Genomic DNA, 72,089 nt, shown 5'->3' on the forward strand with positions numbered 1-72,089 from the left:
ACCCGCAACACCAGTTAATTGACCCTTCACCAAAGTAAATCAGTGGATTAGGAGATGTGTAGCTTCAACTAAAACAGGCAAACAAAACCCCAAACCCCCCATATAGCAAAAGGAGGGAAAAGACAGGGCCCACTCACTAGAACAGTTATCGAACACTGTCATGCAGTAATGCCAAAGACTCCTGTGCTCTTTTGCTAGAGCTGCAAAACAAAACACCACAAACTTAAATGACTGAAAGGCGTTTTGCCACAGTGCTGAAGGCAGGGAGTCTGAGAGCACACGGTTGGAAGTTTGGTTTCCCCCGAGGCCTCACTGCTCGACTTGCTGATGGCCTCCTTCTCGCTGAGGTCTCCTGGGGTTTCTCCTGTGTGTGCATCCTGGTGTTTCTTCCTTTTTTTTTTTTTTTTTTTTATAAGGACACCAGTAATTATGGATTAGAGCCTATCCTAATGGTTTAGGATAGACTTTAATTACTTATTTTTAAAGACCCTGTCTCCAAATATAGTCCCCTTCTGAGGTACTGGGGAACAAGGCTTCAACATAAATCTGGGGGATGCAATTCAGCCATAGGACCTCTTTCCTAGGCAGTGGAGTAGATTTCTTCTTTAGCTCACCCTGCATTCCAGATGAAAGTCTCCTCCAGGGCTCAGATCATAGAGTAGAGAACAAGGTGAATGATGTTCTTGCCCCCGTTACAAAATTTAAAGGACTCCCCCCCCCCCAGTAACCAAGATAAAAATATTTTAATGAAACATTTTAAACAAACAAAATGAATGCAAAGGATCTATGGTGAACAAAATACCAATTTTTAATAACGATAGGATCCATACAACTGATTTTTCCTTTTGCCTTAGGCTCCAACAGGGCTTCCTGTGGCATTGTTACTGATCCTGTCATTATTAAAATTTTGGATATTTTTTTCATTAGAGATTTTTTGGTACTAATTTTGCTTGATTAAATAATTGGAAGATTATCCTGATTACTGATTTTTTTTTTTTTTTTGGGGCACTGCTTTAAATGTTGTACCCGAGGCCAGTGCCTCAACTCACCTCACTCTTATCCCATCCCCTCGTCTCCAATTCCAAGTCTTTTCTTCTGGGAATCTTCTTGTCCATTTTTCTCTTCCACTGCATCTAAAATGGACATAGGGGAGAATGTTCTTCCTGCTGGCCAAACCCAATTCAAAGAGCTGTGGGTATTTTAAGTGTGCAGTAAACTCAGGCGTTGGCCACCCGGCTTTGCCCATTCATTTGTAACGTTGGTTTCCTTAAAAATATGATTCTATTTACTTGTAATAAATTCCACGGAACAGTAACAATAGCCAATGGTCCTATCCAATATACTTATTAAGCAGGACAATTTTAGTCATTTATTTTCTCTTCCGTGTGGATTGCCTACTTCTGCATTGGCCTTTTAGTTTGAAGCCATTAAAAAACAGATTTGGTTGAGAATGATATATTCTTTGTCCAATTTGTACCACTCTGCTCCCTCCCATTGTCTGTGAGGGACACTGACTGTGAAGTTCTTGAAAAAAAGCTTGAGCTGCAGGCTTTTCTCCTGCTGAGGCTCCTTCTTCAGAATCACCAGAGTGGAGGAGCTATTAACTTCTCAACCTTGAAAGGCCCCAAATATCCGGACCCTGCCGCAGGCCAAAGAAAAAGAAAAAAAAAAAGTGGCTACATAAACAGAGCTGGTATTTCCTTCATGTCTTCTTTCACACAGGCTGACTCTTGCTAGGGTTTAGCTCATTCTAGTAGGGCTTTGCTAAAAATGACAAGAAGCAGTCAACAATGTCATGCATGAATATTATGAAAAAAATTCAACACTTTCTTATAGTGGGGTTGATTAGGATGGCTTTTGCTTTTCAAGTTATCACAGGAGATAAAGTGGGAGGAAGAATTAGGGTCCCTCAAAGATAGTCACACCTTAATCCCTAGCACCTATGAATATATTACCTTACATAGCAAAGGGGAATTAAGGGAGCAGAAGCAATTAAGTTTAATAATCAGCTGATTCTTTTTTTAGGGGGAGGGGTACCAGGGATTGAACTCAGGGGCACTTGACCACTGAGCCACATCCCCAGCCCTATTTTGTATTTTATTTAGAGACAGGGTCTCACTGAGTTGCTTAGCTCCTCACTTTTGCTGAGGTTGGCTTTGAACTTGCAATCCTCCTGTCTCAGCCTCCTGAGCTGCTGGGATTATAGGTGTGTGCCACTGTGCCCAGCCAGCTGATTCTTAGGATAGGAAAATTATTCTGTATTATCCAGCCAGGTCCATTGCAATCATATGGGTTCTTAAATGTAGATGAAAGAGGCGAAAGAATAGATCAAACTGATTTGACATGAGACGGATATGACCTGCTATTACTGCTTCTGAAGTTGGAGGAAGAGGCTCTGGGCATAGAATGCAAGTGGCCTCCAGGAATGAGAAAAGGGGAGAAAATAGGTTTTTCCTAGAGCTCCGTAGTATGCAGCCAGGCTGACAACTTGATGTTAGCCCACTAAGATCCATTTTGGGTTTCCAACCTCCAGAACTATAATATAATAAATTTGTGTTGATTCTTGCTATTAAATTTGTGAGTTTGTTGGAACAGCCATGGGAAATGAATGCAGCATTTTACCAAATATTTTTCTATTAGATTTACAGCCTGAAAATTTTATATTCTTGCCACAGTAAGCCCATGTCATATATACTCAGTTTTACCATGTAATTTCCCTATTTATAGGTTCCAGATTCCATTCATTAGTTGTTGCTTTAGAACTCTGACAAAATCCAAAATAACAGATTTAATCAAGTTAGACCTTGATTTTTGTTTTATAGAAGTTTGAAGAGAAACAGAACAGGCTTAATATGGCCATTTCATGGGTTGGTAATTCAGATCATCCCCCCCACCCCCACCCCGGGCAATCCTTAAGTACTGAAGGAGACTCATCATCGTATTTTAGTTATTGTACTGAAGAAGTGGGAGTTGAGGGACACACACCTTCCATTTAGGGCAAAACTTAGAAATCACACACATCTCCAACACTCACACTCCATTGGCCTAAAATTCATCATTTGCCACACCTAGATACAAGGGAGGATGGCAAGTGCAATCATTAATTATTCTTGACCATGTGCTGGACTAAGAGTTAAGAATTCTATTACGACTTGGAAAGAACATGATGGTGGGAAGGTAGTGAGCCGCCCCGGGCCCCTTGCCCCGTGCCGCCAGACCCGCAGATCTCACCCAGTCGTAATACTCCATCTCTGAGAGTGTTAGAGGACCCCTATCCAGCTGCTCTCCACAGAAATCACCAGCATTTTGACCCCATGCAGGGCTCCAGGCCTCAACATTCGAGCAGGGTGTCAACATTCGAGCAGGACACCCGGCGTTGGAGCACGACCCAAAGCCCGAAGTCCAGTCCACGCAAGACTCAGCAAGTGCCTTAGCAGAATCACCTATCAACACATCTGCAGGATCAGGGAGCTGCCCACAGGAGTCCCAGGGTGAGAATTTCCTCAATTGGGAACTGACTGCTGGGGGAGAGGGAGAGACTAGGAACTGGGAAATCTCCAGGTAACAGAGGAAGGTAGTACTGGGTGCTCACGAAAGAGACCAGTAAGGTGCAGTCTTTCTGCAGGGACTGGTGGGTGCCACTCCCCGCATCCAGGTGCCCTGCACCAGGACCAGTCTTCTCGCCCTGGTTACCTCCACCATCCAGAGGGCAGAGACACCAGCTTACAACAGACGTCGCCACCTCCTGGATGAGAAGAGAAGCAGGAAAGATATGGATCTCTAAAGCTAGCCACAACCCTGGCTTCTTCCTTCGAATTGTTGGTTGGTTGGTTGGTTGGTTGGTTTTTTTCTCTTCTACTCCTCCATCCTCCGGTCCTCACATCCCCAACATATGTGAAACCAAGAACTTTCCATGAAATAGGACTTTGAAGACTGAGTCATCTGAATAATATAATATAGTGGTGTTGTATATGCCCTTTTTTTCTTTTCCTTTTTATTCTTTTTACTTTTCTTCCCCCTCCAAATTTTACTGTTTTAACATCTGTATTTTTCTAAATACATATGTGTGTTTGTTTTATGTACTCTACTCTCATCTCACCTATTTGCCTACCCCAAATTACTTCCCATCTATTTTCTTGCTACTAATGCTCTTCACTAGATTTCTCCTTCACACTTTCTAAGATATATTACCCCTATATCCTCAAATCCTACCTCCTCAGCCTATTGTCCTAAGTCCCACTCCCAGTTTATTGTCCACTGTCAGAAACTGTAAATCTTTTTTTTTAAAAAAAACCTTTTAGATAATAATTGAATCCAACATTTCTGTACATCAAAACTAATCTGTAAACATCTTAATAACAACAAATTGTTCATAGGTGGTATATTGTTGATATTGGGATCTGTTAATATTGTCCTTCCCCACAAAGGAGAGGTCTTGGAACCCTACAAGAGCACTACAAACCTATAGGGTAAAAACAATAACAATCTAGATCCACAGGGCTGGAAAGGAAGACACACAAGCAACATGAAAAGACAAGGGAAGAAAGTGCCCCAAACAAATAAAGACAACACATCATTATTATTATTGGCAGCCACAGCAGAAGGAATGTTTAATATATGTATGGTTAAAATGTTCTGTGAAATAAAGGAAGATATAAGAGAGCAAATACAGGCAGTGAAAGATCACTTTGACAAGGAGCTACATAAACGGTCCAAGAAGCAAAAGATCACCTCAACAGGGAGATAGAGGTGATAGAGGGAGATAGAGGTGCTAAAAAAAATCAAACAGAAATACTTGAAATGAAAAGAATAATAAACCAAATTAAAAGCTCAAATAAAAGCATTAAACAGAGTAGACCACTTGGAAGATAGGTAATCAGACAATGAAGACAAAATATATAATCTTGAAAAGAACATAGAACACCCAGTGATAATGGTAAGAAACCAGGAGCAGAACATTCGAGAAATATGAGATAACATAAAAAGACCAAATTTAAGAGTTACTGGGATAGAGGAAGACATAGGAGTCCAAACCAAAGAAATGAACAATCTATTCAATGAAATAATATCAGAAAAATTTCCAAACATGAAGAATGAATTGGAAATCCAAATTCAAGAAGCCTATAGGACACCGAGTATACAAAATCACAACAGATCCAGACCAAGGCATATTATAATGAAAATGCTCAATGTACAGAATAAGGAGAGAATTTTAAAAGCCACAAGAGAATCAGATTACATATAGGGGGAAAACCAGTTTGGATAACGGCAGATTTTTCAACACAGACCCTGAAAGCTAAACAACATATATCAAGCTCTGAAAGAAAATGGGTGCCAACCAAGAATCTTGTAACCAGCAAAATTAAGCTTTAGATTTGAAGATGAAATAAAATGATAAAAAAAGTTAAAAGAATTTATAGCTAGAAAACTGACACTACAAAACATCCTTAGAAAAATATTCCATGAAGAGGAATTAAAAAAAAAAAAAAACGATGAAACTTGGCAGAGGGTGGCAGTACCCTAAAGGAAAAACAAACAAATATGGCTGGGAATACAAACCATGTCTCAATATTAACCCTGAATGTTAATGGCTTAAACTCGCCAATCAAAAGACATAGACTAGCAGATTGGATTAAAGAAAGAGCCAACAATATGCTGCCTCCAGGAGACTCATCTGATAGGAAAAGACACAGACTGAAGGTGAAAGGTTGGGACAAATCATACCACTCACACAGACTGTGGAAGCAAGCAGGGGTGTCCATCCTTGTATCAAATAAAGAAGACTTCAAGCCAAAGTTAATCAAAAGGGATAAAGATGGACATTACATACTGGTCAAGGGAACCATACACCAACAAGACATAAAAATCATAAATATATGAGACTCAAACAATGGTTCAGCTACGTTCATCAAACAAATTCTTCTTAAGTTCAAGAGTCAACTTGATCACAACAATAAGCCTGGGTGACTTTAACACACCTCTCACCACTGGATAGATCTTTGAAACAAAAATTGAATAAAGAATCTATAGAATTCAATAAAACAATCAATAATTTAGACTTAATTGACATATATAGAATATTTCAACCTGCACCAAGTGGATACACTTTCTTCTCAGCAGCACATGGATCCTTCTCTAAAATAAAATAGTCAAAGGAGAAAATCAAATGTCACAAAGCAACTCTTAGCAAATACAAAAAAGTAGAGATACCACCATGCATTTTATCAGATCATAATGAAATTGGAAATCAACATCAAAATAAAAAATAAAAATTTCTCCATCACCTGGAGACTAAACAATATGATACTGAATGAACAATGGGTTGCAAAAGACATCAAGGAGGATATTAAAAAATTCTTAGAGGTAAATGAGAACACAGACACAACATATCGAAATCTCTGGGACATTATGAAAGCAGTTCTAAGAGAAAAGTTCATTGCATGGAGTTCATTCCTTAAAAGAAGAAAAACTCAACAAATAAATGACCTGCTTTACGTCTCAAAGCCCTAGAAAAAGAAGAACAATCAGCAGCAAAAACAGTAGAAGACAATAAATAAATAAAATTAGAGCTGAAATCAGTGAAATCAAAACAAAAGAAACAATTGAAAAAATTGACAAAAAAGTTGGTTCTTTGAAAAAATAAATAAAATTGACAGACCCTTAGCCATGCTAATGAAGAGAAGGAAAGAACTCAAATTACCAGCATACATGATGAAAAAGGGAATATCACAACAGACACTACAGAAATACAGAGGATAATTAGAAATTATTTTGAAAACTTATACTCTAATAAAATTGAAGATAGTGAAGGCATCAACAAATTTCTTAAGTCATACAACTTGCCCAGACTGAATCAGGAAGATAAACACAATTTAAACAGATCAATATCAAGTGATGAAATAGAAGTCACCATCAGAAGCCTACCAACCAAGAAATGCCCAGGACAGGATGGTTACACAGCCAAGTTCTACAAGACCTTTAAAGAAGAACTAATACCAATACTCTTCAATTTATTTCAGGAAATAGAAAAGAGGCAGTAATTCCAAACTCATTCTGTGAGGCCAATATTACCCTGATCCCAAAACCAGGCAAAGACACATCAAAGAAAGAAAACTTTAGACCAATATCTCGAATGAACATAGATGCAAAAATTCTCAATAAAATTCTGGCAAGTTGAATACAAAAACATATCAAAAAGATCATTCACCATGATCAAGTGGGATTCATCCCAGGTTTGCAAGGTTGGTTCAACATAAGGAAATCAGTAAATTTAATTCATCACATCAATAGACTCAAAGAGAAGAATCATATGATCATCTCAATAGACACAGAAAAAGCATTTGACAAAATACAGCAACCCTTCATGTTCAAAATACTAGAAAAAGTAGGGATAACAGGAATATATTTCAACATTGTAAAGGCTATCTATGCTAAGCCCCAGGCCAACATCATTCTAAAAGAAGAAAAATTGAAGGCATTCCCTCTAAAAACTGGAACAAGACAAGGATGCCCTCTTTCACCACTTCTATTCAACATAGTTCTTGAAACACTGGCCAGAGCAATTAAATGACAGAAATTAAAGGGATACATATAGGAAAAGAAGAACTTAAATTAGCATTATTTGCTGACAATATGATTCTATACCTAGAAGACCCAAAAAACTCCACCAGAAAACTTCTAGAACTAGTAAACAAATTCAGCCAAGTACCAGGTTATAAAATCAACACCCATAAATCAAAGGCATTTCTGTATATCAGTGACAAATTCTCAGAAAGGGAAAGAAGGAAAACTACCCCATTTACAATAGCCTCAAAAAAAAAAAATACTTGGGAATCAACTTAACGAAAGAGGTAAAAGATCTATACAATGAAAACTACAGAACCCTTAAGAAAGAAATCAAAGAAGACCTTAGAAGAAGAAAAGATCTACCTTGCTCTTGGATAGGCAGAATTAATATTATCAAAATATCAAATATCAAATATTCCAAAAGCACTATACAGATTTAATGAAATTCTGATCAAAATCCCAATGGCATTCCTCATAGAAATAGAAAAAGCAATCATGAAATTCATCTGGAAAAATAAGAGACCCAGAATAACTAAAGCAATCCTTAGCAGGAAGGGAGAAGCAGGTGGCATCACTATACCAGACCTTAAACTATACTATAGAGCAATAGTAACAAAAACAGCATGATATTGGCACCAAAATATACTGGTAGATCAATGGTACAGAATAGAGGACACAGAGACTAATCCACAAAATTACAAGTATCTTATATTAGACAAAGGCACCAAAACCATACATTGGAGAAAAGATAGCCTCTTCAAAAAAATGGTGATAGGAAAATTGGGAATCCATATGCAACAAAATGAAATTAAACCCTTTGATCTCTCACCATGCACAAAACTCAAAATGGATCAAGGACTTAGGAATATAACTAGAGACCCTGCATCTATAGAAGAAAAAGTAGGCCCTACTCTCCATCATGTGGAATAGGCCCCAACTTCCTTAATAAGACTCCTATAGCACAAGAATTAAAACCAAGAATCAATAAATGGGATGGACTCAAACTAAAAAAATCTCTTCTCAGCAAAAGAAACAATCAGTGAGGTTAATAGAGAGCCTACATCTTGGGAGAAAATTTTTACCCCTCACACATCAGATAGCACTAATCTCTAGGGTACATAAAGAACTCAAAAAGCCAAGCACCAAAACAAAAACAAATAATCCAATCAATCAATAAATGGGCCAAGGGCACATCTCAGAAGAGAATATTCAATCAATCAACAAATATATGAAAAAATGTTCATCATCTCTAGCAATTAGAGAAATGCAAGTCAAAACTACTCTCAGATACCATCTCACTCCAGTCAGCTATTATGAAGATAAACAATAATAAGTGTTGGTGGGATGTGGGGGAAAAGGCACACTCATACGTTGCTGGTGGGACTGCAAATTGGTGCAGCCAATATGGAAAGCAGTATGGAGATTCCTTCGATAACTGGAATAGAACCACCAATTGACCCAGCTATTCTTTTCCTCAGACTATATCCAAAGGACCCAAAAACAGCATACTACAGGGACACAGCCACATCAATGTTTATAGCAGCACAATTCACAATAGCTAAACTGTGGAGCCAACCTAGATGCCCTTCACTTGATGAATGGACAAAAAAAAAATGTGTCATATATATACAATGGAATATTACTCAGCAATAAAAGAGAATAAAATCATGGCATTTGTAAATGCCATGGTATTGGAGAAGAGAATGGTAAGTGAAGTTAGCCAATCCCAAAATACAAATGCCAAATGTTTTCTCTGATATAAGGAGGCTGACTCATAGTGGGGTAGGGAGTGGAGGAATAGATGAATTCTAGATAGGGCAGAGGTGTGAGAGGAAAAGGAAGGGGGCAGGGGATTAGCAAGGATGGTGAAATGTGATGGATACCATTATCCAAAGTACGTGTATGAAGACATGAATTGGGTGTGAACATACCTTATATATAAACAGAGGTATGAAAAATTGTCCTATATATCTAATAAGAATTGCGATGCATTCTGCTGTCATGTATTTAAAAAATAAAACCAATTAAAAAAAAAGAAATCTTGAAAACCTAAAAAAATTCTATTATGAGAATGGAAATCTCAATTTCTGCTATGTACAGAAAATACAGTGTACAAAAGAGGGGTTGATTTCAATGTGCATTCAATGTATGGGGGAAACTCGTCTCCACAAACTGATTTTAAAGCCTTTCCCAGGGGCACTGGAGTGGTATGGGCTAATCACAGACTCAGGCTTCCTGCAAGGACAGCATAGGTGTAGTAGGTGTGTTCAATGCAAAGGCTGAGAGCCACAGCAGTGTGTTGGCATGTAAGGGCTGACATCAAGCAAAATTTTTTTTATGGTGCTGAGGATTGAACCTAGGGCCTTGTGCAAGCAAGTCAAGCACTCTGCCAACAGAGCTCCATCCCAAGCCCTCAAGCAAAACTCTTGGGGGGGACTGAGACTGAGTGACGAGCTTCTGAACCCAGAGGTGGACTTCCCAGAGCACACCATGTGACGGGAGAGCAAAGTGGAACATAAGAAGGAAGATCCAGAGAAGACCAGCCCAGAGACTCTCCCAGCCACTGTAGTAAAGAGTTATCATCAAATTCCCTGTAGAAGAGAAACCAGAGATGATTACCAGAATCCACAGCAAATCATTTATAGATATACATATTTAAGTATGGAGATTAAATCTCAGATGGTTCTCCTTCCAGCATATAGATTTGGTCATTCTCAAAAAATCCTTTTGTCATCTTCATGAAAATCTTGGGTTAAACACCCTTTATGGGTGTGTTCCCACAAGTAGTTACTCTGAGCGGTTGAACCAAATGTGTTAGTGACCAGCTTGAGGAGTCCTGATGGTGAACTCAGGTAGGCAGCTCCACTACAGAGCTCTGAGAAATGTGTTACTGAAGGATCTTAACCTTTTCAAATCACTAAGCAGGAGGAAGCTGCCATGGTGGTTTAGTTCACTGCTTTTTCACCCCACAAATTCTGACATTTGTGCTAAATACCATTGGTTACTTGCTCACTGTCCTATGGAACAAAATTTCAAAATCATCTCACCATCTTACAACTTGGAACTTTCATGTTCCTCTTGGCCAAAGTCCCTATGCATGAGCTGAGGAAACAAACTTGAATGCAGAGAGAATGAGTGAGCTGTTCCTGCTAAGTGGTTAGTTGTTGATAGTGTCACCCTGGGAAACTTTAGTCCTGTGATTCCCACTCTGCTATTGTTTGTGTTGTGTTTGCTTTTCTAATTGATTGTCCCATTTTCGTCTATTTTGATTCACCTAAGAAATATTTATGTTTATTGTCTTTTAAAATACTATATTATAAACTTCATGAACTACTAATTTTATTTCTTTATCCCATACTCAGAAATAATCACTCTTATCAGATAAGCATTCATGCTCTTTATATATGTATATCTATATGGGCATATGATTTTGATAGAGCACAGGGTATAGTTTTAGTTTTTATTAATTCATAAGTAGAATCACACTAAAATATTGTTCAGAAATTTGCTTTTATTCACTCAACAGTATGTTTTTATCATCTATTCGTATTGATACATTGATCCAGTGCTTTTCTTTTAATTAAATTGTGGTCTTCCATATATCAAACAGATCATGTTTTGTTTATCTATCTTACTTAGCCATTTCTCTCTCTCCCCCTCCCTCCCTTCCTCTCTATTCTTTAAAAAGATTTTTAATGAGTTATAATTATACATAATAGCAGGATTCATTCTGATACACTCATATATGCATAGAATATAATTTGCTTCATTTTGGTCTCTGATACTTCTTCTTTCCTTCCCCTTTTCCCTCCCCCTGTTCTTCTTCCTCTATTCTACAAGTCTTCCTTCCACTAATTTATTGCATTTTTTAAAAAAATTGGTGCTTAATAGGTATACATAAAAGTGGAATCATTGTGGTATATTAATTTAGATACTTAACATAATTGGGTCAATTGCTTTCTCTAGTTCCTACCTTTCTCTGTCTCTTGTCTCTCCTCATTCCCCCTCAATCACTTTCCTCTACTCCATTGATCTTCCTCCTACTTTCATGCAATCCTCCCCTTTTCTCTTATTATTTTTCTCTAGTTTCTGCATATGTGAGAAAACATTCAACTGTTGACTTTCTGACTCTGGTTTATTTCACTTAGCATCATGTTTCTCCAGTTCATCCATTTGCTGGAAAATGCCATAACTCATTCTTCTTTATGGCTCAGTAAATCTCCACTGTGAATATATCACACTTTCTATATCCATCCTTCTGTAGCCATTTTTTCTTTTAGTACTCATGTCATTTGTTTCCAGTATTAACTATTAAAGCTAATTAAATTCATGCATTCAATACTCAATATTTTTAAAAAATTACTAAGAAAAGAAGTCTTTGTTATAGTTTGGATGTTAGATATTTCCCCAAAGACTCATATGGGAGATATTGCAAGAAAATTCAAAGGTGAAATGATTGGATTATGAGAACTTTAACCTAGTCAATACATTAATCTACTGATAGGGATTAACTGAGTGGTAACTGTAGCAGGTAGGGTGTGACTGGAGGAGGTGAGTCCCAGAGGGGCGTGTCTTTGGGGTATATATTTTGTCCTTGGTAAGGAGAACATTCCCTCTGCTTCCTGATTGTCATGTCCAGAACTGCACATTCTTTTTTTAAATTTTTTTATTCTAATTTGTTATACATGACATCAGAATGCATTATAAATCATATTACACATATAGAGCACAAGTTTTCATATCTCTGGTTGTAGACAAAGTATATTCACGTTATTTGTGTCTTCATACATGTATTTAGGATAATGATATCCATCTTATTTTATCCCCATACCCCCTCCTCTCCTCTCCCACCCCTTTGCCCTATCTAGAGTTCATCTAATCTGCCCATGTTCCCCCTCCCAACCCCACTATGAATCAGCCTCCTTATATTAGAGAAAACATTTGGCATTTGGTTTTTGGGATTGTCTAACTTCACTTAGCATTAACTTCTCCAATGCCATCCATTTACCTGCAAATGCCATGATTTTATTCTCTTTTAATGCTAAATTGTATTCCATTGTGTATATATGCCACATTTTCTTCATTATCCATTCATCTACTGCAGGACATCTAGGTTGGTTCCACAGTTTAGCTCTTGTGGATTGTGCTGCTATAAACATTGATGTGGCTGTGTCCCTGTGTCCCTGTAGTATGCTGTTTCTAAGTCCTTTGAGTATAGACCGAGGAGAGGGATAGCTGGGTCAAATGGTGGTTCCATTCCCAGTTATCCAAGGAATCTCCCTACTGCTTTCCATATTGGCTGCACCAATTTGCAGTCCCACCAGCAGTGTATGAGTGTGCCTTTTCCCCTACATCCTCACCAACACTTATTGTTTTTTGTGTTCTTAATAGCTGCCATTCTGACTGGAGTAAAATAAAATCTTAGAGTAATTTTGATTTGCATTTCTCTAGTTTCTAGAGATGTTGAGCATTTTTTTAATATATTTGTTGATTGATTGTATATCATCTTCTGAGAGATGTCTGTTCAGGTCCTTGGCCCTTTTATTGATTAGGCTACTTGTTTTTTTGTTTAGCTTTTTGAGTTCTTAATAAACTCCAGAGATTAGTGCTCTATCTGATGTGAGTGGTAAAAATTTGCTCCCAAGTTGTAGGCTCTCCATTCACCTCACTGATTGTTTCTTTTGCTGAGAAGAAGCTTTTTAGTGTGAATCCATCCAATTTATTGATTCTTGATTTTAATTCTTGAACCATAGTAGTCTCATTAAGAAAGCTGGGGCCTAATTTCACATGATATCTCAATTATAATCCTGAATGTTAATGCCATAAACTCACCAATCAAAAGACATAGGCTAGCTGATTGAATTAAAAAAAAGACCCATCAATATGCTGCCTCCAAGAGACTCTTCTCATAGGAAAACACACAGAGAGAGACTGAATGTGAAAGGATGGGAAAAAATCATAACATTCAACTGGACTATGGAAGCAAGGAGGGGTTTCCATCCTCATATCAAATAAAGTAGACTTTAAGCTAAAATTAATCAAAAGAGATAAAGAAGGACATTTCATACTGCTTAAGGGAAACATACACCAACAAGATATAATGATTATAAATATATATGCCCTAAACAATGGAGCATCTATGTTCATCAAACAAACCCTTCTCAAGTTCAAAAGTCAAATTGACCACAACACAATAATTCTGGGTGACTTTAATATACCTCTTTCACCACAGGATAGATCTTCCAAACAAAAGTTAAACAAAGAAATGATAGATCTCAATAATACTATCAATAAATTAGACTTAACTGACACATATAGAATATTCCATCCTTCTATGAGCGAATACACTTTCTTCTCAGCAGCACATGAATCCTTCTCTAAAATAGACCATATACTATGCCACAAAGCAACTCTTAACAAATTCAAAAAAGTAGAGATAACTGTATCACACTCACCATCTCTGTTATTGCTTCCTAATATGGGACCTTTCTCTTCAGGGCTCTTGTGTGTGGTGTTTTGAGGGTGCTATGCACCTGCCCCACTGTTTGAAGTTGGGAAGTCACTGTGCCAGGTAAGTGGCTGCTGGGGAAAGGGCGGATTTAGAAACTGGGTACCTGGCCAAACCCAGTTCCGCACTGGAAGTTGCCCCCAATAAAGATGATGATGAAGTTTTCTTAAGATGGAGGCGTTTGCTTTCAGCTATGGGGTGTCAGGTTGGGCGATGGTGTTGGATGATGAGTTCAGAGCCTGGGTCTATGGTGTGCAGCGTGTGGCTGTGGCTGTCTTCAGAGCCTGTGTGAAGTTCCCCAGTACAGGAAGGCTATGGCACATAGAGGACTGTCTCCATTGCTGCAGAGTCCCAAGATGGAAGCGACCGGGGGAGCCCCACATTGGTTGTTGGGGGTCCACACAGGAGTGGTGGCTGGAGATCCTGTGTGTGGGTAGATATCAGGTGTCTTGCATGGGAGCTGCCTCTGGGATTTCTGCTCAGGTGGGTGACCGAAAGTTTTGCATAGGTACTGATGCTGATGGTCCTGCTCGGACACCCAGTAGTCCTGTGTGGGTGAGGAGTTGGGAGACCTACTCTGGCACTGAGGCCTGGAACCTTAGTGGGGCACAGTGATTCCTGTGCAAAAGTAGGAATATAGCTTGCAGAGAAGCAGTATTCTCACTTCTTAAGTCCCAGGTCATGAGGTGACACAGAATGCTGCCTCCCTCTGGTTCGCCATATTGGATTCCCTCTCTAACACATTCTTCTGCCACCATGTTCTGCCTCACCTCAGGCCCAGAGTAATGGAGTTGGCTGACTGTGGACTGAGACCTCTGAAACTGAGTTTCAAATAAACTTATCCTTCTCTAAATCTTTCTTGTCACATTTTTTGTTCACAGGAATAAAAAAAAATAAGCTAAAACAACTCTGAACGATCTTTTGAAGTGTGTCCTATTGAAGAAGTTGTAATTACTTAATTTTATCTTAAGTATGTTAGAAACCCTAGAGTCATCCACTTGTAGAATTAGAAAAAAGCATCAGAGATTCTCAAGTTTGCTCTCCTCCCTTTGTAGAAGGAATGATAGATACGAAAATCTTAATCATCCCCTCACTCAACCTACAGAATGAAAGCTGATGGTTTGTGCTTTCTATTCATCTCTGCTTCAGGGGCCACCTGCTTGAACATCTTCTAGGTTAGAATTCCTTGAGCTATTCCTAGCTTTCTTCCTTTAGACATGTCACTCTGGAGAAGTCTTCAGTGATACAAGCAGGTTCTAAACTTCTGTTTGCCATCTTTGTCCACACAGAACTACTGCTCTGATATGGACCACTGCTCTATAATACAAGCAGCAACCAATTCTCCTTTCTCTTGCCCATGACTGATAAGCCTACTCTGTTACAGCACTCTTCTCCTCAAACATATCCTCAGAATTATCAATATGCTCTCAAGAGCTTTCTAAACACTGTCCTGCAGGACAGAGTGAGAAATAACCTATTTTTCATGCTGGGTATGAACCTTTGAGTGGCTTTAGGTCTCATGCTTGAGGGTCCCTGCAGATGGTGGTTCATGCATAACCCTGGACTTTCCAAAGTGGTTTTGTTTTTATTATTCTTATCTGGCATGGAGCACCCCATGCACTCTAGTTATTCAAATGTATTCATCCTTAGGATCCATCCCAACCATTACTGTCCAGATTCCTCTTTTCCCTTTATTCCTGTGGTATTTACATTACATTACTGTGTAAATAGCTTATGGCTCTTACTCTTCTCTTGGGTGCTCTGAAGATAAAAGCTGTGTGTGTGACCTGTCTTCTATATAACATTTACCCTGGTGCTATGAACCTCTAGAGGATCCAGTGACTTCCTGTGTGAGGGAATGACTACTGAGGGAGAAGTCAGTGAGTAAGTGTAAAGGGTCCATGTGGAGTATTTGTAAAAGACTGAAATGATAATTTCTCAAAAATCAGTACCATATTCTGGCAAATAACTGGCATTTTGAAAAATTCCCCTTTTAAATAATTTCCTTCCCTAATAAAAATAATATATGTTCCCTGTAGATTTTTTTAGAAGTAGAAAGAAACAATAAAAATGATTTCACCTCCAGCACCCAGAGATAACTTTCAAGTGTATTTAGTTACTCTGTTTTTCAGGTTATGCATCTATATATTTATTTGCTTATTTATAGGACAATTTAGAATGATCAGCAAATATTGTTTTGTGTCTTGTTTTGGCAATTAACATTATATCATCATTTTCTCCCTTTAATAGTTCATAAAAAGGGATTTTATGGCTACATAATATTCTACTACATAAGCTTTTCATATTCTCTCCAATCACTTACGGAACATTAGGTAATTCTGGTTTTACTTTTTTCACTGCTATAAATTAATGAGCAATGAATTATTGAGAACTTAATTATGTACCAAGCATTTCTCTGTCTTTTCTATTCAGTGACATTTTAAATATTCACAATAAACCTTTGTGGAAGATACTTTTATTATACCCATTATTTAGATGAGCAAACTCACGATTGTAGGGGTAGAATTTCTTGTTCAAGATCGTGGCTCTGGTAAGTGATGAAGCCACAACTCTAACAGGAGGTTTGGCTTGAAAACCTGTGCTAACCAGTGCATCTGTAATCATAATAAATTCTCATAATATAGAATTTTTGTCCAGATTTCAAATACTTTCTAATTAAAAATAATGGCAGTGAATTACTGAGTCATAGGGTTTGAAGAAACTTCTATAGTTGAATTCTTTTTTCAAAAAAATTATACTGATTAATTCCCTCTCTATGCAATGTTGGAGCCTATTCTCTTTCCCTGAGAAAGACCTGGGATCCATATTGGTGTATGTTCAATTTTAAACCCTTTATCCTAACTACTCTATTATAACTAATAACACATTACATTTATTTATTTTTATTTCACTCTGTCTTGTTATTCTGTGAAATCTTTAAAAGCAAGACTGAGTGTCATTTGTCTTTTAATTCACAACCCCTACCACTGTTCCAGATACACAGTAAATTCTCAATATGGTTTCTACTAAAAAACAAAAGCACCATAACCTTCAGTCTCAGGTGCTGGCTAGCTGAACACAAATGTATGCCACTTCATCTCCCTCTCCAGTTCCCAAAGCTTTAGCTCTAGATATTCTAGATCCATATCCATGATCATGTGATCTCCCCACCTCTTTCCCTATCACAACCCAATTCCCAACCTTCCAAATGTGCCTCAGATACTATGTCCTTGTGAAGCTTTTACTCATTCTCCTTTCTCTGCTGAGCTTTATCCTTCCAAAGACTCATAAAAGGCTTTATATGACCCATAATGCGACAGTATGTTTTAAAATCTAATTTAGCATTTCATCATGTAATGACTGAATCTTTAATATTCTGGATATCATTATTTCTTTACTTATTTCTTATTCCCCACTCACTATAAACATTTTTTAAAGATTCTGGGCACTCATACCCATTCTCCAAGCATGTTTCACTAGAATCATTCAAAATTCCCCTGGACATTCGGAAATGTGCAAAGGGGCTGTCCTGTTCTCAGGCTTCTCTCTATGTGGGTTTGTGTGGCTTTAGCCATTTTGTGATGTTTTGGAAGAATGTTCAGGAGTCACTGATTTTTCTATGAAAAAAAAAACACAACAACTGTTCTTTCCATCACATTGCTGACTAGAGGCTCCCAGAATCCCTTGGACAAATCCAGAGCCATTTGCTATAGGAGTCATGGAGGGTGCTTATGGTTAACTTGTTTCCCTGAAAGTTCTATCTTTGATCAACAAAAAGTTGCTAAATTTCTCATGGCTGAAAAAATACTGTCAGATAATGAAAGATAAATGCCTCAGTCCTCAAATGAGGCCAAAGTATTTGATTACCCCATCAGCTCCCATTGCCATTCATTATAATGTTATTTTCAGCATAGTTTACATTTCAGATGACAATACGTGTTTTTTTTTTCCTTTTGGTATCCATATAATTTTTAAGTAAAAATTCTTTGGCATATTAACATGCCCTAATAAATCAAGTACATGTGTCTTTAAACCACAAACACATATATTCCACTTGCCATTAGATTGGTTCACACAGTTGCTTTTACAATATTTTTTTATTGCTAGTACTTTCCAACTTGTCTTTTGAGATCTGCACTTATGGAAAATTAATATTTAATGTAGAAATTGTGGAGTCCAGAGTTTGGTAGGGATGAAGAAAGGAAGAAGTAACCTCAAGGATTTTAAATAAGAAAAGTGGATTTCTGGTTTGTGGGGATTTTAACACTGTGGGAATGAAAGAGATAAAGGTAGTCCAGGTGGTGAAAGGCTGAGGACAAGAAAAGGCAAGAAAGAAAGAAAAAACACAAAAAAACAAAAAAACATTAGGAGCGATGGAAAAGTTCCCAGAAGAGCTGATGGCAGAAATGGATGATGGGAAAACAGCTGGCAAAGATGAAAGGCAACTATAGAATGGAAATCCATGAACAGAAGAAGGATGAAAATAAAGAAATCAGAGAACAGACTGCATACAGCTCCAGCTTCTTCTCCACCCCTACTTTCAGTAGCACTTGGGAATGTAGCAGCAGCTTTCACAGCCAGAAAACTTTATTAGGCGATGGGAAAGTGAATCAGGAATGAAATCATTTACTGACCAGATAAATGCAACCATTTCAGTAGCTAGTAAGGCTCCCTTAATGAAAAGATTGATTCCAGATTTTGGCAGAAAATAGTCTGGCAAAACCAATAACGGTTCCTCAGGCTTGGCATGAAACTCTCCCTGCTGTATCTTGCCAGGTCAGTTCCACACTTGAAAACAGGCAAGCGACTTCTGCTTCCCCAGGAGGGGCATTCATATGGGAACAGAGGGGGAAGGATGTGAGTCAAGTTTGGGGAACTCATTTTTACTTGTTACTAAACTCATTCCTGCCATGAATACTCACTGAACACCTGATAACTGCCAAGAATTATTTTTTAATTAATTTTTTAAAATTTATATATGACAGTGGAATGCATTACAATTCATATAACACAGATAGAGCACATTTTTTCAAATCTCTGATTGTATACAAAGTATATTCACACCAGTTTATCTTCATACACATACTTTGGATAATGATGACCATTACATTCTACCATCATTTCTAACCCCATGCCTATTCCCTTCCCCTCCCACCACTCTGCCCTGTTTAGAGTTTGTCTAATCTTCCCATGCTCCCCCTCCCCACCCCACTATGAATCAGCCTCCCTATATCAGAGAAAACATTCGACATTTGGTTTTTCGGGATTGGCTAACTTCACTTAGCATTATCTCCTCTAACTTCATCCATTTACTTGCAAATGCCATGATTTTATTCTCTTTTATTGCTGAGTAATATTCCATTGTATATAAATGTCACATTTTTTAATCCATTCAGCTACTGAAGGGCATCTGGGTTGGTTCCACAATTTAGCTATTGTGAATTGTGCTGCTATAAACATTGATGTGGCTGTGTCCCTGTAGTATGCTGTTTGTAAGTCCTGTGGGTTTAGACCATGGAGTAAGGAAGCTGGGTCAAATGGTGATTCCATTCCCAATTTTCCAAGAATTTCCATACTGCTTGGCTGCACAAGTTTGCAGTCCCACCAACAGTGTAATGCCAAGAATTATTGTAGGCTCATTTTTTAAACATTATTATAGATTCTGGGAATAAAGAGCATATTGATATTTAATGGCTTGTAAAAGATTATACTGGAAGTTGACAGACAATGTCTGTGGACCAAATCTACTCACTGCCTATTTTTGTAGTTTATTGACCCATTTATTTATATATTTGTCTATGTCTCTTTTTGTGTTTCAATGGCAGAGCTGAATTGTTTGGACAAGTAGAGTATAGCTTTGGAAAGGTTAAAAAAAGCTTATATATATATATATATATATATATATATATATAATTTACTATATTATTATACTTTGTTGATACTGGTTAAATATAATTCTTATAATGGAGTTATATTGGAGTTCAATAAATTATAGGAGAAGGATCCAGGGATGTTAATAGAAACTTCAAAAAATAATCAATGTGTAACACTTGATTTCAGTTTTTAAAGACATAAAGTTGTTTCTGGGCATAAAGAATTGAAGGTGTTACTTTGGGGACTTCAGTGGCGAAGAGCGATAGGAAATAACAAGTGAACCTTAGGAGTTTGACCATGATTTGTTCTGGTTGGTGGTTAAATTGGGGTGTGTGACTAAGACTTGAGGTTGACGCTACACCAGCCAGTAGAATATGGATCCTGTATGGCATCCAGATTCACAACTTAATGCTCAGCATGGCAAGATACCCCAAATTAATAGTACACAATCCCTGCCTTCCTAGAGTTCAACCTCTAATAGGAGGAATAAACATTAAATAAAACACAGGGCAGAATGAGGTATGTAGAAGTCTGAACAAAATATAATGTGGATTTTTTTAGTAAAGAGAAATTATGTCTGATTGGAAGATCAGAAAATTTATGTTAATAGTGTACCTTAAAGGATGGCAGTAATTTTGTTGCAAGTGATGGTAGTGCAATTGGAAAGAGACAGGCAAAAGGAGTGCTAAGAAATTCTGGAAGTATGGTAGTCCAGTTTCCCCTAGAAATCAGAAACTGAGGAGAAAGCTTTGTGGGAATACTTCATTGGGTACAAGAATCTCAAGAAAGCAGGAAGAAGGGATAAAAAGGAGTGAGGCCAAAATGGAGGGAATGTGAAAATGAATGGGGCACTTCCCAGGCTGGTCCCAGCTACATAACAAGGACAGCTGGTTACTGTAACATGGGAGGTGGTACTTCCTTGAGGATGGATGGATTTCTTTGCCTCAGAACAGTCCGTGTGACCTGGAAGGGGAAGAGCAGGATGGAATGTACCCCCTGCTTTTCTCTTCGTTGGCCCGTTCACTCCTTTCAACACTAACTCCTTTATCTGAGTGGTGACACCTAGCCCTCCCAGACAGCTGCTGGGACACTAAGGGCCATCCTTTCCTTTTGGTCAGAGTGCATGTGCATCTATTTCTGTCCATCAGGATCATAGGCAGAGTTCCTTTGTCTATACTGAAAGCAGTAGTAGCCCTCACAGTGACCTGGATTAGTGATGTTGGGGATAGTGCAGATCTTTGCTGGGACCATTGCAGCCAGAAAGCAGGTGGGTAGACTTATGGTAGCATATAAACCAAGCCCTATATAGGGAGAATTAAATGGTTGTCTGGAACACAGTGTAGAGACCTCATGGGAGAGAAGACAAGGGAAGTTGCAATGTCTGATTGCAGTCATTGTTGTTGAGTGGGAATCAGGATGTTAATTCATAATCAAATGGTGGTTCCATTCCCAATTTTCCAAGGAATCTCCATACTGCTTGGCTGTACCAATTTGCAGTCCCACCAGCAGTGTAATGCCAACAATTATTATAGGCTCATTTTGTAAATAGGAAATATCTGAAGGTTTTCCAGAAGAAGATAACATAACCAAAGGTGTGTTGTTTTGGGGGGATGGATGAGGAGGGAAGGGAAACTCATACAGAAGGAGATGAGCTCATAAAGTAGATTTAGATTGGAAGCAGGACTGTGAGTTAAAGAGAGTCATGGTAAAAAGAACCAAACTGCTCATTGCTATACATTCAAGATGGTTCTGTGGACTTCTTAAAGAGACTGCTCCCAGCCTTCCATATGGATCACCTTCTTTCTTGAAGGAGGTTGAATAGACATATATGTCTTGTTCTGGGAGATAAAAATGACCTCATCACTGTCTGTTTCTAAGCATCATGTGGATTTTACAAACTTATACATTGATGGGTTTCCATTTTTTAGACCACAGTAATTAGCATTCATTACTTAGACTTTACCTAAATATACCTGTAAATAAGCCCCATTTTGTGATCTAGAACCTAGGGAGGCAAAGCCTCAAACATCCACAGAAGGGCTACTGACCTACATGGGTGGGTGGGACAGAAGGAGGTGGGACAGCCATTGAGCACAAATGGCCTTTACCCATTCTAGCTCCTGCCATGGCCTCTGTCTGAAGGCCTCAAAGAAACCACCAACAAATAAATAGGGCATACCAAAAGGCAACTCTGTCCTAGGCACTGGGAGAGAGGAAGGCATAGTTGGTATTAAGCAATTTGATCTCAGGAGGAGATAGGGTGTAGAGATTTTTCAAGGTCACAGCCATTGCTTTTGGCCATTCCTGAAGACATTCCAGAAGACATTCCTGAACACCATTGATTTTTGCGGTCAAGTTCATTCTATGTTGAGACCAAGAATATATGATCCTTTATAAAAGAAGACAGTAAAGAATAGTAGTTAAAACCATGCCTCTGAAGCTAAAATACCTGGATTCAAACCCTGGTTCTACCCTTACTAGTCAGCTTATCTCCAGGTTTTATTTTTATTATTTATTTTTAAATGAGAACTATAATACTTGTCTCCTAATAGGATTACTGAGGGGATTGAATGAAATAATATATGTAAATGCTTAGCATAATTATTGTCAGAGCTTATCAATATTATTACAGGAAAATAATCTCTTATTTGTAATTCTGAAATCCCCAAATCACTGAAAACCCAAAGTTGTTTTGTAACACATTTGATGGCAAAACATCATATGAGGCTATTTTGAGTCCTATAGTATGAATGCTGTTTTCATCTTTTCTCCAAGTCATATGCATTTCATGTTTCTCTATAGAAACCTGATATGCTTCATTATAGGGTGATATTCTGGGCCCTGATGAGTCTATGTACCGCATTTCTAGTCTAAAAGACCCAAATTTCCAAATTCTGAAACACAATTGCTCAAGAATTTCAGATAAGAGAGATGCGCTTGTGTTAGTGAGAGGTAAGAAATGACGGTGCATGGACTAACACTAATTCCTTCTATCCACCCTACCATAAAAATGAAAAACATTTAAATTGCTTTCAAAATACAACTCATTAAGTAGATAAACTTGTGAAAACTATGTTTTTATACATTTTTACCTAAAAGGAAAATTTCAGTAATCTCTCCACCCTTTCATGTCAGTCTTAGCCCACTGATACAGCAACCAGTAGGAAATTTTTGCATGAAATATTTTAAAGAAGGTACCACCAGGATTAACTGCTTTTGGAAACTGGTTTGGACTCAAACACAAATACTAGTACTTTAATGATAAACTCTTTTTTAAAAAAATGTCTTGAATTTAAGAAAAACCTCCTTAAGAGTTTTCTCATAAAAGTTTTTTGATTTCTGTCCTCATGGGGTATATTTTGTGGATTTTTATTGACATTTCTTCAGGCTACATATACAGAGCCAGAGGCTTCTTTTGAAATAGACCCTTAAAACATATGCCATTTTAGTGACTTTGGATTCCTCTCAAGAAAGAGACAAAGGAGCCATTCAGAATGCTACTGAGCAAAATCAGTCACTGAAAACTTGGTGGTCTGCCTCTGGGTTCCTGAACACTCCGCCTCATCCACATGAGAGCTCAATGAAAGCCTCCTGCTTTTGCTTTTTGTCCAGATAAGCTGTAGTTATCACTTGGTGCCAAATGCGTACTTTCCCCAGCCCTGTCAAATTCAGCATTCGGGTGGATTTTCACTCCAGAATGCTTTCCTATATTCCAGCCTCCTCATTACCTCTGCCCCAAGGCTTCTAGTTTCAGGAATACCTAATTGCTACTTAGGGGTTTTACCACTCATTTTTATAAAACTTCAGGCTTTAAAAAATCAGAATTAATCTTGTTTTGAAAAGACATGGAACAATCTGATTATTTTCTAAAAATTTACCTTTGGCCAAATTCTCCCATGATCTTTCTCATTGATCATACATGAGTGGTGTCTCAAAGATGTCTAACATTAATGCTTCCAGAACAAGAGATGTCTTCTGGCTAGGAAAACATAAAGGGAGACATAATAGCAGGACTACATAATTAGAAATGTAATTATCGTCTATGATGACAGTCTTGATGGTGCTATTGAGGGGTTCACAAAAAGAAAGAATTTGGTAAATCTTTAAAATGTGGAAATTATTGATGGTAAATGTAAAGTTTTAGGTGACCTAATCGAGTATTTTAACCAATTTCATGTCTGAGTTTTGAATGTTAAGAGAAACAAAGAACCTGGAAGATCGACATTTCAATACTGGGTTCATTACTGAAGAATTATTGGAAATGTAAGTCAGGCATGAAGCAAAAAAGGGCTTCGTAATACTTAACTCCATTAGCATATAGACTTATTCACTCAATGTCAGGTAGCTCTGGTCAGCCTCAGTCCTTCTGCACAAAAAGAGTAACTACTGGGCCACTCATGACCAAGAATACAGGAGGATGCATTTTCCTGAAATCATCCAAAGAAGAGAAGGTAAAGAGAAGGTAACCAATTATGCATGCCCAGTTTTTTCTCCTAAGTTTACTCATCAGGTAATTTAATTTTCCTCCTATGAGGAAAAGTTAGTGAAGGTATAGAGGATGCCAAGAATGTGAAGGGTGAAGAAGGTCCTGTCCAGTTGTCTTAATAAAATAGTCTTAATAAAAATCATCTTAATAAAATCTAACAAAGGCTATAGTCAACATTTGCATCAGCATTCCACACCCAACCAAGGACTCAGGTAGCATGAACAAACTTAAACAACCAGGTATTTATCTTCTAGGACAAAAATTTGAGGGCTCTTCTCTGAACATATTGCACTGATTGTCAGAGGATACTAAGTGTAGGTGGCAGAGGGTAAACCTCTTCTAGAGAATTAGTGATGCAGATCACTGGGACCTACTTTAGTATATTTAGTCCTCATAATTCAGTCGTGGAATTCTAGTTTACAGTCATATGCCACATACTTTATCAGGGTCCAATGACAGAATCAGAGAAGCTCACCAAAATTGGTTTCAAGGGCTCAGAGAGGAAGCTTTCAACAGAGTCCAGTACAAAACACAGGCACACACTTCAAGGTGTAGAACACACAGCTGTCTAAAGGACCAGCACAAAGCTCATTCCCTCACTGATACCACAGCTAAAATTGAAGATGGTAGTGTGGTCGCTGCTCTTTCTCAGGAAACATTTTTTTTTTTCTGCTTTGGCATTCAAACCGCATCAAAAGAAAGCCCAAAGCAGAGCATCAAGCCCAGTGGATTACGATGATATTACCCTGTTTCCTGGGTAATATCAGCATTTTCATCTGGCTCAACCATCTCTGGCAAAATCTACATCATGCATATGAGGCTGTCTCGATGGACAATGAGTCACCCTGTAGGAACATGGAGAGCTATTCTCTAAGGACTTTCTGTGTGCCACTCATTTCTGATGCAAGTCTTTTGTGGTACAACAGAAAGTAAAAGAGGGAGGAAACCCTGTAAAAAGAGCATGAACAAACTTAAAGTATTAAAATTTAACGTCTTCAAAGTTTTAGTAAATTTTACCTGAAAATCACAAGCAGCATGTCTGAGAGCAAAAGGCGGTCCTAGAGAAACAGAAGATCAGGAAAAAATTAGTGCTCTCTGAGACTGTTTTGTTACTTGTTCAAATGGAGAGGACACATAAAATAGTACACAATTACACAGGGTCTGCCATCAGAAGGGTGTTGTTTTACATCTTGATTTCATTGTTTCCATTTTGTTTGATCTGGAAAACATATTCCCTATACAGCAACTCCTTCTTTGGTTGCATATACAAAATCCCTTTTCTCTTAATGAGGTGGGAGTTTTATGATGTCATTGTACCTTAAGGTTAGCATAGATGCTTAGTAGGCAACTTTTCTTGACTTCTAGAAATGCCATTATCTTCTTCAACTTCTCATAAACATTTCCAGAAAAAAAGGAAAGAAAATGGATATAAAGTATTTAGTCCTTTGTCTAAGATATTGTATGTCCTCAATAAACAGGAATCATGGGCCCCCCCCCCTTTTTTTTTTTTAACCAGAACTCATTCCAGGTGCTGAGAGGATTCCAATGAGGCCAAGAAGGATGTTGGCAGCCCTGACCTATCTGCCTCCATACAGAGGTCCTTGGAACTAAGTCTCATGTCTCAGACTAAAAATCCAGTGTCTGAGCTGAATTTGATGGGGATGTTACATGCTTTCTGAGCTCCCTTAATACCAACTTTACTCAGGACCCTGTGTACCAGGAATAAGCTCCGAGTATCTGAAATGAAGAAATTAAAATATTTTTCCCTCTTTCATTTATATATGGGCCCTAGAAAGGAGAAAGAGCTTCTATATTTTGTTTCCTCCTCCATAGTTTCTGCTTAGTTTCTCTGGTTAGTCCGTTGATCTGGCTTAGGACATTGCTCTGAATTCTAGCCAGCCTCCCACCTGGCTTTTGCAAGACTTCTGTCTTCTGAATTATTTCCTTCTCTTTCTATCTAAATGTGAGAAGTGCACATGGATAAATCTAGAGTCAATTGCTATTAGCCTTTCCCAGATACCATTCACCACTGGGATCTTTATCCCTAAGTGGATTGGCCAGATAGGCACTGACAATTGCCTGGCTCATCTTGGATCTTGGTGACCTTTAGAATTTCTGTTTCTGAGATGTCCCCATTCACATCATCCTACATCCTGGTGACACTCATGCTATTGTGGTCTCAATACTTCAGCTCTGACACTGATGTTTATAGGGATGTGACAAACCTGTATGTGGTTTCTCCCATCCCTATAAATAATGTGCTAGTGGCCAACTTGTACCTCAGCTCACCCTGTCACAATGCTGAATTTTCTAGACTGAGCTGCAAACTGACCAATTCCCAAGAACAAGTAATGGGTCTAGACTAGAAGGAAGGTCAAAAGGCTCATCACTCAAAGATGTTTAGGCGTTGAATCCTGGCCTTTTGAACATCACAGAAAGTTGAGGATCTGATTTTTCTTTTGCCTTTGGCTCTCCAGAATCTCAATCTCCTCAATATTTCATTCATTAGATTTATTTTCCTTATTTTTTTTCTGAGCTCAAAACTTTTGTGTGAGATGAAATAAGAAAACTGCAAACCCCTTTGGGCTACAAGTCAGGAATTGTTTCAATTACTTCTTTTCTTGATGAGGCCTGGGATATAGTTTCTGATGAAGCCACATCAGCACTTTTTCTGTTTTCCTTACAGAACAAATTGCCAGCAGGATTCCTGTTTATGAGGGTAGGAATTGCTTGTACAAATTTCCCATAAGGATTCTGATGGGATGCTTCTCTCCGCTAAGGCAAAGGACTTGTCATATTGCTGATTTTGGGCATGAAGCCAGAATAAGACTGAGCTCCCCTTAAGCCCACCAACGTACCCTTCCCCATATTTGTACACATTATTTGTTTGAAAAATGTGGTTCATTTCTGTAGTTATCTCAGAGGGGAGAAGTCTAAGTCTGTGTAATTGTGGTGCTCATGCATATTGAGGATTTCTTTCAAGTTTGGATGTTAGTAGGGGGCCCCAGGCAAAGGCTGAATGGTGAGCTGAAGTATTGAGACCACAAGCAGGGTGGGGTGAATGAGGCCACATAATGCCCTGTCAGAGCCCAGTTCCATACTGATTAGCACAGCTGTGAGAAGCTGGAAAGAGCAGCAACAGCAATGGCAGCAGCACCCATCCTTACCAGGCTATTCACCTTGAGTGAAGTAGGGATGAGGAGGATTCCAAGGTGGCCACCCCAGTTAAAATGGTAACACTCAGACTAAAGGAGTCTTCACAAATGGCACACAGTGTGCCTGAGCTATCATAACAATAATGACAAGAACCTTTTCATTAAGCATCTACTATGTTAAATGTTCTATATACATTGCATCAGCAGTAATTTTTAAGTGTCTTCTATGCCACACACTCTTCTAGGCACTAGGGTTTCAGTAGTGAACAGATACAACAGGTAAAGCCATTGCCTTTTGGATCACATAATAGTCATTAAATACCCCAACATTCTCCAACCTCTGGGTTCTTTCTGAAAAGTCATGGCACCTCCTCTTGGCAAGAAATGTGTGTGTGTGTGTGTGTGTGTGTGTGTGTGTGTGTTGGTGACTTAGATGAGCCTTTGATAGATCTTCCCTATTTGTTTGCTGGCTGCTTCTAAGTGATGTGCCATATGAAATACCATGTCCTGTGATCCACTGCTGTTCACTTGATGCTATAAAATGAATCCCTTTAATGGACAATATTGAATCCCACGCCCAGATATGAGGCATTTCTTAGCCCTTGGATGTCATAGAGGGGGAAACACAGTAATGTCAAAAGCTATGTCAGTCTCAATCACAGGAAGCCAGACTTTGGATCCATGCATAGCCTTCATCTCTGCCATGGTGTTAGTCAGCCGTCCATCATTGTGACAAAATACCTAAAAAAAAAGAAAAAAAGAAGTTGAAAAGATTTATTTTGGTTCATGTTTTCAGAAATCTCAGCCCATGGTTGGCTGGCTTCATTGCTTTGTGTTTGAGAGGAGGCAGAATATCATGATGGAAGGATATTGCAGAGCAAGCTGCTCACCTTGTGGTGGTTGAGAAGCAGAGAGAACATGGAAGGGACCAGGACAAGATCTACTTTAGAAGGGTACAACCTTAGTGACCTACTTCCTTCAAGTAGGCTCCATCACCTACAGTTTCCACCTCCCAATAATGCCATCAAATATGAATCCCTTGAGGGATTAATCCATTGGCGAGGCCACAGTCCTCATGATCCAATCACTTCCTCAAATCCCTACCTCTGAAAATTGTTATATTGGGAAAGAAATTTTCAACACAGAAACCTTTGGGCAACATTTTAGATCCTATTAATGACAGCCATTGCAACTGCTCTGCTCTTGGGGCTTTTGCCCAATCACAAGGTGGCCAGGGGTAGAGACTGGCTGACAACTGGTGGATGCCTCATGTTGTCTTAAACTCTTCCTCTGCAATGGAAGGTCTTTAGTGGACCTGTTAACATGAAATTAAAATATCAAACTGGTTTTTGAACAACACTTTCTTTTGTACTTCTACATGCTTCTTACCTGGGTCCCCCTTTGTCTCTGATCTAATTTTGCTCCTTCCAAATTCCTGACCAACTGACAAAACTTTCAGCAATGTTCAATCTGCGTGTATCATGATCTCAGGGCACTTCATTGCTACAAAAGCAATGATCAAATCTACTGCTCATTCCTCTCCCTGTTTGGACCATTTACCCTCACTGTCACACTGATGGTGAATGTGGAGTGTCCACTTGATTGGATTGAGAGACACCTAGGGATTGTCTAAGATTAAGAGACTTCCGGGTGTGTCTGTGAGGGTGTTCCTACGGATGATGGGTGTGAGGAACAACAAACTGAGGGGGGGACCCAACCTGAATTTGAGAGGAGCACTGTCCAACCAACTGGGAGTGCAGATGGAATAAAAGCAGAAGAAGGAGAAAGCCAAAACAGATGCAAGCTCAATTCATGAGTGGGAACTACTGCCATCACCAGTGGCCATCAGACTCCAGCTTCCTCAGTCTTCCAGTGTGACTCTTGCCAGTGATCCTCCAGGGAGATTCCAGGCCCTCAGACTCTTATTGAGGAGGCATCCTTGTTCTCTCTTATTTTGAGACTCCGACTTCTTGGACTGAGCAGTTACTGGTCCCTGTAACTTGCTAGCATGCAGATGGCCATTGTGGGACTATCCAGCTTCTGACTGTGTAAGACAAACTAATAAATACTGTTTTGCAATTATACACGTATGTATTCTGTTGTTTCTGATCCTCTAGAGAATGCTGATGAGTGGTCTTTAGCGCCATACCTAAATGGGACTGTATTTAAGTAGCAGTTCGTTTTTAGCATAAACCCACTTTGTGGAGAAAAGAAAAACACATCATGAAACAGTTCTCATTTTTTTTTAATGCCTCCATCATTTAGTCCTAGGAAGCCATGAGTCACTGGAAGAGCGTCACTGGTATGTTGAGGTGTGTTTTTATGTAATTTGTTCTCACCTCTAGATTTGGTTGGATCTGATTCGGAATATATATTTCTATGGTTTGGTCTCTGTTCAGTTGCTACTGTGCTCACTTGATATTGTGAATAGGAGAATCTGATAGTGTCCAGCTCATGCTTGACAGCCTCTCTTACCTAATAACCTGTGTTTAGGTGCTCAGCTTTTACCGGGACCAGCAGCGCTGTAGGTGGTGCCTCTTATTTGGTAAGTCATTTTCTGCTGTGGAAGGCATCTGTGTTGTGTCACTTATATTGGTTTGCCAGAGACTCCAGGCGGCACCTCTATCTGTCACAGAGCACCATCGGCTCTTCCAGGTCATGTAGGTCAAGTTGCGGAGCCGCGAGGACCATGACCTCAATCTGTTGCAAAGCCTTCTCTTGTTCAATTTTTCAAGACAGATCCATTGGAGAACTACTCCCAAATATAGTCAGTATGCTGCCTCCAAAGTCCACAGAACTCTAAGGGCTATGGCTCATTCATAGTACTAAAATGTATAAGGTGCAAAAACTGTTCATCCGGAGATATCCTAACGTACCTTAGACCATTGATCCCCTTAAAAACATCACTGATATGGTAGGGAGCTAATTCCTCACGTAGTTTATCTCTAACCCTCTTACATTTACCCTGCCAGAAATCTGGACTATTTATTTCCTGTTCACCAGATCTTATAAACACGATATCATCAATGTTGCCGACTAACATCTTGTCCTGGGGAATGTTAATGTAATCTAGGATTCTGTTGACTGTGTTGTGGGTTGGGGATTATATTAATTCTTGTTGAATAATATTTCTCATGGGCTGTCCATCTATCTTGTTGCCTGAAATATTCTAGTCTATGAGTCATTAGCATAGATTCTTTCAAGTGGAGGTAACTTGATCGATCCCTGGACTTCCCCATTTTGATAATCACATCTGCTTTGCTTCTGAAGGTTGAGTGCTATCACTAGGCTTTTGTTATTCTAGGATCAATTCATAAACCACTGATACCAAACATCCCACTACCAATAGATTTTACTGCCACAAGCACAGACAGAAGCTTCCACTGAGTTGTTCACATGTGTTCTCCATCATTAGTAGAGCCTTTGTGATGGCCTTGATGAAGGATTATCTATGGTTATTTCTAGTGGACAGTTAGTGGAGTTTTCTGGTCTCACATAATAAATCTATTCTAACATTCTTACTTCCCTTACCCTTTTAGCTCCTTCATTTTTCTGTCTAGGCAATCCTGGCAGCTCCACCTCATTTACTGTGCACCATTATTGTCTACAACCTTCAAGTAACAATCTCAGCAGTGCATTGGGACAGGTTCCAAATCTTTCTGCCAGGACAATAAATTCTGAATCCCTGTTCAGACTATGCTGAGACAAGACCCAAATTACTTGTCTTGGGAAAAGGGGTGAGTGGATCTTGAAGACAGAAAGCATCACCCTACAAGAGACCCTCCTCAGGTGAGGTCCTTTTAAGGCATTCAGGCAATGGGAAGTGGCTCTTTTCTATTGGAAGGGGATGTGTTCCTCTGCCATCCTGATGTATTCAGAAGAATCTGGGAGCGTGAGATTCCTAGGTTTCTCCACTCATTGTTTGAGTGATTTACCAGGGACATTAATTTTCATTCACTTCCATGTTGCACACCAGTGCAGAGCATGCTTCTTTTCCCATGCCTGTGTTAGATAAGTCCTAGGACAGCAAAGGAAAAGTGGGTGGGGTGCTCTTAAGGTAAGATTCTGCTAATGAGTCCAAGGCATGAAGATGTTTGCTGTAGCCATAGTTGGAATTAGAGTGAAACCCATTCACTTCTGTGACAAAGATCACATGGATCCAATACATAATAATTATAAAAAGAAGTAAAAGAACTGTCATGTATAACTAATAAGATCAAATAAAAAAAAAAGAAGAAGTGAAGGAAGAAGACTGAGCAAGTTTAAGTAAATTGTCCAGATTATGCATCCACTACTTCTTAGTAGAGACTTGGAATTGAAAACTAGCTTCTTTAATTCCAAGACTATCTAGGAGTCATTGAGACTTTTTTTCCCCTAGGAAAATCAGAGTACACAGGAATGGGCTGTGGACACTCAAATAAGAAGGCAGAGATACAGCCCTCTATGAATGCTTCACTGTTAGCTTCCATAAGAGTATAGTACCTAGAAAGTTACTGACTTAAAGTCTCATGCCTTCTAGAAATTCTAAGCTTGATAAGCACCCATTTGATGAGTGAAATTCCCTCGGGAATGTCATGCTTTTTTGTGGTTTTCCCCCATCAAGACCAAGGGTTTATCCTTGGTACACTAGGCTTGCTACCACTTGAGAGCTTTTGTTGTTGCTCTCACCTCTTCTGGGACACGTCTTTCCCTTTCCTTTTGCATGACTGCCTCCTAATCATCCTTCAAGGATCAGCGCAAGTTCCATCTCCCCAGAGGGGTTGACTCTAACTGCTTCACCCAAAGAAGCACACACCAGTGACCTCTCCCAGTCACTCTCTCCACCACAATCCTGATCACCTGCAAGCATGCTATGACTTCATGATTTTGTCCTCAGTAAGCAGGGCCAGTATCACCAATGCACTATGTGAGCTCAGACCAGACTTGGTTTTCTTCTACATGCTCGTCTATCTAATATGACAAAATGTCGAGCAATTAGATCAATATTATTATCAAAGATACAGACAAAAATTTAGAAGTTTAATAAAGAATAGCAGCTTTCCGGAAATAGGGTTCCAATTCTTTATTCTCCCCTCTGAACAAGAGTTGAGGTTCTATTGTCCATTATCAGGTGACATCTTTGTCTTGACCATTGATGAAATGCAAAACTAAATTGAATGCTAAGAGGTCCGGGGTATTCTTCCATACCTTGCTTTGTGTGTGTGCATGTGTATTGCTCAGAGTTGAACTTATGGCCTGGGGAATACTAGGCAAGTGCTCCACTACTGAGCAACAATCCCAGCTCATACCTTACTTTAAAAAACCCTCACAACTCCTTTGACACTTCTTGTTTAAATTTATTGGTCTTTTAGCTTTTATATTGGCTTTCTCTTCAGTTCTTGCCTTGACTTGATTTAGAAACTGACTCTAAATTGTGTTTCATGACTCTCATTTCAAAAGTAATCATGAAGCACAAACTTTGGAGTCTTCAATTAGGACCTCCAAAAACCCATATGTGAGACAATGCAGGAATGTTCTTAGGTAAAATAGTTGGTTTTTGAGAGTTGTAACCTAATCAGTGGATTAACCCACTGAAATAGATTAGCTAACTGGTAACTGAAGGCAGATAGGGTGTGGCTGGAGGAAGTAGGTCACTCTGGGGTTTATATTTTGCTCCTGGTGAGCAGAGCTCTCTCTCTCTCTCTCTGCTTCTTAGCCACCATGTCCCAAGCTGTCTTGTGCCATGATGTTCTTTCTCACCTTGGGGTTAAATCTATGAGGTCAGCTGACCACAGACTGAACCTCTGAAACCACGAACCAAAATAAATGTTTCCTCCTTCTACATTGTTCTTGTTAGTCTTTTTAGTCATAGCTACTCAAAGCTGGCTAAAACATGCACCAAGATACCAGTCTAGCTGCTGGCACTTGGTTTTATTGACCAGAAATACAGTTTTTCCAGAAGAGACTGATCAATAAATATATGCACATTTTAAATTTGTAATATCCATGCAGTGATTGAACTCTCAAGGGTTACATTCAGAGACAATCTCGACACTGGCCCCATTAGTAATAAACTTTGGAAACTGAATTATCATTTTATTGCTGAGTAAACTTCAAATCAGAAAAGGGAATATGATAGTTTTGGGGGGAAATTTCACTTGCAGTCAAAGATCAATGCTGCAATTCAAACTGCCAATCAGTAGCTGAAGGAGCTTCTATAGCACTTAACCTCTTGAATTTCTATTGTTTATCTATTAAAAATTGTATAAATTTAGTATCTGTCTCATGGGATTGTTAGGATTAACCTAACAAAGGCACACATAGCCCTTAGCACAGCAGGTGGCCCTGTGAAGGCCCAAGATAAAGGCTTAGCTGTTGATGACAATAAAGAATCTGCTTGGAATGCCTCTCCCTACTTCACAAGGAAAACTTCTTTCATCCCTCATGACTGTTTAAAATGGTTTTGCTTCACTCCTCCCACAGGTGGCCTTAGTCACCTCCCTTGTTGTGATACCTGTGTTCATTTTTGCTCTACCAGTGGTGATATTTTTAATCCTGTCTGTGTTACAGGGACTAATCTATGATAGTTATTCAGGAATTCCTGAATGAATGAACGCACACCCTCTCCATATTACCCTTGACCTCAGATGGATCCAACAGCAGCTGGTTACAAAGCAAGATTTCCGGAGCTCTAAATTGTTAGATATGACTGAGTTACAGGTGTCAGAGCACATAGAAAGGCCTTCACACTCAATGTTTGGCCCAACTCTGCTTGTTCTCTAGGGCAGAAGAGATCTTCTGTTCAACCTACAAACAAAGTCTAACACTGATACCATATTTTTGAAAAGTACCAGCCCTGGAAATAAAATCAGGATCTTGGATGCAATTTTTTTCACATGATTTTGCTTGAAATTTGAAAAAAGAGTTGCAGGAAAAGTGCAGGTAGGTCTGGTATGTAAGATAAGCATTTTCCAAACTGTCTCTTTCTTAAGTCAGCCTGTAGCAAGCTCTTCACAATGCTCTTTTTTTAATTATTTTTTTTCATTTATATATGACAGCAGAATGCATTACAATTCTTATTAAACATATAAAACACAATTTTTTCATATCTCTGGTTGTATACAAAAAATATTCACACCAATTCGTATCTTCATACATGTACTTTGGATAATAATATCCATCACATTTCACCATCATTTCTAATCCCATGTCTCCTCCCTTCCCCTCCTACCCCTCTGCCCTATCTAGAGTTTATCTATTCCTCCCATGCTCCTCCTCCCTACCCCCCTATGAATCAGCCTTTTCATATCAGAGAAAACATTTGACAATTTTTTTAGGATTAGCTAACTTCACTTAGCATTATCTTTTCCAACTCCATCCATTTACCTGCAAATGCCATGATTTTATTATCTTTTATTGCAGAGTAATATTCCATTGTGTATAAATGCCACATTTTTTTTCATCCATTCATCTATAGAAGGGCATCTAGGTTGGTTCCAGAGTTTAGCTATTATGAATTGTGCTGTTATAAACACTCATGTGGCTGTGTCCCTGTAGTATGCTCTTTTTAAGTCCTTAGCATATAGATGGAGGAGAGGGCTAGCTGGGTCAAATTATGGTTCCATTCCCAATTTTCCATACCGCTTTCCATATTGGCTGTACCAATTTGCAGTCCCACCAACAGTGTATGAGTGTACCTCTTCCCCCACATCCTCATCAACACCTATTGTTGTTTGTATTCATAATAGATGCCATTCTGACTGGAGTGAGATGATATCTTGGAGTAGTTTTGATTTGCATTTTTCTAATTGCTAGTGATGATTAACATTTTTCATATATTTGTTGATTGATTGTATGTCATCTTCTGAGAAGTGTCTGTTCAGGTCCTTGGCCCATTTATTAATTGGGTTATTTGTTTGGTTTTTTTTTTTTTTTTTTGTGTGTGTGTGTGTGTGCTTAGCTTTTTGAGTTCTTTATATACTCTAGAGATTAGTTCTCTATTTGAAGTGTGAGGGGTAAAGATTTGCTCCCAAGATGTAGGCTCTCTATTCATTTCACAGATTGTTTCTTTTGCTGAGAAGAAACTTTTTAGTTTGAGTTCATCCCATTTATTGATTCTTGATTTTAATTCTTGCGCTGAGGAGTCTTATCAAGGAAGTTAGGGCACTAGAAAAATTAGGGATAATAGTAACATATCTCAACATCATAAAGGCTATCAATGCTAAGCCCCAGGCCAACATCATTCTACAAGCAGAAAAATCGAAGCCATTCCCTCTAAAAACTGGAACAAGACAGGATGCCCTCTTTCAACACTTCTATTTAACATAGTTCTTGAAACACTGGCCAGAACAATTAGACAAAAGAAGTTAAAGGGATATACGTAGGAAAAGAACTCAAATTGGCACTATTTGCTGATGGTATGATTCTATACCTAGAAGACCCAAAAAACTCCACCAGAAAACTTCTAGAACTAGTAAATAAATTCAGCAAAGTAGCAGGATATAAAATCAACACCCATAAATCAAAAGCATTTCTATATATCAATGACAAATCCTCAGAAAGGGAAACTAGGAAAACTACCCCAGTTACAATAGGCTCAAATAAGAAAAAAATACCTGGGAATAAACTTAACGAATGAGGTGAAAGATCTATTTAATGAAAACTATGGAACCCTAAAGAAAGAAATCAAAGAAGACCTTAGAATATGGAAAGATCTACCTTGCTCTTGGATAGGCAGAATTAATATTATCAAAATGACCATACTACCAAAAGCACTATACAGATTTAAAGCAATTTTAATCAAAATCCCAATGGTATTCCTCATAGAAATAGAAAAAAATCTCTGGAAAAATAAGGGACCCAGAATAGCTAAAGCAATCCTTAGCAAAAAGAGAGAAGGAGGTGGCATCACACCACACTTTAAACTATACTACAGAACAATAGTAACAAAAACAGCATGATATTAGCACCAAAATAGACTGGTAAACCAATGGTGCAGAATAGAGGACACAGAGATTAACCCACAAAATTACAATTATCTTATATTAGACAAAGGTGCCAAAAACATACATTGGAGAAAAGATAGCCTCATCCACAGATGGTGCTGAGAAAACTGGAAATCCATATGCAACAAAATGAAATTAAATCCTTGTCTCTCACCATGCACAAAACTCAATTCAAAATGGATCAAGGACCTAGGAATAAAACCAGAGACCCTGTATCTAATAGAAGAAAAAGTAGGACCTAATCTCCATCATCACAATGCTCTTAATATTTAATCCAGTCAGTTGGTCACCTGGCTAGTGAACATTGACCTCATCCTATATCCTTTCTCCTGGGCTGTGGGAAGAGTCCCTGAAGTTCAGATATGCATGAGTCCTCATCCCCACATTACTCAATGTAGAATGAGGGCCACGTTATGTGGCTTTGCAGACATTCCCAGTTCTATATTTCCAGGATTCCCTTGGCCAGGTGAAATTTTGTTAGTTTTCATGGTTCCTTTCAGACTAGAGAGACTAGCTTAACTACCCATGATTAAATTCCATTCTGTTAAAAATCACACTGAGTGACTCAAATAGCAATGGCAAGGCCTCTTCACATTGTACAACTATGGAAATTTTGACAAGAGAAGGATTCTGGAAGGCCCCCAAACTTCAAGGAGTCTCGAACCAAATAGCTTCTCTCGCACCAACTCTACACAAAGTCTCTTTTGGTATGCTCATCCAATCAGTTTTGCAAACTTCACATTTTGACATCACTTTACCTCTCTTCAGAGGACATACATATTACCTAGAAATTGCACCAACTGCATGACCAACAGCAAATAAATATAATGAATTTCTTTCAGTTCTCTCTTCCCTCTGTGGGTCTCCCTTTCCTTTCTCTGTCTTTTCCTGAGAATCTTATTTCTGACATTCTCCCTAGGAGTCATCTCATGAATTCTTCTCCTCCTCTGAGAATATTAGTTCTCTGAGGCTTCCAAGCCTCCAGGGAAAGTTTCTCCTGGCTGAGGCGCGGGCTGTGCCGTCTGTGCAAACCCTGACAATGATCTAGCTCAGCAGAGGGAGCATGACGCACAGTTCAACACCACCTCGGTCTCTGCCATTCTGTTTGTCCATTGGGAGTTTTTATTTGTTCATTTATTCTTTCTTTTCCTTATTCTTTTATTTATCTTTTCCATACTCATTTTTTTTGTCTGCCAGTCGTAATTCAACATTGATGTACACCAAGAAATTTCATCTGTTATTCAAATGTCACTTATTTTATCACTTTTCTTAAAATTAGGCCTGCAAGTCAAATGATACACTTCTCCCTCTAACGTCATTTTTTTTTTCTATTTTGGGGTACCAGAGGTTGAACCCAAGGTGCTTAAACACTAAGCCACATCCTCAGGCCTTTTTATATTTTATTTTGAGACAGGGTCTTCCTAAGTTGCTTAGGGCCTTGCCAAGTTGCTGAGGCTGGCTTTGAATTCCAGATCCTCCTGCCTCAGCCTCCTGAGCTGCTGGGATTATAGTGTGCACCACCACGCCTGGCCTCTAACATCTTTATGATATGTCACTTTAGTAATATGTCATATTAACACACACACACACACACACACACACACACAACTTTTTAATTAAAACATTGTTGGGATCCTAATGATGGCACATCTGCTAAGCACCAGGCATTCTGCTCAGCTTTTATACATTATCTCTTTGAGTTTTGAATAAAAAACCTGATGCAAAATAAACCAATGAGAATCATAACCTGATAAAAAATTATTGTTATTACAAATTCTAGCAAGGAATAAGAGAATGCCTTGTTCCTTATTCTATCTGTATGGGCCTTAAAAATACTAGGCATTTATTCATTTGTATATGAATTCAGCAAAATTTGATCAAATATCGAGCCTCGGCATTATGTTGGGTCTGAGGAAGAAGCTAGGGGCATGGGGGACATCATCCCTGCCTTTCTAGAGCTCATAGTCTAGCTGAAGAGATAATAAATGTTTGATGAATGAGTACATGAACACAAAGGCCAAGATTAAGAGAAGCTAAGCAACTTCTAATCAGTAACAAAGTTAAGATTCCCATTCAGTTTTGAGTGACTCCAAGTCTATGTTTATATAAAATAATTTTAGGCAGAATACTTGACCAAAAGAAACTGTCTAGAGACAGGAAAGGAAAGAAAGGTGAGTTAGCAAATCATCACAATGTCCATTTTTTAATTTTGTGAGACTGCAATAAACCAAGTACTGTTTAAAAGGCTTTAAGAAGACTTACTCCTCCTTTAAGTCTTAGACAATCATTAGGGCAGATAATATTTTATCTCCATTCAACAGTTCATAAAAAGAGACCCAGAGAAGTTAGGAAGTTTCCCAAGTCCATCCAGCTAGGAAGTGGTAGAATTTGCATCCAGTCTGATGCAGTAGCGTATAGTCTCCTCACCAGGTTAGAATCCCTTGTGATTCAGTGTGATGATGTTCTAGGAACCATGATAGCCTCTTTAGATTCAAAAACAGAGACATATGTCCCCCATTCTTCATGAGATCAAAGTCCAATCAGGAAGACAATTGATTTTGACCTTGACTTGCTTTGATGGCCTGTGGGTGGAAGTGACCCTGTGACTCTTCCCATGCTGGGCCTTGAGCATCACAGCAGGTTGCTACTTGTGATCATGGGCCTGGGGCTTCTCCGTGGGAAGAATATGTCTTGGCTAAGCCCCTGGCCCAAAGAGGAGGAGAGGCACATGCCAAAGAACTACCTGGATGACCAGCAGCCTTACCGTTTGAAGCAGAGCCATCTGGGTGAGCCTAGTTCAGCCCAGCCTGGATCAGTCCACCCCTGGCCTATACACAGATGCTGAAGCAAGTCCAACTGGCCTCTGGGGAACTTCCCAGGCCACTTGAAAAAAGATAAGAAATAAAGACTTATGAGAAGCTAAGGCTGCCATAACAAAATACCACAGACTGGGTTGTTTATAAAGCACAAGTTTATTTTCCCTCCGTTCTGACTGCTAGGGAGTCCAAGATCAAGGCAACCACAAGTTTGGCTCCTTCTGAGGCCTCCCACCATGGTTTGCTCGTGGCTGTCTTCTCCCTATGTCCTCACATGACATTCCCTTTGTGCACACACATCTGTGTCCTAATCTCCTCTAATAAGCCAACCACTCGGGTTCTGTCAGGCCCTATTTTATTGCCTCCGTTTGCCACAATTTCGTTTTAAGCATGATTCTCCTCAAAGTGTCACATCCTGCGGTGCTGGAAGTTACAGCTTCATGGATATGAATCTGGGTGGACACAATCCAGCCAATACATATATGCCTCCGAGAGTGTGTGTTCTCTCTTACACAGCAATGGATAAACAATACAGGGGTGAGGAGGCTCAGATTTGTCTAAGGAAATGTGATGACCTCAAAGCATATAAAATACAGAGTCCTTGATCCCTCTTCCCTGATATTAAAAGTTACTACGATATATTTTTTGTGGGCCTTGTAGCCCAAACCAGATCCCATAACAAGGAAGGGCAATGAGGTGTCTGAAATATTATCATTACAGTAGGAAGAAATAAGAGAAGGGAGATAAAAGGCATATATGATTCTGGAGCCATGAATTTTTAACCTACCTATACAGGTGAGAGGTTCCTAGGGCCTAGGAAGCAGCTGCTTGAGTGAATGTGGAAGCCAGGATGCTGGAGGCCAGTGTTGAGGGGAGGACATTCTGAAATTTAGTCTAGCAACAAGAACACCCAGGAATTGTGCCCAGGACACAAACAAGCACTTCAGGGATTCTTGGGAATATAATGGAAAGGAAGTACTTGTGAAAGAGGAGAATAGGACCAGTCTGGACATTTGGAGGTCCCAGCAATTATTCTAAGGCTTGCTCCTCAACGTCAACCCCAGTTTCACCTATGAATTTGTTAGAATTGTGTCAGCTTGACATGCTAAGTCAGAATCTACATTTTCATAAGATTCCCAGATAATTATCATGCATGTTCAAGTTTGAGAAGCATTGCTGTAGAGGACACTGTTGGGGGAATTGTGGTGAAAGATTGGATGACATGTCAAGACCTCTTCATTACATTACAATTACATGACAGTTCCACCATGATCCCTATTTCATCTAGAAATCTAATTAGGTTATCTATTGGTGTGACAGTTTTATGTGTCACCTTAATTTGGATATAGTCCCAATTTTTCAATTAGATTCCAATCTAGGTGTTGCTGTTAAGATAACTTTTAATGTGCTTAAAACACACAATTAGTTAATGATATTATGACTGCATTTTCTCTTTCTCAAGTTAATGTGTGAAAACTCTGACCCATAAAGTATCTGCATAGGAGACCCGTGAGGAAGTAATTAAGGTTAGATGAGGTCATAAGGGTGTTTCCTTGATCCACTAGGATTAGTGTCCTCAAAGAGTGCTTGATCCGCTGTCTCTGACCACCTCTATCTGTGTCTGCCCTGATCTCTCTGTCTTTTCATCTCTGTCTCTGCTTCTCTTTCTCCCTGCCATGTGAGGGCACAGAGAGAAGATGGCTATCTGCAAGCCAGGAGAGTCCTTCCTTGCCAGAAACTGAACTCTGATAGAACTTGGTCTTGGATTTTCCAGCCTTCAGAAGGCTTCCACTCCAATTTTACCAGCTAAGGAAACAAATAGAGCTGACTTTGATTAAAAGAGATCTTGTAAGAAATCTGGGTGGGCTTGATTTAGTCAGTTGGGAAATCTTAAGAGCTGAGGCTTCCCTGAGGAAGAAATTTTTCTTCCTATTCTGCCTATAGAATTCTGCAACTCAGGCCTGACAGTTCCAGCCTGTCCTTCTTAATGGCCCAACCTCTTAGTTTTGGAATTTCCTACTCAGATATCACACCTTGAAATAATCTCCTAACATATATCTCTTATTGGTCAGCTTGACTGATAGATTTGGTTTGTCTATTTTAAGAAAATTCCAGTGGTTCTGCATTTTGTTTACTGGTTAATTTTACTGATTGCTATTTCTATGTGCTATGGTGGTAGAGGTCCTTTCTCTTGGTGACCTGTCCTCCCCTTTGGTCAATGTGTTTTAGGTTTATAATCCAATCAGGGTCAGGAGACTGACTTGGAATCAGGCCTTTCTTGATATTTGGGAGTGGGCTAGGAGTTATCCTCTGCTCTCTGCCTTATGATTATATACCCTTGAGTTCTTTTGATTGTGCACATTGAGCAGTTACCTTCTTGGCTACTCATCTATCTCCCCTTTAGGAATAACTTCTCATAATTCTTCCACGTCACTCCTCCTTGGCTTCCATTCCAATCTTACCACCTGTTAAAATAGTCTAATCCTCTTGGCTTCTAGTGAAGCCTATAAATTGCTATCTAAGTGTTGTTTCGGGATCTTATCATTCCTGGGAGACCTAGTTCCATAATGGCATCTACTGTCAGACCTAGAGCTTCTCAATGACATTGGGCCCTTCTCAATATCACATACTTAAGTTCTTTTAAAAATAGTGACCCTCCCACCTCCACTCACAGAGCATTCCTGTCTGGTGCATTCTAAAACTTCATGTAGTACATCCACTCTAACGCATCCGCTTCAACTCTTGTTTCTCTGACGACCTGCCATGAAAATTCTAGAATTTCTCCTTCACGTCATGTGAGTCATTGCCTTTTCCGTGTTTCTAGTTGCAATCCTAGCAGTGTGTTTGAGTCATCTTCCCCAGGTAATTTTAACCCTATATCCCTACCTTCTGAGTGAGTGCTCCTAAACAGATAAAATCCCTCTAATCCAAGTTCTTTCCCCCTTGCCCTTGGCAAAGCACCTGCAGAATCTAATCCTGGGGCTCTTAATACTCCTTTTGGTACATACTGGATCAGTCATACAACTGGGTTGGTTCACTCTCCTCCTTTTCCAGGATTAACACACTCCTGTGGGTTGGGTTATTACTCAACTCTAGTTGTTGGCTTAGTAGCCAAGAAGTGAGGTGAGGCAAAAGCATGAGGTGGGTGCATCCTGTGCAGGTGCAAGGCTGCCTTCTCCTATTGGTATGATGGAGGAGTTCTGCTGTGTTGCATGGGAGAAGTCATGTGCAACCTTTGTGTGATTTTTTTTCTAAAACGAAGGTGGAGGGGATATTCTTACCCCCCAACAGGAGATGCGAGCTATGTCTGGGTATTCAGAGTATTCAAAGGAATTAGGGCATTCAAGATTTTCTGGCATGTCAACTCATTTTTCCATCCCATGTGTCATGGTTGACAGTTTAATCTTTGGAACTCAGCTAGTCTTATGACTAAATTCTAAGCCTGATCCTCAGCTTTTGCTCCTTTCCTGATGTAGGTGATGAGAAAGTTCTTATTATGCTACTAAGAAGACTCTGTAGTATATGTTTTTAGATTTTTTTAATGATTAATGATAATTTGATGGTTTTCTTATCTTTTCCCATAGCATCAGCCATGTTCAGCAATAGTCTAGCAATATCCACACAATTCCACCATCCTTACAGTCTCTTTTACTTTATTCAAATGCTTTGATACCTTGCAGCAGAGAGTACATTCCTGTCCGTTATTATAGCACCCCAACTCATCTCCAGTGAAACTTTTGCACTGCTGTATCATGCTCCAGCAACCACCAGTAGTGGGGTCCTCATTGTTAGACAGCTGGCTAATAGGGATCTAGCTACAAAGTTCCATTTCAGTATCTGCAAGTCCACTTCTTGTCAACCACCACAGGCTGTATTCTCCAGCAAGCAGACTCTGAGGTGAAGATTATATACTCTTTTCTATTTTCATCTTTCATTATATCTTCTACTACTTAGGAGACATTTTATCTGTGCTCTTGTAGTTACCTAAATAATGTTAGATTGTTCTTCATTCTATTTTCTCTTGTTCGGCTCCCAACTATTTGTTTCTGAGTTCTAACCAATATGCTCTGGGTCTTACCTCTCCTTTTTAAAAATCTTTCCCAGTTATTTGTTGGCTGGATGAATTTGTTTTGTTATAGTTTTTGATAAAGAATACATGTACAGTATGTCTCAATTCTCGCCTATCAAGAATGTGTTTGTATCCTGTTGATACTTGAAGAACAGCTTGGCTAGACATGAAATAACCAGCTCACTCTTTCTTTCCTTCCTTTTCTTTCTTTCTCAAGCTTTCACACTATAGTTTCACACTATAGTTTGTCTTTGGATGTTATCTTATGCAGCTCTTATACCAATTTGAGTATCTTTCTTTTGTAAATGATGTAGGTTTTGTTGTTATTTCATTTTGAAGGTTTCATGGGAACTTTTCATTTAAAGTCTGATCGTTTTTTAAGAAATGTCTTAGAGGTAACTAATCCAGATCAGATCCATTTCTACTACATAGGGTACACAATGGAAATTTTCAATATATGGAAATAGATATTCCCTTTATTTCTGGAAAAAAATATTATTTCTGTATTGGATTATGGTCCAAAAATTATTGTGTTGCACTGTTTTCTTTTTCTTCTTCAGAGACTCCAATTACTTGTATATTGGATCTTCTTTGCTTATTATACCAAATTCCTTCTCTCTATGCTTCTTACTTCATTCTTTATTTTCATTCTCTGCCTTGTTTTCATTCTTCTAACTGTCAAATGGTTCATATTAAGTTTCAATTCAGTATTTTCTCACTAGGAAATTTGTTGTTGTTTTCACTTCTAAGACTTTTCCTTTTTTTTTTTTTTACTATTTCTTTCCTGAGTTCAATCATTTTGCATCTTCCTAATATTTGTTCATATTTGATGAGTTTTTAGTTTCTTATTGGAAGTATTTTCTCACATCTGCAAATTCTTTTTTTTCTTTCAAGTATTTAATTCAGATGAAAACATCATGCTACAGTTTTCTTCAAATAGTCTAATTGTTGACATTTGGGGAACATTTTTAATAGCTGATATGTTTTGATTCTTCTTAATCTACCTGTATGGGTGCTATCTACTTTTTGTTTATTTTTAATGTCTCATTTCTTATATCAGCAATAGCAGCTATATGAACACAATAATGAAAGTTCTAGATTCCTTTACTCAAGACTAACCTTTTCATTTGGTGCTAAATGTAGTTTCTCTAGTCAATTTTGCTACTTTCTGATGATTTATGTGTATTCTGTATTGTAATGTTCTCTCTCTCTCTCTCTCTCTCTGTCTGCCTCTCAAACACACAGACACCCAGAGAGCATGCACACGCGCACATGCGTGTGTGTGTGTGTGTGTGTGTGTGTGTGTGAGAGAGAGAGAGAGAGAAAGAGAGAGAGAGATTTTTTACTCTATTTCCTTTTCCCAGTCCCGTGGGGGCATGTCCCTTTCTCTAGTTGTCCCATGCCCATGCAGAAGTGTTGCTTCCCAAGTTTGTGCCCTGAGTTCCACTTACATTTAAATTCCTTCCTTTTGATTTTCTTATAAACAGTACTTGAATGTACCAGATCTTAAATTTATCCTCTTTCCAACTCATGGTTGGAATTTAATTTGGGGGAGTAATTTTCTTTATATTTTGTCTCTATATTTGCTGTGGTCCCTGCTTCTCTCTCCTTTGATTTCTTTAATATCTCTGCCTTACTTTTCTTCTAGATTTTTTTTAAAGTTTCTCTACTTGCCAATGTTTTAAGCTCAGAGTATTGTGTTTTCTGTGCTTTGATATGCAGAAAGCATAGATTTATGGGAGTTTTTATTTCATGCTCTTATTTATCCAGATACATTCTTTTTTGAGGAATGTATAGAGAGAATTAGATTTAGGAGGACACCATTATTCTATGTCAGCCAATAGACATCTGATGATTTCATTTTAAACAAAAGTGTGTCAGAAGTAGGAGTTAAAAAATAAAGCTTATGACAGACCTCAGAAATGAGTTTGACTACTCACTTTCACACTTGAAATACAGAAAAAGAGATGGGTGCAAGCAATCCTCCAAGGCACCCACTCTTCCTCACTACTTCCTTCTTAACCTCACCTTGGCTCACCAAGGGTGAGGCAGAGAATGAATCACAGGGAGAGGTTTCATGATTAATGCTCCTTCTGTTGTCCCCATGACTGACAATGCAGTTTCCTACCTATATATTCCTTTTTTCTTCCTGGGATAATATTGCCCCAATTTTCTCAGGCTTTATCTATCCTTAAGATTTTGTTTTCTCATGACTTAGTGCAAGCTAGGTTCTGGGTGTTTTCTTTGTGCAATGATAGCAGACCATACATATTCCCATCATTGCACTTGACATGTTATTCTACTTTTAAAAACATGCCCACCGAAAAAATGTGATGCTTCATGAGTCCTTCTTCATTTTCGCATTTCATTGAATGAATGCATGCATTAGTAAAGGAGTTTGTTTTGTTAGGTTGGCAGTCACTGGTCTCTACAGAATAGTTTGCTAAGCTTGTGTCCTGGTTCAAGGGTTACTTGGACATGAATACTAATGAGACATCTCCCAGAGCCTGGAAGCATGGAGCATTTTATGCTCTCAGATGGTTTCCTTTCTTTTCTTGTCTCCAGCTATGTCCCTAAAAATGGAGTTATCATCTCTCTATGAAACTAAATAGAAAGATCAAATTCATCCCCAACATCACAATATTCTTATATAGAGACAGATAAAATGTGTGTGGCCCCTGTTCCTCCATCCCCTCACGTGATCTCTAATTGTATTTCAGAAGAGTGTTTGGCACTATTAGAGTCACAAAGAATACAATTTAGGACTTGAAGGGACTTTGTGATCATCCTAATGTTTCATTTGACAAATAATGACTTGTCCATAATTAGGAAATGAGTAGTATAAATGAAGTTTCTCAGCTCACAGTTTCTCTCTCTCTCTCTCTCTCTCTCTCTCTCTCTCTCTCTCTCTCTCTCTCTCTCTCTCTCTCCCCCCCCCTCTGGTTCAAGCTTCCAGGATGGTGGCCCCTTCCATACACATTCTGCTTAGCTAAGGAAGTCCCAAGTGGCAGTTTCAAAACTACTTTACCATGCCATCCAGCTTTGAGGTTATAGACATAAACATCCTCCTACCATCCTACTGCCAAGATTTTAAAAATTTGGAGGTATTATTTTCTTTCCTTTATTTTTGTAATGGAAAAGGAAATAAAATTTCTCTTTAATAATGAAAAATAAGCCACAACACTCCCCTGAGAATTCTGAGGATCTTAAACCCTTCTTTCAGTTGCAATGTTTTCTTCCAAATTTTCATTTTAGGATGGCAGTTAATGACCAATTTGGAGTCCTTTTGGAGAATTTGCATCTCAAAAATCTTGCCTTCTACTCTTTTCTGTCAGGCCTTCTCATAAAGGGATAACTATTTGACAATTTTCATTGAATACAGAGATTAATTCATAGTCCTGGTCTTGCCACACCCCGGGGGGGTGTTTTCAACCATAAAGCAGTGTCAAGAGAGTATCAAAACAAAATTAATTCAAATCGAAACAATAAATTCCTGCCATTCAATATCTTCAGAAGGTGAAAAGAGAGTTGCATCATAAAATAAGGTGAAAGAAGAATGCCCCAAAGGTGGGAATTGGTGACCCAAAGAGAAGATGAACAGTCTTTTACTTTAATATCATCCATGTTTTTAACACCTTGCAGTTTTTTTTTTTAATTTTGGGGGGAGGAAGGTGTGTAAAAAAAGCAACAGGAGGAATTGTCAACACGAGAAGCCCATCTTTGGAGTCAGGGCCCTCCACCGCATCGCTGACAGTTTGAACACCAGCTATAGTTTTTTGTGGTTTTTTTTTTTGCTTTTTTTTTTAACACCAAATTTAACATGCACAGGCATTTCAGATCTGTCACTGAAAGCAGGATGATGTCAGTGAGAAAATCTGGTGTTGTTTCATTTTCACAAGTTTCTCAGGATCCAAAACTGAGCTGTTTGTTGAGCATGTCACCACCAAGAGGGGTAATAATTAGTGATCAGAGAAACAAGTCCCGCCGAGTGGCAGCATCAAACAATGCTCCTTAGCCAGAAGGGCTGTTGAAGGGAGGAAGGAGAGAGCCGTACAGCCTCACCATTCCTGGAGGCGCTGATTTCTTTGAAAGCTCTGGAATTCTGCTTGCTGGGCCGTGTGTGTGTGTGTGTGTGTGTGTGTGTGTGTGTGATGGACAGAGTCAGATTCACACTTCAGGGAGACACCGTTGTCATAGTGCTTGAGAAACATGTGATGGCATTGGGCATCTTTTTATCCCAAATCATTTGTGTCTTGCCCCTCAATAAGTGGCTTCTCAGCTTCACCATTTTAATTGAAAAAAAAAATGCAGGAAAGGTCGGTACCAATCAAGATGCTTTTGAAATCTGTAAGGCAGTAATGAGGTTTCAAGGAATCTTTCATTATTCCGTGCCCATTCAATTCTGTTTCATGTCGAGGACCAACATTCTTCTATGTTAAACATCCTTTTCTGCTAACTTAACATTTAATTATTTTAAACTGGCTTTATGTCTGTTAGTCTGGATTTGGAGTGTATACAATTTAGCTGTGTCCCCATGCAGTTGCTTGCTAGTGGTCCCTCAGTATCAAGTTGCTCCTTTTCATTAGTAACAGATTCAAGCTTTATTTGTGGGACCATGATTGGGTTATACATTTTCCCTAGACTTTTATTTTTTAGCTGTGTGGACTTGGAATTAGGTGCTTGTCATTAGGTGCATGTCATAGTTACATGAATGGTTAAGTAAGGCTCTGACAAATTTGCCTCTTTTGTATAACTTTCCCCTCCCTGCAATCTGATATTTGATTCTGATGGTTGGAGCCCCAGCAGCTAACTTGATCAACATGAAGGTTAATTTTACACATCAATTCACTGGGCAACCTGGGTACCCAAACACTTAGTCAGATGTTACTTTGGATATGTGAGGGTGTTCCTGGATAAGATAAACCTGCAAATTGGTGAACTACTAATGCAGACTAGTCTTCCCAGCATAGGTGGGCCTTGTCTCATTAGGTGAAAGCCTGAATAGAATAAAAGGACTGGATCTCTCAAGGGCAAAAGAAAATATTTCTGTGGGACTTGCTTGAGCTAGAACATGATTCTGTTCTTACCTTTGGACTCAAACTGAAATATCAGCTCATTCTGGGCCTCAACTCTAATTGCTCATGGACTCATACTACACTGTTGGCTCTCCTGAGCTTACTGACTTTGGATCTTGGGACTTCTGGGTTTTCATAATCTTATGATTGAATTTATTATAATAAACAAACATACAATTGTAATATATGTAATATATAGAACATAAAGTATACACATATAAATAGAAATAATATGTAGTATATTACAAATAATATATATTAATCTAAATGTGCACCACATATACACACCGTATATAATACTATATTATATGTAACATTTATTACACATATACATATAAATATGCATATTAAATATAATGTGTATTACATATACACACAAATATACATGCTACAGGTCCTATTACTCTGGAGAATCCTGATTCACACAATCCAGATGTGGCTGTGAAGGTAGAAACACATAGGGTAATAAAACAGAAAGGCAGTGGGAGGCTGAGCTTTGACAATTTTGTAGAACAAACTACTACTATTGGACTAGTTTTGGACTGCTGCACTCTAAGTCTCCAAGTCATGTTGAAAATGCATTGTGAATTCATTTAAATGCTGTTATCTTTGCTTTCTTCTATTGGCAGTCAAATGCAATTCTTTTGCTACCCCTAAGGTCAATTAAAGTCGGAAATAAAATTTACACCATTTTGTTTTCCTCTCAGTGATTACTATAAAGTTTGCCCAGAGTAGAAGTTCCAGAAGTATCTGAAGAATTGAAAATTACCCTCAGTCAACACTTATCGAGCTCCTATCAGGTGCCTGGAAGTGTGCTAAGGGTGAGTATAAGAGAATTCACAATTAGATTCCACTTAACCCACCTCTACTTGACCACCGCTGGACCAGCCAGCTCCTTCCCCTGAGTGGTGTGAGGGTGGATGCCTTGCCCTGGGTTTCCCTGAGTGGTGGCTCCTTTACTCAGCTCCTGCACTTGTGATATCACACCCTGAGTTCTGTGCTTACAAAGACTCTGTTTTGTTTGTTCATAGGCTTAATTACGCCCATTGTGTTTATTATTGTAATTATATAATTATTACACAGCCAATAAAATGTGAGTGTGCAAGGAAATGGAGTAGCTGTTTATAAAAACAGTGTGCTGAATTCTCAGAAGAGACTGAATAAAAGGAGTCGCCAAACATGGGTGTCAAATTAGGTGGGTGCAAGCCAATTTTCAAAAATTAGGAAAAACTTTAAACTGTCAGAATATTTTTGTTCTCAGACAGCTTTGAAATTACCTTTTAGTCCTGGCTTGGGGGTGGGAGGGAAGACTGGAAATTCCAGAGAGCAAGATCTTTTGGGGGGTGCTTTAACCAAGAACAACCAATCATTAGACCTTTCCTCAAAAATTAGGCCTTCTACATTGAAGGATGGGCAACAGAATGTCCATTTATACATGTGTAAAATGCATCATTTTACAATTTCACATTTTAAAGGAATTTTTAAATTATCTGGGTACCAGCTCCATCTACCTCTGATATGAGCCTTTTCTGTCTAAGATTCATGGTTTGCCTGTTGCAATATCTGTAACTTAATGCTGGATTTTGATATTAAGTAGGAAAGAAATAACTCAAAAGAATTTACAGTAAAGCTTTTCTAAATTGGGTGTGCCAATAATCCCAGCTCCTCAGGAGACTGAGGCAGGAGGGTTTCAAGTTCAAAGCCAACCTCAGCAAAAGTGAGGCACTAAGCATCTCAGTGAGACTCTGTCTCTAAATAAAATACAAAATAGGGCTGGGGATGTGGCTCAGTGGCTGAGTGTCCCAAGTTCAAACCTCAGTACCCCCCCAAAAAAATAAAACAACAACAAAAACTTTTCTAATACTATTTGATCTATAAGACTATCAAGTCCTGAAAGCTAAAATCTAGAAGCAGTTATCACTATTTTAAGGAAACAAAGTGAGCTACAGGACTTTATCTCAAGTCCTCCTTTGTAGGCAATGGGCCTGCTGCTGTCCCAGCCATGGGCTACTCATACCCCACACAGGACCAGCCTCCTAGAAGAAACACATGTAACCAATCTTGGACTCACTGAAGTGAAGAGGTCAATTCATTGGCTTGTGATGAGAAGCACAGGCTAGCATGGCCTTCCAGCTGGGTGGTGTCCATAGGGCCTGACCATATCATCAGAGGTATTGTCACCATCTTCTAGGCTTGCTTATCACTGATAGGAGTTGATTTTTCCTTTCCTTTAGTCTTTTGGCTTCATTCTTTCCTGCTACAGAAAAGCCTTCTCTGTGTGATTGACAGATTGGCTGCAGCTACCCTCTAGCAGGCACTATTGTTGCTCATGTCACCCAGGAAAGAGGACCTCCATTCCAGGATTAACTGCTCCTGAGTGGGTCCTTCCTTTGCTCTTAGACTAATTACAGGATAGTTCTATGGATGGTTTTGGACAGACCTAGACCTCCTCTTCTTTCTCATTTGTAGTTCATAAAAACAGCTGCAGAATGTGCTGGAAATACAACATCCTAAGATAAGGAGAGAGTGGCTGGAACAGCCAGGCTCTGTTCCAGTACCTGCTAAAAGCAGAATGTCCTTCCATGTCTTAGCCCCATGGGTCATGTGACTGTGAGGGATGTAACCAGGATATGCTGCCTTGGGGATCCCTGGGCTAGTACAAAACAGGCACGGGCCAGTGTAGACAAGCCTCCTGCCAGCTCTCCTGAGCCTCGGCAGCTGGCTCACCCTGACACCAGGATGCAGCTCACATTTCTTGCTGCTTTTCTGTAAGTAATAAACCCATTTCATGTAACTTGGATGTGTGGTCATTCTGTCTCCCTGGAGTTAGACAAGCTGTTAAACTGCACAATGAACCTGCTTCACAATAGTCAATGGGACCATAGTGGATCTCGTATCTGTTGATTCTGAGTTACAGTCATACTGGAGCCACTTGGGATGAAGGCAAGGTGGCCCAGCCTTCAACCCCTCACTCTTTCAGAGGTCCACTCTGGGCGCAGTCTCAGAAAACATAGCATTTGTCCTTCCATCTACCCATTTCTTCCAGGATGCTGGGCCTATGTGGGGTTTTAACAGTGCATTCATCCTCCACAAAAAGGCCCTTTAACTGACATCAGAAGACCTGAGAGTCTACAGCCCACTGTATGGTTTTGTTCTCTACAAAACTTACTAAGCATGTCTAGATTTGAGCTTTCTGGATATTGGACTTGATATCATTTTAGATCATGTTGAATCCTAAATTCTCCAACTATGACGCTGTACTTTTGCTCCAGCCATATTGACTGATGTAGGAATATTTTGCCTTTTCAAGATTTACATACATAAACTTGATAAATAGCCTGATGCTCTGTATCAATTTCAAGACTCTAGAAAAGGTGTTTCCTTTGTTGTTGTTGTTGTTTTCTCTTTCTTTTTGGGCCACTTTTAGTATTTCAATCTGAGAAAAAATGACACCCCTTTATAGCAAAATCTGTTTCCTAAATAAAATCCGTTTCTGCAAATTAACCAGAAAAAAAAATTTCACTAAAAAATGAACCATTACAGGGCTGGGGTTGTAGCTCAGTGGTTGAATTCTTGCCTCAGATGTGTGAGGCACTGGGTTCAATCCTCAGCACACATCAATCAATCAATCAATCAAAGATAATTGTGTCCATCTACAATTAAAAAAAAAAGAATGAACCACTACAGCAAATGACAGCAGGGGTATTGGCAGGTGGGGGAGGGAACCTAAGGGTGTTAAGAGTATTAACAACCATCAACTCTATAGAGGGAGAGAGAGTTGGCAGAGAGAGAGGGAGAGGTTGGTTGAACCAAAGATGCTTAAGTGAAACACTGCACTTTTTGAAATAGTAGAAGAAAAAAATAATAGTTATCATGCAGTTTATGCCAGGCATTGTGCTAAATGTATCACCTGCCTTTTCTCAGGTTGTTTGTATGACAACTCCTCTCACTTTGGTAGTTGGCCACAGGTGAGAGGGGGCTTTGGTAAGTAAGTGTATCAAGGTTAATAAAGCAACTGGGGCTTATAGCCTTTCCCATGACACCTCTTCCTCATCCTCTGCTGCCTCCTGGCCTCCCCCTCTGGAAAGGGGTCTGACTTCCACTAAAAGGAAGCCCCAGAGGCACATGTGACTGGATGCTGAAGGTGAAACGTGACTGTTTCCTGAAAGTTCAAGGACTCTGGTGAATTTCCTTTGGGGTCCTGCAGCCAAGGGAAGGGACAGAGGACCTTGTGTTGGCTATACAATCTCTTTGTAATTTATTAATATTTCCTTGGAAACAACTTTAAAAGAAGAAGAGGATGTAGCTAGGAGGTTTGCTCTCTCCTGTAAGGTCCATCTGGTATTTCTCAGGTAGGGATGCCAGATTACATGATTAAAATAACACTTCCAAAGGGCTGTTCCTTTTATAAGTTGAAAAATCTGTCTGAGTTTTCACACTCTCACCAAATCAATGTCGAGGGAAAGATTTTATAAATAAAAATATGTTCTCTGCTGCTGCTGCTTCAAGTTATGATTAAATTAGTCCTAACTCTTGTTTGGAAGTTTTCAAATTTTCCCAGGTGGGGCTCACCAGACAATAAGAGCTAAGCCTTCTCAAATGGAGGACATTTCAGCCCTTTCTTCTGCAGAGCAGCCAACCGCTTGCTTTCTCTGCTGTAAATCTCGAGATCTGTTTCCTCCTTTTAAGATTCCTCAGTCTCAAGACCACCTTCTGTGATCTCAGCAGTTCTCCTATTTTGAAGCCACTTTGGGTTACCTCTAGCTCAGGAGGCCGCAGTGGTTTCTCTACTCAGGGACAGTGAGTTCCCTGAGAACAGCGCAGCTTTTGTTCCTCTCTCCTGCATGTCTACTTGGTCCCCAGTGTGTACAGGTGTCCCGTCTGTGTCTTGTATTGAGACGGTTGTGGGACAAAGCTGCCTTAGTGAGCAGAAAGGACCCGTGAGTGAGGATGAGGCCATATTCAGAATTTAAAAGGAATTTCAGGAACCGAATAAGAAAGGATGAACACACTAAGGTTAACGAACTCCCGACTTGGTCAGCTGAACTCCCCATTTATAAACCACTTCTCCTGATGGGTAAACCCAGGAAGGTGTTCTCCAAAGCCCTGCTGTCACTCATTTCCTCTATTCGAGGGTTTAGGGATTGGGGAATGTGGTGATAAGGGCAGGAGGAATCAAATCAGGTCTAAACATGGGCAGAGTGGATTGTTGTTATTTTTTGTTGGAAGTGATATGTTTAATCACTGAGTACAGAATTGAAGGGATTCCAGGAAGAGAGAGAGCCCAACCACAGTAATTTTGAAATTTTCAATTCAAAGCAAATTTTTAATCATCATGTTGGAAATAATTTCGAGAACAGCCTCCCCAAACCCCACACTCCCAATGTTATTTAGGGAGTTGGGATTCTTGACCCACATACACAGCTTTATATCATGAAATGACATTTCAGAAATATTTTTCAGACTTCATATTACCTAGTGATATATTTCAGGCTAATTTAAATGTCAGTATAAAAGAAGTTTTCTGTTCTGCTTTGTTTTCTAAATGTCAAACGCTATTACAATATATACCAGGAAGCGACCAATTTTTCTGAAGTAATGTAGCTTTGTTATCGAATATATTTTCTCAAGATTAATAACCTGTTTAATCAACTAGGTTCTGTCTCTACTGTCGACTACATGATTAATATCAGGTAAGTAATTAAACCTAAACTGCCTTTCCTCATTTGTTAAATAAGATTCTTATACGATAACATAAAATAATATATGTAAAACCCATGCGTACTACAGAAAATCAGAAACTCAATCAATGCTTTTTTTCTCTCATAAAAGGAAAAAACATACTTGGAATGATTACTCAATCTTTGCTCTTTTAACTAGATAATTCCTTTTAAATATTCTTCTAAATATCCACAACTCTCATCTTTGTTATTCTACTCCAAATGATGATTTTTCCCAGTTGCTGTGAAGTTACATAATTGAAAAGAAATTAAGACAGAGTTTTCATTCTTCATGATGACTCAGCTCTTTGTATCCAAAATTGAAATAAGATAAATTGCACAGGTGGCCACATTTCTAAGTTAATTAGTGTTGGCTCAAGGTTCATCATTTTGGAGAACTGATCAAGCCATCTTTTTTTTTTTTTTCTCAAAAACAATAACAAACAAGAAATGTATTACCTGAGTTCTGCATTTAAGTCACTTACTTAGGTAACTTTTCATGCCTTTCTCTCAATTGTGGTCACAGAGGGTCTAGAAAATAGTGAAAAGATACCTCGTGGAAAAGACGATCTTTCTAGCCTCTTGCTGGGAATGGAAATGGAGGTGGTAGAAAGAAAGTGTGCAAGGTACATGTCCACACATGTGTTTTAGAGCAGGGACCAAGACTATAACCAACCCTTTCGCTCATCAAAATACCAGTTTAGTACCTCTTCTGTGTCAGAGATGTTGTAGCCAGTCAGTGGCTCTGAAGAGGTTATCACCAGCACACTCAGTTTACCATTGTGCTTGTGAAGATGTAAAATAAGAGAGAAATCCCTGAGGCCCATTACTTTGGTAATAAGCAGGTGTTTGAGCCCTTAGATTCATTATCATTATTATTATTTAGCAGGCCATCTCTGTTCAAATCTGGCCTTTAGATGATTTCTGTGTCTTTGGCAGAGGTGAGATGCTTAACTTGCTTCAAGTTCAGGATGTTACTTGTGAACTTAACCTTTATGCTGAACATCAACCCTTCCTACAGGGAAATTAATGTTGTGTTAATTATCGCCACATCCTGAACACAGAGGGAGGTAGTACACGTTAAAAAGCAGCCAATACAAATTAGTGTTATTTGACTGGTTACCATGTTTCAGGTGTTGTTTAGATCTCTTTCTATGTTTTACATAACTGAATCCTCAACCATTCCTAGCTAATGTACCCGTTTTAGATGTAAGAAAATGAAGAATGATTTAAGTTATCTTAAAGTTACCTAGTGATTAAGTGGTAGAGGTATAATGCAAACCTTAGTAATCTGACCACATAGCCTAAGTACTTACTTTTCTTTGATAATATCAAATATTCTTATGTTTTTCACACAGGGATCTAGGTCTTAATGTGCTACTGCAAGGGATTAGGTAGATGCTCCAGGAAAAATGTTTTCCAAAAGCCCTTTCTTTTTTTTTAATATTTATTTTTTAGTTGTATTTGGACACAATAACTTTATTTCACTTATTTATTGTTATGTGGTGCTGAGGATTGTACCCAGGGTCCTGCAAGTGTGAGACGAGTGCTCTACTACTGAGCTACAACCCCAGCCCCTTCAAGAGCCCTTTCCACAGGATTGTGGGAAGTTCAGTGAGGTATGTACATAGGGCTCTGGGCAGGCATTACCAACTTCACCATTACCTGTTTGCCATTTCTAGGCACAGAGGTGTTTGCCCTGCCTATGTCTTTCAAACCAGGAGGGGTTCTGTGACATGCAGATGCCACATGAGTGTAAAGAGGATGTATCACCTCTGGGGAGACAGAGTCCATTGCTGGTACTGTACTTTGCAGTCTGCCCTTTTCTGTGGGTGATTATAGAAGCACGCTGGTATGAAGGTGCCATGAGGTTATAGAAGCTTGGGAAATGGAGTCACCATATTGATTTCAGACCTGGAGAATCATCCATGTCTGGAAAAGACATTGAGTAGGAAATAACACCTTTATTGCCTTGAGCTTCTGTAATGGTGGGCTTATTTGTTATCATAGCATAACCTAGTCTATGAGTAATTCAGTGCATAGTGGAGTCTAAAATAGTCAACATTTAAAAACTAATAGTTTCAAAATATAATAATTTGCATTCTGTGGGCATAGGTAGTGCTTATGTTAGACAGCTCCAAATCAGTCCCAACAAGGGACTTAGTAAATTCTCACTAAATAAGCTCATCAGCATATGTGGCACATTCCCAAGTAGCATTTACCTGCAGAGAATTCCTTTCCTTCAGTAGGATAAATAGAAATCTTTGGGGTTAAACCTTTTTATAAGACACAGATAATTTTTTTTTGCAGACAAAAATAACTAGCAGCCCTTCTTACCATTTTTCTTCTGATAGCACCATGGTACATGCTCACAAATTGCATTTTTAAAAAAAATTTCTCCTTTCTTTATGAAGAAGTCTACATATCTGCTCGCCACAAACATCCATAGTAAATAATGTATTTCATTATCTAGTAAACGAAGATAATTTTAAAAATCCTGCCGAGTTCATAATTTATATGAACCAATGGATATCAGGCCTGGAGTTGGGGGCGGCACTCTTTCAAATGAGCAGTGTGGGTGTTAATTCCACAATAAGTGTGTTTAGAGGAAAGAACACTGCCTACTGTCAGTACAAAGTTACAGGGCTGATCCTAGCTGAGCCTTGCCGTGTGACTCTGCTCAAGTTTCTTCTTAGAGTTACCTGGATTTTGTTTATCATTGGATTGTGAAAGTCCCTAACATGGTGTGGACTTGAACGCCATACCCCTTCTATTTATTGCAATCTCCCCTAGGCCTGTGCTAATATAAGATACACACACACACACACACACACACACACACACACCAAGATAAGCTATTTAACCTTTCTGAATCTTTGTTATGTCATTTATAAAATGAGAATGATAATGCCTAACTCATTAGATTGGTGGTAACAGGAGCTGGGTGTTACACAGCAAAGCTTAATGCATAATAATTTCTTCTCACTTGGTATCTCTCCTGGAAGATCAAGATTCTGAATCACTATGTCTCATTATTTTCAAGAGAGAGCAAATACCTAGGACATTTCAGTTAAAAAAAGATTATGATATTTCAGAAAATTTAGGTAGATTCCCCGGCCTCTTACATATATATTTCTCACTTTTCTGATGCCTTGAAGTTTGTAGGTAGGATGCACTCATCTGAATGCACCCCAAACTTTTCCACATGAGACTGCCAGTTCTTAAAGCAGAGCTATTGATATTATTGTGCTATTAGTAATAAAAATAGCCAATATTTACTGAGAGTATATTAAGTAGCATATACTGTGCTAAATATACTATATAAAGATACAAATTTATGTATATAATATACATAATTCTTTAGAGAATTACAATATATAATACACACACAATTCTACAATAGTTATTATTATTATTTCCACTGTATTGGTCCAGATCCAGTTAGGATAATTATTTTACAGATTTAGTATAAGGTATCAAGTCAAGAAGATGACACTGATAATCCAAGGGCACCTTTAAGGGTGCAGAGAAGAGGGAAGGGAAGAGGTTGGGAATTGTAAAATCTGAAGAGTTGGAGGAGGGGCCTTGTGGATTTGTGACTTACCTGTGAGGAAGTGGTGCGAGTCAAGTTTGTATTTGCATTTTTTGAGCAAATATATTGAGCAGGTGCAATTAGGCTGTTCTAGGATGAGCAAGAACTTCACATTGGCTGTAATGCTGCTGGCACAAACTAACAAAAGAACCAAGGCCACAGAGATATGGCATAAGCACAAAGCAAAGCAGAAATGAGAAGGTGCTTCTCCCTCTTCCTGCCTTCCAGCCTTCCCTTAGCATTCCTATGAGTACAGCCTAGAAGGTCCAGCTGGCCAAGAAATGTGATTTGGGGAGCGCCACCTCCAGCATCAGGAACAGTAGAGACAAGAGGCTTGAAGCTGATACAATGTCTTAACCAACACAATTTTCCATCTGAATTTTATTTCTCTTGTAATTGTTTTTCTGTTGTTTCCACTATTGGATTTGAGTTTTGTACTTATCAAAATTGTTGACATTTCTCAAGAAACTATTGAGGAAGGGCACAGAATATGCTAGGTATCACCAAGCAGGTCCTGAAAACGGTCAAGGTGCTACCAACAGAAATGCTCATCATTTAGATCTAGTTTCCTAAGTGCTTGGTCTATCAGTGGGCGACATTTTACCATATATGGGGAGGCTTACATATGACTATGTGGCTTCATCTTTTAAAGTGATAACATAGCAACAGCTTTTGTTAGTTTTCAGGAACCAGAAACAGATTGAATTCTTGGCAAGATAGAAAGAAAGAGCTTCACACACTCAGCTGGTTGTGGTGCTCCCTGTGTTGTAAATGCTACTGCAGACAGACCCTGTGAGCGAGGCTTCCCACGCTGTGAGCCACACATCACTCAGCAGCAGCCATCTCTTCACAGGTCTGACAGAGAGGGAGGAACGTGCCAAGGTGAAGATAGTAGCAAAGAGGGCCATTAAACACTGCCAAATTGCTTTCCTTTCGAAAATGGAACACTTAGGAGCAAGCAACACCAAATAAACAAACATACATGTCACCACTCTGTTCAAATTATTGAAGGTAAGGGTATTTACAACAAGCCTGTCTACTAAATTGAATGTCTATTTCACAGCAGGCCTAGATATTGGTATAGATGAAAAGGGTGACTCGGATCCATATTCCATGATTCAGGTCAGTGGACCAAGTGGAGTTTACTTTCCTATCCGCCATCTTTGATAATCTGGGATGCCCCTGCTGTGCTCACTCATGAGCTGCCCCCTTGTCTACAATAGCATATTATAATAGCATATTATGAAGGTCATATGAATGACCTTTTTCATTCATTTGTTTACATATAAACATTTATTACCTATCTTAAGTAGGTGATTCCAATTCCAGGTATGGAGGATTTAGTACTATAGCTATCGTCAGTGTCAGAAATTGAACACAAACTCTTTTCTCATACATATTTATGACTCTCATAACTTGGAAGTCAAAAGAATGAAGTTGCTTGAAGTAGGGGGGAGTTCCAGGGTTAAATTGTCATCAGGATGTTCTCTTTTTCTTTTTCTCTACTTCCTTCAGGTCCTCCACCTCTTTATAGGCTTCCTTTTTAGGACGTCTCTCTGCATGACAGCAAAGGAGACTTTTGGCAGTGTCTGGCTTACACAAGCCCCTCAAATTTTAATAATATTGAGATGAACTGTCTCAAGAGACCAGGAAAAGATGGGCCTGTGTAAGGGACATGCTATTTGAGAAGAGAGCGTGTGTGAATATAAAAAAGGAACTAATTGAACAGCAAATGAAAAGGGGTAAAATGATTATACTTTGAAAAGAATACAGAGCCTGCATGTTCCAGGAAAGTGCAATAGGAAAGAAAGGCAAAGAAAAAATAGCTATAATTGAATGTGTTAAGTGTTGTGATGTTTTTAAAAAATCTATGAGGTAATTTTGCTACTGGCATGGTGGAGTGAGCCCCAACAGGGCCTACCCTCTTGTGAAAACAGCTTCAATGCTGGAAAAAAATATGAAAATATACTGGAAAATATACAAAAGCAGGAAGACTCTGGAGAAGTGTCAACACTTACAAGAAAGAAACAGAATGGCATGAATATTCTATTCTTATAGCTATTAGCCTGAAATAGCTTAAGCCTAAAACTCCAACACAAAATGGGATTTTTGACCTGAAGAACTAGGGGGCAGAGTTCAGGGAAACCACAGCTGCTAGAAAGCAAGAAGGGGTCCAGGAAAAGAGAGAATAAGTCCCATGTTTTACAAATAAATTCTACCCAAATTCCTGGATAACCATGCAACTATGGCAGAATTAAATTTTTATCCATCTAAAGAAACTAAATTGAGATTAAAATTATTACCAAAAGATACCATGTTACTGGATCCAACCAGTTAGCTATCTACTAAGACAAAAAAAAAAAAAGCACACTCTTTAGAGGAATATAACAGAACCTATATCACAACCTTCTAGAGTGTGATAGAAAATTACTTAACACTTGAAGATCAGGAAAATGGGATCCATCTTAAAGAGAATAGACAATCGACTAAGACTGACTGGAATTAGGATCTTAAAGCAGCTCTGTGTGCTTACATGAAAGAATATAAGAATGTCACTATTTGGCCTTGAGAACCAAATGGAGTGACAAAGGAAAGAGTATGAAGAGGGAGTCTCAGGAACCTGTGGGACAATGTCAAAGTCTAACATACATATAATTAGAATAATTAGGATTGCAGAAGATAAGAGAGACACAACTGGTAAGAGAAGATCAAAGACACAAAAACACAAGGAAAAAGACAAAGATAAACTATACTTCTTTATACTTCAAAATTTTGTTCATCAAAGGATATTATCAAGAAAGTGGAAAGACATCCTGTAGAATGGGAAAAAATATTTGCAATATTCATATATCTGCCTAGCATCCAGGTTGTGTATTCTCATAACTCAACAAGAAGACTTTTAAAATGTAAAAATGAGTAATAGTCCCCAAAGACATTTTTACAAAGAGGTATACTTATGACCCAATAGTACATGAAAAAATACTCAATATCTTTAGTTATATGACAAATGAAAACTACAACGAGATACCATTTCACAACCAACAGAAAGGCTACTAAAAACAAAATAAACAATAAGAAATGCTTATGAAGATGTGGAGAAATTGAAAGCAGTGTACATAACAGGTGAGAACATCAAGTGGAACAGCTACTAAGGGGAAGAATTAAAAAGAGGTCTTTTTTAAAATTTCTGCATATGAATACTATGTAAGAAATGTACTCAAAACTCAAATGTCTGCCAATGAGTGAATGAACAAGCAGAAGTTATCTAAAGGAATATCATTCAGGTATAATATATGCCAGTACATACTACAACATGGATGAACCTCAAAAACATTATGCTAAGCAAAGATGCTAGATACTTGTAATAGAATTTCATTTAGATGAAATATCTAGAATAGATAAATCCATAGAGACAGAAAATAAATTAGTACTCATCAGGGACTGAGCGGAAAGGAGTTGGAGATGGTGGCTGAGTGGGCATATCATCCCCTACCAGGGTGATGAAACTACTTTAGAGCCAGACAACAGTCATGAATGTACAATATTGTGAATTTTTTGACAACAGTAGAAGACTCCATTTTTTAAAAGCAAACTTTCCTCCCACTATATGTTTTAGATGTTGTGTTGAAGGGAATTTTAAAATTTTCATTCTCCATGTTCATTTCAGGTGAACAACATCAGGAGCAAATAACAACTAGTTTTATGCCTTTAATTTATTTTCATGAGTGTAGTGATTAATACCATCAGCAGGGAGCTGGGAATTCTTGCTAAATCCTAATATTATAAAAAAAGTGTTTGATATGTCATCAATATGTCAGATGTCTTCTGTAGGCGTTTTAGAGATGTCCTTTATTAGAATCAGGAAAATTCTTTTCTTAGCTTAAAATTTTCCATCATAAAATAAAAATTTTAACATAAAATGTCACCAAATATTTTTCTGCATCAACTAAAATTAATATAGGGATTTTACCCATTATTCTATAATTGTGTTGAATTAAACTGACTTATTTTAAAACCTTGCAATCCTAAAATAAACCCTTCTTAGTTATGATATAAAATCCTCTTGATACAGGACTGGATTTGACTTGCTGACATTTTGCCAAGGATTTTTGCGTCTGTGTTCAAGAGGGATATTGATCCATGGTTGTATTTATATGTTTGGTTCTGTTCTGTAATTCCTTTGCCAGGTTTTGGTATTAGGGTTTTGAAGGCCTCAAAAGAAGTTTGGAAGTGTTCTCATCTATTTCCTGAAGACAGTGCACATATTTGGAGATAATTTTGCCTAAACTATTTGATAGCATTTAATAAAGAACTATCTGAATCAAAAGCTTTCTAGGTATTGATATTTTCTGTTTTAGCTTGTTCAGTTTGGATAAGTTTGATTTTCAAAGAATGTGCTCATTTTAACTAACTTGTGAATCAGGTTGTTTCTAATATTTTCTTACAGTTCAATTAATATTTGTAGAATCTGCAATGATAATTCCTCTTTCATTACTGATATCAGCACTATGTTCTGTTCTCTACTAATGTACTGAGTTTATCAATTTTTCAGGTCTTTTCATGGAATTAATTTTTCCTCTTGTTTGTCTGCTTTCTACTTTATTGAAAGGTTCCAATATTTCTTTAAGGAAGTCTTCCTTGTGTTTGCTTCTCTTTTTCTTGTTTTAAAATAATTATTTTAGACATTTAGTTTCCATTATAAGCATTTAAGACTATATATTTATTTTTAAGCAACTCAAAAATTTCAACATATTGTATTTTTACTTTCACTCAATTAAAAATAATTTTAATATGTTTTGCTCTTCATTTACTAACCTGTAAGTCAGAAATTCACACATCAAAATTTTATCAAAGAAAAATTCATATCACATAGAATTACCTATTTCAAAGTGTACAGTTTGATGGTACTTTACAAATTCTAGATTTTGAAAAATAACTAGTTGCACTAAGAAGTAAATTTATCAAGGTCACTGCCTTCAATAATAACATGAAGAATTTTGTTTTTTATATACTGGGAGCCAACAACTGGAAAATGGAATTTTTAAAAATCCCTTTCAAAATAGTATCTAAAATATATGCTTAGGGTTAAGTTCACTTTTAAAAAGTAGAAACCTGTATTTTGTTCATTGTACTTACACAAAACAAAATTTTTATTTTAACCATTTTAAAATGTTCAATTCATTGGTGTTAAGGGCATTCACATCGTAACCATCACCAATATTCATCTCTAGAAAATTTTTATCATTTCAAACTCTGTGCCCACTAAATAATAACTTCCCATTACTACCCTCTCTCCAGCCCCTGGAAGTTACTATCTGATTTTCTGGCTATAAATCTGACTACTCTAGATGCCCCTTCCACGTAGCATCATACTATATTTGTCCTTATGTGATTAGCTTATTCTACAAACATAATGTCCTCAAGGTTCACCTATGCTATAGCATGTGTCAAAGCCCTTCCTTTTGAAGGCCAAATGATAATCCACATGAGGACTCTGCTTTCCAAGGCAGCTGCCCTACCATAGTCCAGTGTGACTGTTAAGTTCTTGGGTTTTGCAACACACAATCTTGTTGTTACTTCTACTCATTGATCTTTCCTTTTATGACTGACTTATTTGACTCAGCACAATGGCTGTAAGGTTCATCTATATTGTAGCACGTGTCAAATATCCTTCATTTTAAAAGCTAAATACCATACACCTCTATTTTTAAAGTCACAAAAAATAGCTGAATGAAATGGTAAAACACATCAGTTAGTGGATAAATATACTATATTATTGATGAGAATGCAATATTTTAAAGCTAGCAATGTTCCCCAAAATTATGTTTACAATCAATAAAATTTAAGATCTCAGGAGGTATTTTGTTGCAAATTGATACACACTGATTTTAAAATTTATATATCCATGCAAAAGACCAAGAATATTCAAAGAAATCTTGAAAAAGAAGAACAAAATTGAAGGATCTTTACTACTGGCATTCAGGATCAATATTTACATCAACTGAATTGGCAATAGAAAGTCCAGAAAGAAACATGTACATCTTCCTTTGACTTTTGGCAAAGACATTAAAACAATCCAATGAGGAAAGAAAAATATTTTCAACAAATATTTCTGGGAAAATTGGATATTCATATGAAAAAATGAACTTTGTCATGATGAATCAGTCTCTCTCTATTTCCAAAAATAATTCATCAACCTAAACTTAAAAGATAAAACCAACCATAAAAATAAAATAAAATAGGAACTATCTCCCTTGATTACTTGGCAGCAGGCAAAACTTTCTTAGATCACAGAAAGAAAAAACATAAAAGAAAAATAATAAATTAGAATTCATTTAACATCATGATTTTAATGATACATATTTATAGAGGGATCTGATACCTCAGTGATAATTTGATACATGTATGTAATATAATCAAATTGGGGTAGTTATTATTTTCAGCTCAAACTTTGAAAATTTTTATTAATATGTAATAATTGTACATATTTATGAGGGGCAGTGTGAATTCAATACATGTATAAAATTTGTACTAATTAAATGAGGGTAATTAAAGTTTCCATCCATCTCCCTATCATTATTTTGTATTTGGAACATTTTTAGTTCTTCATAAAATATAAAATAGGCCATTGGGAACTAGAGTCACCCGATTCTACTGCAGAACCCAAGAACTGACGACTCTGGCTAACTGTGCTTAGGTACTTGTTATCCAATTTCTCGCTATTGCTTCCCTCTCACTTTTCCCAGCCTCCATTGTTCTCTCTACTCTACATTCAGATTGACTTTTTTTTTTCTTTTTTTAGAATTCTCATGTGATAGAAAGTGTGGTACTTGTCTTTGTCTTTCTTTGTCTGACTTATTTGACTGAACTTATTTATTAAATGAACAAGTTACAAAAGCAAAAAGCTTCCACTCTCTCCAAGATACTATTAAAAGATTGAATAGGCCATCCCAATCTGGAAAAAAAATCCCCAAGTGTCCATCAAAAGAAAAATGGATAATCAAACGGAGTTATTTGTGGTAATTTCATATCATGAAATAATTCTCATTTATAAAAAATGAAACTACTACTATTACAGGTAACCAATATGGATGAATTTCAAGAAGTTTAGGTGGAGTGAAAGCTACAAAAGAGTACATATTGTATTCGTAATTTCTTATGTAAGATAACTAGAAACAATTGCCTCTAGGAAGCAAGGTCCTGGTTTGACTGGGATGGGAATGAATGAAGCAAAATTACTGTGGTGATGGTAATGTTCTAAAATATTATAGGGATTTGAGTTATAGAGGTATATGTATTTTTCAAAACTTGGAAAATGTATACTTAAGATTGTGAATTTTACTGTATATAAATTTATAGTAAATATATCAAATTACAGATAATTACATATATGCTGAGCTTTTTAGGGGAAAGTATATTATTGTCTGCAACATAATTTGAGATGAATAAAAATAAGAGACTTATAGATGGGTAGAAGGATAGATAGATAGATAGATAAATAATAAAGCAAATAGAGTAAAATGCTAATTAGAGAATTTTGGTAGTGAATATATATATGTACATATTTATGAGGGGCAGTGTATATATATATATATGTATATATATATATATATATACACACACAAGTTTATATATACACATATATAAGTACACACATAAATAGATATATATACACACCACTAAAAGATTATTTAATGAAAAAAATCTTTCAATTCTGCTGAATGCTGGAAATAGTTTATAATTGTGAAAAAAGAAATTACAGGAGCAGAGGAGGGAGCCATGAATTTGGTTTTATGATTATAGAAGGGAAAAAATGTCCTTAAAAAACACTGAAGAATCAACCTTCTTTTATATCCCTCTCCCCTACCAGGACTACTCCAATAAAGTTACCTGTGCTAAGGATTCAATTGCTAAGTGTGAGTTTAATTCATTAACCCTTTCCAGACCAAATATTTGACAGGGTCTCATGACCTTTCCCCAAAGGAGAGCATACATCTAAGAGACTTGGTGATGGAAGTTAATTTATCCTACCTCACTCTACTTCTATATAATGGCAATTTGTAACCCCTATCAAAGCAGATTATACTTGAAATGTCTCAAACATACGTATCTTATTTCCTCCAACCCCAACTCCCCAAGACTTATTTTTACCTCTTAAAGACATCACAACTTTCAAGAAAAGTAAATCTTTGTTGGTTCTACCACCATACTCTCTCTGTGTCCCCATCCTAGCACAGAATCATCATAACTGTTATCTAATTATTTCAATCACATTCTAATTATTCTTTCGACCCCTAGCTTTTGCTCCTTTTCAATCCATTTTAGTCTCCTTAATTCACCAGTTTCTAAGAAGTCTATGCTGATATATCTAGGTTATAAGGTTATCTAGTACACATTCGACTCTCTTGTTGCTTTATTAATTTTGAGGCTGTATTGTTAGGCACATACAGGTTCCTGGATGTTATAACTCCTTGATGTATTACTTATTTGTGAATAGATAATTACTTTCTTAAAGTAAATTTTACTCTGAGTTTTTTTTCCAGATAATATTAAAATTTCTGCCATTGCATTTTTTTGCATTATTTTGCCCGATATATGTTCAAACTGTATTCTTTTGAGTATCTCTGGTAAACAATAGACTACATTTTATTCTATTTTTTAAAATCCAATGTAAGAGTCTCTGGTATTTAATCTCATTTTTTAAAATACCATTGTTTATTATTATTTTAGTATCCTATTCAAGTTTTCCATTTTATATACTTTTTATTTTTATTTTTCCTGTCTACCTTCTTATTTTTATTGAATATATGAAATTTTATTTAATTGCTTTGAGAGGTCTATGATCTATTTATATGGTTCTGGTGTTTATCACTAACTTATTGACAACCATATTTATCTATATATTTTCCCCATTTAACTCTTAAACACACATATAGCACAAACACTCATCCCCTTTCTGAACAAGTACATAAGCAAGTTCACAGCTCTCTCTGGTCACTCCTTTCCCACAAAGTTGTAATTGACAATGCATTTTGCTAACTTCTTTAATCAATACTTTTTTATTTGCACATACTTTTGATTCAGAGTGTTGGGTATCACAGTGGGATAAGAGATCATGTGTATAACACAATCTGATCAGTTTCATTCCCCAATACCTCCACTTACCCTCACCTCCTCCCTCCCACTTACCCCTTTTTTACCCCAGAGTCTCCCTTCCACTCACATGACATTCCTTTTTCTTTTCTTTTTTTCTTTCTAGCTTCCATGTGTGAGAGAAATCACACAAAACTCCATCTTTTCTGAGTTGGGCTTATTTCCCTTAGCATGATGTCTCCAGGTCCATCCATTTTCCTGCAGACAGCATAAACTTTTTCTCACATGTTACTGTATCTTCTTAGATTGATTTAATTTTTAAAGTAATATTGTCTCCAAGAGTGTTTTCAAAGGAAGTTTTTGTGATAAACTGCCAAAAGATATCCTTATTTAGCTATTGAATTTCACTGCTAGATTAGCTAGACATAAAACTCCAGGATGAACACTAGTTTTTTAAAGCTGTAAAATTTTACTTCATGCACTTTGTGTAGCTCTTAAGAATTTTAGTGTTAATCTGATTGATCTAAAGTAATATTGATATTATTGATCAGTCTTTATTTTATCTTCATGTGTTTCTCTCTTTCTGGGACTTCAATTATAAGGACATTGCAACTTGCAACTCTCTTTTTTAATTCTTAATTTTCTCTCTTTTTCTGAAAAATTGTTTTCCAAAATTATTTTCAAGCTGTATTTAACTGCTATCAATTCAGTTCCTAATTTCAACTATGCAGTTTTCTTTTTTAATATCTGCAATTGGTTCCTTTTTATGACTTCTCAGATTTTCACAACTCTAATATTCTTTTTTATGTCTTTTAGGAAATTTAACATTTTTATTTTAAGCTCTTACTCTATTTATCACATTAATTTTGTTTATATTTGATATAGATATATCCATCAGTTGTCTTTCTTTCATAGCAATTATACTCTGAAAATGTCTTTTTTCCCTATAAAATCATATTTCTTTAGGGATGTAATTTTCTACTGGTTATTTGGTTTTGGAAGAAAGGGCAAACACTCAAAAGCTAGTTCGTGCTCCCTAATAGTAAATTTGTAAATATAGGGAGGGTGTGTGTTTGTGTGCGTGCATGTGTGCATAGGAACATTCAGGAGCAGAAAGACTCTGGAATGAATATTGATATCTCACTTGGCTCTGCTCTTGATCAAAAATTGTTAACTTTAGAACTGGATATATTGGCCATCTATAATACCAGGCTGAGGCAGGAGGTTCACAAGTTTGAGGCCAGCCTTGGCAACTTAAAAAGACCCTGTCTCAAAATTTAAAAAATAAATAAAAAAGAGCTGGGGATGTAACCTAGTGGTAAAGCACCCCTAAGTGGTTCAATCATGCAAAAAAAAAAAGGGGGGATTTTTAACTTTAGCTGTGATTGCTACATAGTTATTGTGCAGAAAGGATGCTTAGGGAGGAAGGGACACTGGAAGGCCTCTCCACCTGTTATGCCTGTGGATAGATGCTGTCCATTCTGGGAAATTTAACATCATCCAAGTTCCCCTGCCCCCACCTCAGGGACTGGGAGGATTGCTCTCATTCCATCTTGAAGTTTAGTAGTGTTCCCAAGGTGGAGAGAAAACTGCACGGTAAGTTGCCTCCCTACTCCACACACACATGTCTGGGTTGATTACTCCACCCTACGACACCCCCAATGTGCACAAGGATCTATCCCTCATTTTCCTTTGGCCCTGGTATTGCCATATATATTTTTTATTTGTTCAACTTAGTTGTACATGACAGCAGAATGCATTTCAAATCATTGTACACCAACGGAGCACAACATTTCAATTCTCTGGTTGTACACAATGTAGAGTCGCACCATTAGTGCAATCATACATGTGCCTAGGGTAATGAGGTCAGTCTCATTCCATCATCTATCCCATCCCCACGACCCGTCCCCTGTACAGCCACCCCTTTGTCCAATCCAAAGTTGATATGTTTTTTTGTTTGTTTGTTTGTTATTTGGATCCATTCTTCGATCTTCCTTTTTGCTTTTGTGACACCTCGGGGAGGGATTCAGGAGGGGAAACCAGCAGCAGCGTTTCAGCTGCCAGCTTTCCATTTACACAGCACATGCACTGATGTTGTTGCCGCGGTGATCATCTCTTCAGTTAAAACACCTTCAGGAACTCTCACTGTCTTCACAAAGAAGGCTCTTCTCCAACAAGATAAAACTCACGACTTTGAAAGCTATTCATTCCTTCCCAGCCTCTTCTGACCCTTTATGCTCTTGTAGGTTAGACTCTGAAAATCACTACGTTTTCCCACTTCTGTGTCTGCAAATGTACTATTTCTTCTTTTGAAAATATCTTTCCCAGTCTGCTATGGGAACCCTGGATGTTATGCAGTCTACCTTGATGTACCCGTCCTTCTTGAAGCCTTGCAATGTCACATGAAGGACTTTAGTATTCAGGCTTCCCAAACAGGGATCTCACTTTAATTCTTTCTGTTGTAGTTATAGCTGCAGGTAGTTCCGCTTGCATTTCTTTGCTTTAATTTCCTCACTTGTAAATTAGGTAAAACACTGCATTGCTCAGAGGCCTTCTATGAAGACTTTGTGAGATGGCAACACTAATTTATACTGAAAATAAATAAATAAAAGAAAGAAGAAAGAAAGTTAACTGTGTACATCTGGGCTCTCTCTCCTCTCTGGTGTTTTCATTCCATCCATTTTCCTAAGCCTGGTAGAGTCTATCTAGTCTTTACCAACCTCCCACGGCGTCTTCTTAATAGTGCTTCTAGAGCACTTATCCCTTTGAATCAGAGCTGTAAGTCTAGGTAGAAATTTAAATCCTGTTTGTTTCGGGAGTTGCTTTCTTGCTCACCTGTTTCAGGACAGGGAACAACGGTAGTAATCAAACCAGGGCTTTGGAGTCAGAATCTGAGGATTTGAGTCCCGGATTCACCACTTGATAACTGTGTGGCTGTGGAGAATTGTGTAGCCTCCTTAAGCCTCAGGAGTCTCATGTTTAAAATGGGAATAATTTCAGTCTTTAATTTATAGGGCTGTGGCAACAATTAAATATGATAATAAATCTACATCATCTGGCACAGTGTCCAGTACAAAGTAAGAGACCAGTGACACTTGCAGAAGGACTTCATGGAAATCAAACAATGATGGACCGACCACCTCCTACTCCCAATATCCCTGCACTCCCATGTCCCAGTGATCTGTCTCCAGTTATCATCAACATATTTCAGTACTCTAAGTTATTCCAGGTTCACAGATTTTTGCTTAAATCCTCAAATCTCCTTGGTCAACAGGCAGAATCAGATTTCTGTTAAGCAGATGGATTTTTTGGTCCCAGTAGGCTAAGTTGTTTCAGTATGTAAAGATCTTTTCTTATTTTGTTATGCAAGTTGATTTATTTTTTCTCCTTTGCTCACCACAAGGAGCAAGTAATAAGCACCTCAGGGCTGGCACTGTGCCAAACCTCCCAGGTGGTGCTCATAGACTGACTTGGATTTGAAGACGATCTCTAATTTTTCTAGGCTATATCTACAAACTACCACACTTGCAGCTCCATAAATACCTTCATTTGTAAAATTTCAATTCTTAAGGAAGTCTTTTCGGTATGGTCCGATCAGGCTTTGCACATTGTTAAAATGCATATACAGAGCCATCAGCCCAGTTTTAGAAATCCCATTGTTCACTCGGGGATCTCAAATCAAGCTGACAAACACCAGTTTAAATCCTCAAGGTCGCTACCGAGGATCTTGGCTTCCTGGATTTCGGGTAAAATGCATCTTCAAAATTTATGCTTCTCCCTCCATCTTCACATCCAACTCTCCAGACCCTGTCCCTTCCTCAATCCACATTCAAGACATGATTTAAAAAGATAGCTAAAACTCAGCTTCAGAAGAAAGGTCTTCTGAGGTGCCTGCTTTCATATTGTCAATGTTTTGTACCTGACTTAGCTATCACATTTGTCCTCTCTGTCATCGGCAGAGACTGTTAGGTACAAGTCACCAAGCTGGCAGAGTGAAATAAATTAGGAAGGCTTTATTGGCAATTTATCAGGAAGCTGCTGCAAAATAGACCCATGAATTTCCTTGCTAAGCCTCCACTTTCCATTCTCCACTCACACTACAGTAATAATGCTTTGTAACTACATAATGGTGCTCATCCCTCAATCTCCAGTGACATTGCCCACGGCTAATTGGCTCTTACAGCATCCCTGTAGGGTAAGCAAGTGTTGTTACCGCTGTCCCCAATTTGCCAATAATTGAGACACAGAGTGGTCAAGTGTCTCTTGGAAAGCCATAGAGAATGTCACTCAGAGAATTTCTTGACTCCTATCTGTTTGTCCTAATCACTGGGCTTCCCTGCAGCTTATAACTTCTGGGTGAGAATCTGCTAATCAGAGTGTCTGGGGAAACCTAGCAGATGAGAATTTGAAGCATGGATGCTCCCGTCCACTTTCTATAGGAAAACGCATGAACTGAAAGTGAGTTCCTGTTGTCATTTTGCTTTTTTTGAAATCTATGGTTTCCTGTAGTTGAAAGTTTTTAAAATGACATAATCCGTCATCCTCAACAGTTGTTTCATGGTAAAGGATCTAGCCAACAACCATGAGAAGGGCACATTTTTATGAGAGCTGAATGAGGAAAAATTCATGCTCCCAAGAACACAGAAATGAAGGCAGGCTTGTCTCCTGGTCTCTGTAGCCGTGATCTCTCACTAAACCCAGAGCATCCCAGGCCACCAGCTGCATTTCTGCTAGTCCAAGCCTCCAGAACTTAGCATTAAGTTGCCCTGGTGGTAGCCTTTTTGCTTGGTGTTATGGTTTAGACCTGTGGTGTCTCTCAAAAGCTCATGTATGAGACAATGCAAGAATTTTCAGAGATGATTGATTAGATTATGAGAGATTAATCAGTGGATGAATCCATTGATATTTGGATTAACTGGGTGGTAACTGAGTAGGAAGGTGTTGCTGAATGAGGTAGGTCACTGGGGATGCGCCATTGTGGTCAATATTTTATTCCCGGCAAATGAGAGCTCTCTCTTGGCTTTCTGTTGCCATGTCCTAATCTGCTTTCCTCTGCCATGTCCTTCTGCCATGATGATCTGCTCACATCAGGCCCAGAGATATGGAGTAGGCCCACTATGGACTGAACCTCTGAAACCATGAGCCAAAAAT

Source organism: Urocitellus parryii, chromosome 7, assembly GCF_045843805.1.
Source record: "Urocitellus parryii isolate mUroPar1 chromosome 7, mUroPar1.hap1, whole genome shotgun sequence".
Classification (NCBI taxonomy): domain Eukaryota; kingdom Metazoa; phylum Chordata; class Mammalia; order Rodentia; family Sciuridae; genus Urocitellus; species Urocitellus parryii.